General features: G+C 36.4%; 3 protein-coding genes and 1 pseudogene across 4 annotated transcripts in view; all 4 read right to left on the reverse strand.

Annotated features, from left to right (window-relative positions):
• Positions 1 to 1429: 1429 nt before the first annotated feature.
• LOC129276231 (tripartite motif-containing protein 2-like) lies at positions 1430 to 12104 on the reverse strand. Of its 2 annotated transcripts, none has more exons than XM_064109519.1 (2): positions 11937 to 12104; positions 1430 to 4070 (listed from the first exon to the last, which is right to left on the reverse strand). In XM_064109519.1, the coding sequence occupies exon 2, from the start codon at positions 4055 to 4057 to the stop codon at positions 2231 to 2233; it is 1827 nt and encodes a 608-aa protein (XP_063965589.1). In that variant the 5' UTR covers positions 4058 to 4070; positions 11937 to 12104; the 3' UTR covers positions 1430 to 2230. The 2 variants fall into 2 exon arrangements, with proteins under 2 accessions (XP_063965589.1, XP_063965590.1); XM_064109520.1 differs by lacking the exon at positions 11937 to 12104 and adding an exon at positions 5548 to 5674 and having other exon boundaries at positions 1576 to 4067.
• Positions 12105 to 35729: 23625 nt separating this feature from the next.
• Positions 35730 to 37562, reverse strand: LOC135156695 (tripartite motif-containing protein 2-like). The gene has a single exon (XM_064109684.1). The coding sequence runs from the start codon at positions 37560 to 37562 to the stop codon at positions 35730 to 35732; it is 1833 nt and encodes a 610-aa protein (XP_063965754.1).
• Positions 37563 to 52033: 14471 nt separating this feature from the next.
• LOC135156681 (tripartite motif-containing protein 2-like) lies at positions 52034 to 54325 on the reverse strand (annotated as a pseudogene).
• Positions 54326 to 71242: 16917 nt separating this feature from the next.
• Positions 71243 to 72089, reverse strand: part of LOC135156672 (tripartite motif-containing protein 2-like) — a 2014-nt gene continuing 1167 nt past the window's right edge. Inside the window, exon 1 of the mRNA XM_064109613.1 lies at positions 71243 to 72089. This exon is cut by the window's right edge and continues 1167 nt beyond it. Coding sequence (XP_063965683.1) covers positions 71257 to 72089 — 833 coding nt within the window. The 3' untranslated portion in view covers positions 71243 to 71256.

Raw genomic sequence — 72089 nt, forward strand, 5'->3', positions numbered from 1 at the left:
AACGCTGATAAGCAGTCACTGCTGAACAAACGCCCAGAACTCGTTTCGAAATGCCGCCACCAGAACAAGTTCAAGTTATGCAATTTCAAAGACAATCTTCCGTAATCACCATGCACGCACATCGTATAATGCAGTGACATCACCAATACTAGTGATGCAGCCTTTATAGGCATAATTTTCATTTTCACTTTCATTATTATCAATTCTATGGCATCTCATCTAATTATCGATTAATCGCGGAGTATCGATTATTTGAAAAACATTTGAAAAACATTCAAATTATAAAAACCTCAGCGCGCACTGGTTACCTAGTTTCCTGCGGCCAGTATGTGCGTGTTTGGTGTAACGCGCTTCGCGCGATCGCGTCATGCATTGTTCAATGGTATTGAAAAGTGTTATCAGTTGCCTGAAGATCGCACCTCACGTAGGTTGCGTGAAACTCAGAGTTGCAATTAAATTTGATGAACCTCCAGTCAACCTTGTGAACTTGTGTTTATTATTCAAAGCTCTTCCTGTGAAGGACATCGAGCACTCTATACAAGGATAGAATTCCCGAAGTATATATATATATATATATATATATATATATATATATATATTGTAAAGAAATGGATGAAGAGAACAATGGTACAATATTTAGATAAAAAGAGTTGCCAAAGCTGTTGTACAAGTATAACTTTACACACACACACATATATATATATATATATATATAAATGTGTGAAGTTATACATGTACTACAGCTTTGGCAACTCTTTTATATTTAAATATTGTGTATAAAAGAGTTGCCAAAGCTGTAGTACATGTATAACTTCACACATTTGTATACTTTCTCCCATACGTGTACTGTATCAAAGCAATAGCTTTGATCCAGCTGAGGCATGGCGGCTTGTCATTGTTCAAAACCCACCTTCACCCGACAAAGGAAATTATAATTGGTATGGTGTCGAAAATCTGTCTATCTGACGGTCAATTGGATCGGGGTCGCCCTAGCCACTAACCCGTCTCTGTGGTCTAGTGGTTAAGGCACCGGCGTTCAAAGCTGGGGGCCCGGGTTCGATTCCCGGCAGAGACATTTTTTCGGCATCACCAATTTTTCCAAAAAGGGTAGATAGCTCTGGGGAACCTTGATTTAAGCTACGCCTACCATTGTTCTCTTCATCCATTTCTTTCACACAATATATATATATATATATATATATATATATATATATATATATATATATATAGGCTATATATAGACAGACAAAAGAGACATAGTACATCTTTGCAAGATAATGCATTAAGTTCCAACACTGTAAGACGCGAGGTTGCGTCGAAAATTCGGAATATACTGTTCATTGGAAAAGAACTTAGAACTTAATGCATTATCTCACTCGCAAAGATACTTTTAAGTTAAAGAGTGAAGACTTTTATATGTTGACTATTTCAAAGTGTGATTGTTTTTAATTAATCTATTACTTTCAGGGAGGGAATTCGACAATCAAAATATCTAAACATTTATCTTGAGTCAGTAAGTACAACGAAATTAAACTATTTCTGGTGTTATGTCCATGCTATTTTTTTTTTATATACGTTACATGTACAATGACCAACATTTGAATAGAAGATTTTTTTTTCTATGGAGTAGTCCGGGGGTGTAATACAAAATTTTTAAGACCTCACTTCAACGAAGACAATTAAATGTTTCAAGATAAATGCATGTTCTCAACATGATTGTGTCTTTGGTAGTGGTTGATTGTGTCCTTTCAATTACAATATTCTAAACTTTTCTGATCTACCTTGCCTAGACTGTTGTACCACATTGCATTGCATTTTCAAATAATCATTGTAGAAACATGATAAAAGAAAAAAATGTGTTTTGATTTCATGTTCTTACCACATTGGTGATATCTAATCAATTAAATCAAATCTTTCCGAAACACCACCCAGGAATTAAATTTAGACACGTCACTCATCTGCTAGCTAAGCAATACAGAAGCCAATTCAAGCACACTGAATCCAAACCCATCAATTCTAGTTGACTCGTAATGCTGAAATTCGATTAATATGAAATAAATTTATATATAACTGAACAAAACCAAGTTCTTTTTTAGGTATAATTAAATGATCTGTATAAGTCAGTTTCAAGAATAACATTAAAAAGGGGGACAATTCAGTTATTACCCCCCTTCCTCGATATGTAGTGATACCATAACACTGTAAAGTCACCAAAGTTGATCTATTATTATCAGTGGAATATATAGAGTCTATCAGGTGTGCAGAAAGCGATCTCGCCTGATCGGTATTGCTGGAGACAATACCAATCTCTATCATTCTTTTCAATCTTGTAATCATTTACAAGGTTTTGAATGGGTGTAAGCTCATTTGTATACTCGTCAATACTCACTAACCCTTCTTCATGCTTCACCGTGGCTACCAGGATGAGGTTATCTTGAGATACAGCAGCATGAATTGAACTTTCATTTTTGATTAATGTATGTTGTACAGCACCTTCTTTGTCTATCAATCGTAAAGTATTCCCTGTTTTAACGAGAAGAGTGTCATCGTAACTAGTGATTTGGTCAGGCGTATATCCAGTGCATGGTATCTCCCTGACTGCTTGCCCACCTGCTGCTGAAAATACAAGGATCTTTTGGGCTTTTCTGTAGCTTACATAGATAAGTTCATCACCACCAACAGTGAGATTAGGAAACCCGCCTTCATCTTTACCCAAAGACTCGAACATTACATTCAATTTTACGTATTCTGGCGTGTACAGTGTGATATCGTTTGCATAATCGATCACAATACATCGACCGTCAGAGAGGTACCCTACCGCAAGAATATTAACATCCTTGAGAACTGTCTGTTGGAATTCGCCGTCAGATGAGAAGATGTTGATGCCACCATTACGACCCCCTATTGCCATCCTACCGTCTGGAGTACTAATCATGGTATTCATGCTATTCTTAGTCGCCAAAGCGACGTCCTTTGCATCTACGTTAACAATCTTACCGATAATTAGGTCGTCCTTTCGAACGTGTCTCTCAAAACCGACACTTTTCCCTTTCTTGCTTGATTTCCTGGGTTTCTCGTAGTCAGGATCCTCTTGATCAAAGGCATCTTGTATCTCCTCACACAGAGAGTCGTGTGCGGCCAAAGTATCCATATCGAACGGTATCTTTGTTCTGTTGATTACCATGTCAGCAACGGTCGTCAACTGGTTGATGTACTTCTGAGCCGATGTCTTCATCTCTTCCAGTTCTTTCACTACTCCTTCAGTCTTTCCCTTGACTTCTCCAAGCAGGATGTCTCTTCTCTCTGTCAGCTGCCGGACTGCATCATCGTAAGCCTTGTTGATATCATCTATACACCCTTTCTTAGCATTGGCAACAAGTTTCCTCTGTTCATCGATGAAATTTAAGTACTTCTTGAAGCATGTTTCCTTCTCATCCACCTTTGATTTTATGTCTTCGATGCTCTCCCTGTGTCTGTTCTCATAAGCAGCTGCCTCCGTGACCTGGTGCTTAGCTTCGTCTTTATGTTCCATGACAACACACTTGAAGCATGTGAATCTCCTGCAGTTGGAACAGAAGCACTCCTCGTCTTCTTTTGGGTGTTTCCTGCATTTCCGGTATCTACGTATCGTCACCTTCCCTGATGATATCTCACTCATGGCTATGACTTCATGATCGATGAAATCTCCCCATTGAGAGTGGGTGTTAAGGCAAGTGGTGCAGAGATACTTGCCACAGTCTTGGCAGTAGACAGCAGCACTGGGCGTGTCATCGGATTTACAACTCGTGCAAATCTGAGGATGACACTTCATGTCCTCTATTAGATTCCTCAAAGCAAGATTTACCTGTAGTTTGCTGACATCTTGGTTTGGGACCTGGGTTACAGCTCTGCATACAGGGCATCGGATCTGGTAATTACCATGGCACTCCAAGAGGTTGTCCAGACAGGTCTTGCAGAAGGTGTGAGAACAAGACAGGATCTTGGGATCAGTGAAGGTAGAAAGACATACAGGACACTCTGTACTCTGGGAGATGACATTTTTTAATGTGTCAGCCATGATGGAAACTCTACTGCAAAATGAAAGACAATAAAGGAAAATATTTATTTAAAAAAACAATGAGAATGTCTGTACTTTTACTTGCATCGAATATAAAAATAGAAAATTCATCTGGTAAACAAATTCAGATTATGTAATTATATATTCACATTCGCTATAGGTCTTCTGAATGATTACTAGATTATATCATTAATAAGTTATAAATTACTGTGCTTATAAGGAAACTTTCACTTCATTGTATACACTATGTTTATATATATATATATATATACATGTTTATTATATATTTATGTATATATATATATATTCATTATTTCGCGCCAATGATTTGTATTACAATGTTCATATTCCATAACTGTAAATATATTTGTTTGTATAAAACAACAAATCAGATGTTATACATACACGTAATTTCAGGGGGGCATATACACTATTACAAGCTCTGCTTTTCAGTTGGCCCTCCCAGCTTTCAATCTAGTTTTCATTTTGATATTGTAATATGTTATTTTTTGTATTTACTTCAAATGTGATTATATGTTTACTACTCTATAATAATTGTTAATATGAAAAATTGAAAGTGGAAAATAAAAACCATTCAATTGAATTATTTGTAAAGCATGAAGTATGATACTAATTTAATCGCGCGCTCACATGTACGATGATACAGGATGTTTATGAAGCTTATATTGTTTGGGTTTCGGTGGGGGGGGGGGGTGGGTAGGCCCCTATTCAGGAAAAACTGTCTCAGTATCCAAACTTATCTTGTCACCAATCATAAAGAATCATGTTCTCATAATGTTACCCTATGTATGATGTGCATTTTAAAATACTTTTGACGCATATATTTTCTCTACCACTTTCGGGTTCACATCTGATTTCCCTAAACGATGTTGATCTAAGTTCGATCATGTTTCCTCATACAGACTGATATAATAATTTTCCTATCCTTCGTTCTTAGATGTATGGAAGCGCCGTGGTGTAGCGGTTCTGACTCTTGCCTTGTTATCAGAGGGTCGTGTGTTCGAATCCAACCATGGTCTATCATCCTTTGGCAAGGCGTCAATCCACACTTTGCCACTCTCACCCAGGTGCTAATTGGGTAGCGGTAGGAAACAACCGTCATTGTGGTTGGTTTGGCAAGTGTGCGCCTAACAGGCTGCTTGAATTGCTATGAATCCAGTGACCGGGTAATAATAATTGTGAAGCGCTTTGAGCAGTCGTAGATTGATAAAGTGTTATATAAATGCCAATTATTACTATCATTATTATGTATCTTGAACGGAATTTAGCAAAATAAACATGTTAAATCCCTTTAGAATGATATTAAATAATCAAAATCTTCACATTTTTAGTCAAAGAGTGTAACTTTAAAACTGATCTGAAATGTATCCTGAAATAGACATTATGCACACAGGCCTTATGTTATTTTGTGGGAAAAAAGGAAAACAGAGAAAGATAACTTTGAAAAATACATGAATTGTTCTACTTACATACCTCGATCTACGTTATATATCCGTTAATACGATATATAGATATGAAATTCATCGAAGCAATATTGCAATATGGTGTAGTCTCACTGAACAATGCAGCTATTCTTGGTCTATCATTATTCATAATGAATGCACTGAAATCGTGTACAAGTTGTTTACAAATTCGAGTGATCAGACTATTTTTAGTGAGTGGGAATTCCCAACGACATTTCTCTTTGACATTGGACTTCTAATGTTATAAAATGATAGTACGGAGTTTTCGCATTTGCAACGGATTCTGCAACATAGTAAATCTATTGAAAATGCAAGTCAACTCACAGTGGACAGCTAAGAGGTTTTTGTCGAAAATTGGTGGACAGTAGGCCTAGTCTTAAGATTCAGATCGTACGAAAATATACGGGGAGAATGAACAAATCCCCCCCCCAAAAAAAAAAAGGTTGGTAAAATACGACATATCCCCATAACTCCCCACCAACCACCCGAGGTATATTGTATTCCGTGATAATTAAACCTAGGTTTAACCCTAGTCTAAACTAGAATTTTAAACCACACTTCTATGGAATGCTGGACTTTTAATTCCATATTCGTGACAATAAATTGTAATGTATCGTTTAATTAAAGGGCGGAAATCTCTCCCCAAAGGTAGGGGGGACCAGGGGCTGGAAATTTCACAAGAAAAAAAATGTTATCACCCCAAATGTAATGTAGTTTCGACCAAAAATAAATTAGACAAGCAAAAAAAAAAGACATCACCCCAATTGTAAGGTAAAAAAAAATAAAATAAGGGAATCCCCCAAAAAGTAAGGTAATCTCATCGAAAATACATGTATTATTTTGATTTTGAATGATGTATTTCTTTCCATCTTAAAAAAACCCAAAATAGTAGGGGGACATTTGATATTGCGTCCCCTTTACTATTTTGGGTGGTCAAAGTTAACCCAGAATTAACTAAATCATGGCTTATCAGAATACCGCCCATTATAGTTTGTATAACCTCCTGGTTTTAATGCGCAACATTCCTCCTATTAATACTAAATAGGTTCATTATTGCGGACTGAAATAATCGCTAGAGGGTATTCATTTGTCTCGCAATCTACTATGGTCAACAAGGAAATTCGTGATCACTCTCGCAAAAAGTGTTCACTAGCTTTCTAGGAAATTCGTGATCACTCTCGCAAAAAGTGTTCAATAGCTTACAAGTTCACGAGCTTTCGAGTGCCGCTGCAACTCTTTATCAAGTGACCAAAATTACTCTGAGAGATGACATTTTTTAATGTGTCAGCCATGATGGAAACTTTATAAGACCACTGCAAAATAAAAGACAATGACAAAAAATGCAAATCATTGAGTTTATAATGTACTTTGACTCTTATCAAAGTAATATTATAAAAGTAATAAAACAGGGTCATCTCAGAGATAAATTATAGCTTATTATTTACCCACATTATCTATATGTTTGTTAAACATAGAATATGATATTTTATCGCACGTTTATTACTAGAGAATGTACTTTGATACAGGGTATTATAGGAAGCCCATAGCTTAGGTTTCGGGGGGGGGGGGGGGGCAGGGGTATGAAAAAAAATCCAATTCGTCGTGGTCTAGTGGTTATGTCTCTCGTCTCTTAATGGAGGGACGTGGGTTCGATTCTTAGCCATGGCGTATTTCATTCAGCAAGATATTTACCCAAATTATGCTGCACTAGACCCAGGGGAGATGAATGGGCGCATACATTCGTAATTCCGAAGCTCCGTTATTCCGAAGGTTCGTTATTCCGAAGGTTCGTATTTCCGAAGGTTCGTTATTCCAAAGGTTCGTTAATCCGAAAACGAAATGAGGTTCGTAATTCCGAAGGTTCGTTAGTCCGAAAACGAAATGATTAACGAACCTTATTTCGTTTTCGGACTAACGAACCTTTGGAACAACGAACCTTATTTCGTTTTCGGATTAACGAACCTTTGGAACAACGAACCTTATTTCGTTTTCGGATTAACGAACCTTCGGAACATCGAACCTTATTTTGTTTTCGGATTATCGAACCTTCGGAATAACGCCACAAATGCTCGGATTAACGAACCCTCGGAATTACGAAGTGTATCCATGAATGGGTACCCGCCGGTGAAAGAAATTCCTTAAATGCTTCAGTGCCTATTCGACAGCACAGCTTAAGCCAGGGTAATAATAGCAGAAAAAAGTGCTTTATAGATCCAGCTTTTGTTATCATCATCTCATTGGCGGATCCAGGGGGACCGTGCCCCCCCCCCTTGAGAGGCATAATCAAAATTTGTAATGTAATATGCCGTTCTAACAAAATTGTGCACCCTTTTGAAAGCGAGGACGTTTTTTTTTTTTTTACTCGTCAAAATTTCCGTGGACGAAATTACCTTAGGGTGAAAACCTATTTTTCCCCTTGCTTGTCAAATTTTTCTCGGGAAAATGTTCCCCCCCCCCTTTGGAAAATCCACGATCCGCCTCTTGGTCATTTTGTCACGAATCATCAAAATCATGTGCGCTTAAAAGGATGGTACGGGCTGAAAATATTTATATCTAAATAAATAGAGTAAAATTCATAAAGCAAAATGCTGAAAATTTTGTCAAAATCGGATTACAAATTACGAAGTTATTGAATTTTAAAGTTTATCAATATTTGTGAAAACAGTTATATGCACATGGTCATGAATATTCATTAGGTTGGCTGATGATGTCACATCCCCATTTTCCTTTTTCCTATGTTATTACATGAAATCATAGATGTTTCAATTTTTCATACATGTGTTAATGATGTGTCTCTATTATGATAAAATAAGTTGCAGCAATAAATAGCTAATCCACTTAATCAGTTGTCAATCCAATCGTTTTAATTCTTGGTAGAAAAATTTGAATAAACCTAATTTCATATAATAAAATAGAAAAGAACAAGTGGGGATATGACATCATCAGCCCACCTAATGAATATTCATGAAGACTTGCCCGGACCGTATTTCATCGGAATAGTGCAAATCTTTAAAAATCTCGTGATACTCCAAATGAATCTACGGGATTCACCCCATTTGAGCTTGTGTTTGGCCATGAGCCAAGAGGTCCTCTCAAGGTAGTGAAGGAGCATATGTTGTCAGAGTTTGAGGTGGAGAGTGGGAATGTGCTAGATTATGTGTCACAATTTCGTGAACGACTCTTGAGGGCGTGTGAACTCGCGGTGGAACATTCGAGGTTGTCTCAAGGTGCGATGAAGGCCCGGGCAGATAAGAAAGGCAGAACCTCGCTCATTCGAGCCTGGTAGCAAAGTCCTTGTGTTACTGCCCATCCAGGGTGAACCCCTTAGAGCCAAGTTCAGTGGTCCATATGTGGTAGAGAAGAACTTGGGTAAGGAAACCTATCTTGTGAGTACTCCAGACAGGAGAAAAACAAAGAGGGTTTGCCACATTAATATGCTGAAGAAGTATTATGATCGTGACGAGGTGGCGACAGTTGCTGTTGTTTGTGAAAAGGCAGCAGAACATATTCCTGGAGAACTTGAAGTCCCAGTGGAAGCGGAGATTGGTGAAGGGATGTCTGGAAAGGTGAATAACTCACATGTGATGGCTGATCCCTCAAAGATATTGGGTCATCTATCAGATTTTGAACAGCAAGATGTTGTGCAAATACTTCTTGATTACCCTGAAGTATGTGGAGATAAGTTGGGATATACTGGAGAGGCTATTCATGATGTTGATGAAGGCGATCATCTGCCTATTAAACAACATCCCTACTGTTTGCATCCAAGAAAGAAGAGCCAGGTGCGGAAGGAACTTGAGTATATGCTGGCATGCGGTGTCATTGAGCCTAGTCAGAGCTGCTGGAGTTCACCTGTAGTTCTTGTTCCAAAACCAGATGGGAGTCAGCGTTTTTGCAATGACTACAGGAAAGTCAAAGCTGTAACAAAACCTGACTCATTTCCGCTACCTCGTATTGAGGATTGCATTGATCAGATTGGCAATGCAAGGTATATCACAAAGCTGGATCTGATGAAAGGTTATTGGCAGGTGCCATTAACAGAGAGGGCAAAACAAATCTCTGCATTTGTGACCCCACAGGGGTTATTCCAGTGTCGGGTTATGCCATTTGGCATGAGGAATGCTCCAGCGACATTTCAACGGCTCATGAATTGTGTAATTGCCGGACTTGACAATGTTGTAGTATATCTTGATGATATTCTAGTAGTTAGTGATACCTGGTCAGATCATCTAACTTGCTTGAGAGATGTGTTTGTCAGATTGACCAAGGCAGGACTTGTTGTGAATTTGTCAAAGTGTGAGTTTGCGCAGGCGACAGTAACTTACTTGGGTCATGTAGTAGGACATGGACGCGTTGCCCCACGAGAGGCAAAGGTCCAAGCTATTGTGGATTTCCCTGCCCCTTCCACAAAGAGGGAGGTGATGAGGTTTCTGGGCATGTATGGGTTTTACCGCAAGTTTTTTCCGAATTTCAGTGACATTTTTGTTCCTCTTACAGATCTTCTCAAGAAGGGGACCAAGTTTGATTGGACCTAACCATGTGAGATTGCCTTTCAGAAATTGAAAGCTGTTCTGATCTCAAAGCCTGTGTTGCAGGCTCCTAACTTTGAGCATCCGTTCCTACTGGCCACTGGTGCAAGTGAGGTAGGAGTTGGTGCAGTTCTCCTTCAGTTGGATGAAGAGGGTTTCATGAAACCCGTGAGCTACTTTTCGAAGAAGCTTCATGTACACCAGCAAATATACTCTACGGTAGAGAAGGAGTGCCTAGGTCTGGTGCTGGAAGTTCAACACTTTGACGTGTATTTGAGTTACTGTCCTGATGTGACCGTTTTCACGGATCACAATTCACTAACCTTCCTCGAAAGGTTTAGGAACAAGAACCAGAGACTGTTCCGTTGGAGTCTGTTTCTTCAGCCTTATGGGCTGAACGTGACTCATATCAAGGGAAATGACAATGTTATTGCGGATGCACTTTCTAGAGTTTAGGCAAATCTAACAGTCAATTGCCGAATAACCTCATTAGAAACAACAAACAACAACAACAAAACAAACAAAACTGAAAGCTGCAAACCGTTTGTTAACTGGTATTCACATTAAAAAAATAAGTAAATAACAACAATAATAATTTAAAAAGAAAATGTGATTTTCTTTTTACTCAAAAATCCAGGTGGTCAAGCAATGTTTCGAAATGAATGTCAATAACAATTTATTAACAACTATCTTACTTTTAATGACAAAATCGTTTTATCAGTTACATGGAACAATTTATTCTGTTCTAACAAATCTATATATTCTAACTCTTACTCTCTTCATTTATTTTATTTTTTCTCTCTTTTCAGGTTCTGCATTTGTAAACTTGAAGCTGGATCAAAGTTCTTGCATTTAAGGGCTTAATTTCATTTTTTATGATTAAATAGCTCATGTTGCTATGGAAAGGTTTTATATACAGTATATATGTATATAAAAGACAAAAAGTCTTGTTAAGTCACCTTGTTGTATTGGCATATGTTTTTTTTTCATGTGATATTGGAATTCCTAAGGTAAAAAAAAGCTTGTTATTGACTGAAGTTTTCTGCATCTCTTCTTGTAAAGGTTTTATGATGCTACGTCTTGACTATACACTTGAATGATTTTTTTGTTTGTTTTTATATTCCTCGTTCTTCTGAGTGTTATAATGTTATGTTATTTCAACATGCTCCTTTAAATGAAAGAAAGTTAAATTGCTATAACTTTCTTCTTCTAAGGGGGAGGTATGTCATGTACATGTGCGATTCTTGTCAGCGCATGGGGGCGTTTTCGCGTAATAAAAGAAGTGTCAAGGTAATTTTATGAATTATTGCCTCTATTTCCGTTCTTGTCTGTTTTATATTGTTGATGGAGTTGTTGTGATAGTCATACCAGGAAGGGTATTTTCCTAAGATTCCCTCCCTGATATGAAATTATCCAATTTTAATCAAATTTACAGCAATTACTCTGGGAATTTTATTCTATTTATTGAGATATGAATATCTCCAGCCTGGACCATCCCTTTAATGTTTCCCTATGTATGATGTATGTTTTAAAATACTTTTGACAATTTCTCTACTACTTCCGGGTTGACAAACGACGTTGATTTAGTTCAATCATGTTTCCTCATACAATTTACAAACTGATAAGGATTTCCCTTGTTCTTACACGTACCTTCAAAAGAATTTAGCAAAGTAGGCCTGCATCCCCATGCAATAATGTTGTATATAAAATCTCTTAAAATTTAGTCACAGAGTAACTTTAAAACTGACCTGGAATGTATCCTGAAATATACATATTTAACACGGGCTTATATGTTATTTTTGTGGAAATATGTGAAAACGGATAGAGAACTATATCTTTCGAAAATACATGAATGGTTTTACTTACTTTCCTCGAACCACATATATCCGTTCATACGATAAAAATCTCTGTTTGATCAAAATGCTGGAAAACGATGTACTCTCACGATGTAGCTCGTCTTGGCCTAAATAATTCACAATAGGTTTGAATACTAAATCGTGTACTTACAAGTTACATGTATTCACAAATTCGAGTAATCAGGCTGTTTGTCAATAACTGTGAATTTCCAACGACATAACCTTTGGCATTGTGTACATTGTACATTTTTAATGCAAATAAAGGCAATGTATTGTACACATGGGCGTAAATCCAGGCGAGGCGGTGAGAAAGAACAAGCTCCCCCTCCTACCAAAATGGGTTGGGGGAAAATAACATGTCCCCATAACCCCCCCCCTCGGTATTGTATTCAGTGTAATGTTCTCAACTTTGCCCATCCCCCCTACAAAAAAATAACACGATAGATTATTCTTATAGTTTTATTTGTCATTTGATACACTTGCTTCACGAAAATGGCAGAGGTCACAATGAAAAGCTGGATGGGATAAAAAAAATCAATTCAGTTTTCTCATATAGGCTTAAAAGTGAAATATCAGATTCGTATTTATATAAACTATCTACGTATGACGAACATAAACATTGGAAATCATTCTGTATGAACAAAAATTTCGAATTACTTTACATCATTTCTGCATCAAGAAAGCATTTCATGAACTCATTTGTCAATGACTGTTACTGAAAGTTGTTATAAGCTACCAAAATACTTCTATCTAATTGGCTAAGAGTGATTCTGTCAGTGAAATATGGCTGACAAGATATCAAAATGCGATGGCACTATTTTATCAGGCATGCAGTACAAAGGTACTAGATTTGAACCATTAATACCCCATGATAAAACATGTAAAAAGAAAGATTATGCTAGTTTTAAAGAGGGGTTCACGATTGGATTTCGAATTTCTCCGAAATTCTTCATGAGTCTTACCCCCTCTCCCCCCGCCAAAAAAATATATATATATCTATATATATATATATATATATATATATATATATATATATATATACATCTATGTATATACATATATATATATGTATATGATGTATATGCAATGTGTAAACATGCTCAACTTTGCAAGATTTTTGTTTGTTCTAACTGAAGCTAAGGATGACCATACATGTATTTAGCAGCAGATCGTATAGTTTAATAAGTGCAATAATCAATAATAAGTGCAATAATGGCAGAGCTAGCTTCCATGTAAAAAGGAAGGTTTAACAAAAATATTTTTGTGTAAGATTATCATAACATGCATGTGTTGCTCTTGAAAGTTTTATTCTCTAGACGATCCAACTCTAGATTCTCTCTATATCCATTTTAATCAATACATATTTTAACATGAATAATGTTACAGTCACACACGCAAAAACTAACTCTAGAGACCTGTAACACAAAGGTTAACAATTAGTCGTTAATTTCAAAGATTGATTCTGATTGGTTCCCAGTCAGTCTACTGAGCAAAATGCGCATGCAACGATGATCTTGATAGGCCATTTCATTTAACGATAACCTTTGTGTTATGGGCCCTGAGCAACATAAGCGATAATTGGTTATTACCAATGACAGATCATTGGTTGGTTTGTAATGGATTAATTGGTGTGACGTGGATGCTTATATAGTTGATTATGTTTCGAATTGCGTTTAATAGCATATTGGCAGCTTGGCACTATGATAATCGCACTTGTGTTTTTTTCATGGATATACCTTCATTCTGCTTTGATATTGTAAAATAGATGTCACTTCTGAAGAGCGTTTCATCAACATTAATGTTGTCATCTGACAGATTTCCTTGAAATTGATTGGCTTAGAAGTTCATGCGTCTGACTTTTACTTTGGTAACTGTCGGATAACACACAATACTTTGTCGGTTCAAATATCTGACATCATTACAGCTCCCTTTACGGTTAAGCTATCATATGCCGATGTACATAGTGAGTCAGAAGAAATGTTTCATCAGTTTGAAGTTGTCTTGTCTGAACTATGAGCATTTAATCCTTGATTAATTAACATTTTCTAATATAGTTTTTTTCCCACATTATTTTGGTACCATTTCATATGGATCTTTGCATACACTGATAACAAGACGATATCCAGAAGGTCGTACGATCTCAGTTGCGCCAAGTTGCTGGGCGAAGAATGAAGGTGGTGAAAAGGGTAACTTTTGTGCAGGCAAAAAAACACCTATAGGTATATTTACCCAGGGAAGCCACTTCAGTTCTAAAAACTGTTCTCCCAGCGGGCATTGCTATTATTACCCCGGCTTTAGCTAGGGTAATAATAATCATTCCACCCACAACCCCCCCCCCTGCACACATAACTCATCACCTCTCTCACATTCACCCACACGCTGCTTCATGAACACCTCATTAATAAGTGTTTACATTTCCTCATTCCCTTATCTTATTGGTTATTTCTTTCTTTTTTCAACGATGGCCAACTTTTCCATTGTTTAACTTCAAAATGGCTTGCCTGATTTTGAAGCAGACTTATGTTCAGCCCTTCACAAGTGTGTGGATATTGGTATGTGTGTGTGTGTGGGGGTGGTGGTATAGCGGGAGAGGTGATGTGTTGTTTATGTGTGGGTGGGTGTGTAGGGGTAAGTGTGGTGGTATGTGTGCCTGGCCGTCCCCAGGAAGGGGTGGGTGCGGAGAGTGCGAACGCATCCCCCTCTAGACAACTTTTTTTTCCTCCAAATTTCACTTGACCAAACGACCTTCGTTTTAGTAAAGAAAGCTGAAACTGTTTTTTTTTTCCTTGTCAAATTTAAACCAGCACCCCCTGTTGAAAAGATTTGTCCCAGGACCACCGGCTGAATTGCCTGACATTGGAATTGTATTTTTTTTCTCTTCCCACCCCCCCCCCCCCCCCCCCGCGGGAAAAAGCTGGTGACGGCACTGGTGTTGGTGTGTGGAATAAAGATTCGGTGTCTTTCTGCGCACACACACACATTATTTTTTCACACTTTGTTTGATTCTTCACCAATTAAGAGACGTAATTTCGAGCTTATGACCTTCTATAGTAGCCAGGCATGCATGTAAGTATGGTACCAAAATATGCGACAAGATTCACTCTGTCAGAACATATCAATAAATCAATAATTAAATGTTCATACTTCAGACAAGACGACTTCAAACTGGTGGAACATTTTTCTGACTCACTTTGCATATTGCCCGCCATTTGCTCAGTATTTCCGATTAACTGTGACGTGTTATACATGTAGAGGTTTGTATACAAGCCGCTCTACCATTCAGTTCTATTTCTTGGTATCAGTCCATTTCTTGATGTCAAGAAATCATTTATTGTTGACACATAACTTTTTAATACAAAAGTGTGTATCAGAAGAAAAGAACTAATTGGCATATACGAATGTAACAATACGCTGGATAAAATTTAAGTTTTCCCTTGTTTTTATAGTATAATTTTGCATGATTTCTTTATTTCAGTGTTTTCTGTTTTCGCTGTGTACCGTGTGAACAAGATTTGTTCTACGTGAAGCATTTTCAAATCTGTATAGACCTGGTTTATTTAAATTCCTTTATTTTATATACATATATATATATATACATCACGTCATTGATATTTTCTTAATCTATCTCTTATTATGAATGTTTTGTTATGTACGTTTTGAAATAGAAAGGAAATATTAGAATTAACCATAAATTACATAATGCTATACCAGTCACCCAATGTTCCTGATAAATTGAAATTGTATATAAACAATAATATACACTCATTGAAACGGAAGGGTGCACACTTTCATTGCCGCAATCATTTTCCATTCTGATGTCAAAATTAAAACAGTAAAGTAAAATTATTGATAATAATTTTTGCATCATAAAATGTTGCACAGGTAACCAGCATTTTGACGTTTGTATTTTTAATTTTTTTTTTCTTCAAAAACCAGATAACGAGGTGGTGTCTAAATGGGGAATTCTTCCTGTGAAATATGTTAGTATCTTATTTCGATGAAGTATTATGGTCGACACTTCTTTCGAAATCACAACTTCAACAAAAGAAAGAAAAAGAAAGAAAGAATGAAAGACTGTTTCAACGGTAGTTTGTTTATACTCTAGTTTATTTCATCTGATTGATTGATTGATTATATTCACTAGGCATAACACAAGAAATAGAAATATATGTATAAAAATAACTGGACATGATATCAAATGAAAGCCGATATATAGCTTAATTCCATGGGGATCTTACGAATATGTAACTGATGTCACGCATAATATATTTGATAAAACCACATCAGGGTCCGGTTACACAAAGGTAATCGATTGATCGTACGTTTGATTTTTACAATTGATTGTACATTGTAGTCAATGAAATCAATCGCACAAAATTGTTCTATACGATGATTGCTAAGCTTTTTGTTCCGGGCCTCACGACAGCTACAAAATACATCTAACAAATATTGAACACTAAAGGATACAAGACAATCGGAAAAAACTTATGTAACAAAGACGTGTAAAATGTGTGATATCAAACATAATTCAACGGATAATATAATATTAACAGACGATATTCTGAAAATAACAAAAAATGATGAAAATATCAAATTTACGATACACGTTTCTTACATTAATTTTTCATAACTTCATATGATAATCATGTATAAGGATATGAACTAAAACGAAATTACGGTAGTATGTTTGATTACAACAATTGATCTTAATAGATTGATCGACTTATTATATTCGCCAGTCATAACATATCAAATACAATAGAACACAAATACACCTTCAAAGGATAGCCCATGAAATCCGATATGGCTTGATTTTAACGGAGTCTTCCCTAAGTAACTAAAAACAAGCCCAACAAATCTGAATGTAACACAAAAAATACAGCTACTAACTACTCAAACACATATTGAGCACTAAAGCAACAGGAAAATCATAAAACATATCGAAAGGAGACAAAGACGTGTAAAGTGTCTCAAATTATTCACATATATACATGTGCGCAATAGACAATATATTATTAATAGGGCGTTGGTTATATATAGTTCTAGAGCTCGTAGTTTTACATGATATGGTGGTACATTTAATATATATATGTGTTACAATGAAAATAGTGTATTTTATCAGATTGATTGACTGATTTTATTCACAGGAAAAACCAAATATAAGTTTAAGATTTAAAGTGTAACATCACATTGACAGGATAGCCCAAGAAAGTCGATATGGCTTAGTTCTCATGGGGTCCTTACCTAAATAACTGATGACGAGCAAAATTTACTTATAACACTCAGTACAGCTGCACACTTCAGCAAACAAATCTTGATCACTAAACTAACAAGACAATCGTAGAATTTATAGAAAAAGACTTGTAAATATTTTGTGTGAAATCAAGACATAAACACAACGGAGAGAATTTACAGAAAACATAAAAATAACATTCATACTTCGTAACTTCATATGATATATACAGTGATATGGATACATACACCAGTTTATTTTGCATGTATTATTTTGATTGACTTATTTCATTCGTAAGGCATTATTAATACAAATTAGTATAAGATTTAAAGTATGAAATACCTTGAAAGGATAGCTCATGAAAGCCGAGGTGTCTTACTTACATTTTGATCCTTACCTAAGTCCGATGATAAGCTAAAGTTTATTAAAAACACTATACAGGTACAAACTCCGCCAAACAAGTCTTGCGCATTTACGTCACAAGAAAATCATAAAACCTTCACTCTATACATTGCAGGGATTTGAAATAAATCCAGACGAACTGTAGTTAGAGACCAGTCCTATAAATTCATTTTTAAATCACAAAGGATTCAAATTAAAATCTCACTAGATTTAAAACTAAATTAAAAGTATTCATACTAAATCCAGAATTCGATTGATCCCCAGGTATAGTCCATCTGGATTTCTTTTAAAATCCCTGCAATTTAGAATGCATAGAAAACAAGAAGGGTGCATGTGTCAAGTACGAAATCAAGAATTATATACGCATCCGCTTTTTACTATTCACAGGAAAGATTTCAAAAATAACAATCATAATAATACCGGTTGGTTATAGAGTTCATAATTTTTATTGATGTATATAACAAATCCAGTTAATGCTTTTTGCCAACATTTTTTTTAATCTAAAGTCTCAAATTGTCGACGATATATCTTTCGTCTTCTTCAAGAGTAAATGACACTGATAAGATCAATCATAATCAAAATTTGATCATCACAAAACATACGTTACTATGACTACTATTGTTCACGTGAAAGGATCGCATTCTCAGCCAGTTATAGCAACGTTTATACAACACATGGATAGATCCTTGACAGCTGATTGGATGAAAGCGTGTCACATGACATTCAGAGGAATCGGCTATAGCACGCTGAAGCAAATGAGCCAGCACTGCAAGATCCCTGGGCACACTGAACCAAAGACCTTATAATATATTACTAGACCGAAAGCTGCGTGCGCGTTCAGCACAAAACAAATGAGATTAGGCTCCGCCTACCGCGATCATTTGAAGACAAAAATAAGCCCTCATTGACATTCATGAGCATGAAGATATTCATAATCCGGCCTTTTCATTGGCTACATGGGCGGAAATCCCAGGGGGGACAGGGGGGACGTGTCCCCCCTACTCAAAATAGTAGGGGGGACACAATATCAAATGTCCCCCCTACTATTTTTGTCTTTTATGATGGTAAGAAATACATCATTCTAAATCGAAATAAAACATGTATTTTGGGACGAGTTGGGACGAAATGACCGTACTTTTGGGATGATAACCTTTTTTTTTTGCTTGTCAAATTTTCCCGCCCCTTGTCCCCATAGGCGGATCCAGGAGGGCCGACGCCCCCCCCCCCCTATTGGCGGAGCAAAAAAAGAAAAAAAGGAGGGAAAAGAGAGAAGAAAAAGAAGAGAAGGACGACGAGTGCATAAAATAAAATGAGGGGAAGACTTGAAAAATATAAAGAATCTTTCGTGCCACTATATAAAATTTTCGCTCGCGCTTCGCGCTCGCATTGCATGTTAGGTGATTTACATATCTTGTTCAATATGGAGCTCAAATATCAAGTTTGGAAGTCAATATACAAAAACATATTTCCCCTCGGAAATCGAACTTTCATTATCTTGTGTGATTTACAAATTGATTTTCAAAAAGTGCTCTGTAAAAATGTCAGTTTTATGGTCTGATTAATTTTATCAACATTTGCTGCTTGCGCTGCGTGCTCGCAAATTTTGATTTATCAGGTACCTATTATTTTCGTGTATTCCATAAAGTTTTCAAAATATCCCTTTTCAGGTCTGATTGTCAAGACGTATCAGCTAGCGCTGCACGCTGGCATTTTGATTGGCTAGTGATATATGTTTCAATATTGATTATACAACAAACTACTTAAAATCCCCTTTTCATGACAGTTTATCAAAAAAATTTAGCTCGCGATTTGCGCTCGCATTAATGGTTTAAAATATATTAACTGATGCATCCTATTCATAATTACAAAAGTGAAATGTCCAGTTTTTATGCCATAATATTATCAGATTTCGCGCCCTCATTAGGCATTAATAAAAATGATATTAATATCATAATTACATTTTCTCTTTTGTTTCATTTCGCGCTTAGCAAGAGGAATAGGAAGATAGTCATCATTTTCATAACATGTCGTAAGGATGTCCCGGTCCTATGTCAAAACTCAAAGTAATAATAATGAAAATTTTAGCTCTTTTTTTAAAGTGCGATCCATATCCACCTTACAATTTTCCTACAAAGTGCTTGAAATATAAAGCTGTAATTGACTCTTTTTTCAGATCGGAATATCAAAGTTTCATGATTTTCATGATTAAAGATGTATTTAGAATGCCTAGATTCTAGGTCTAAATATGAAACACGCTCGCGCATGTTTATTCAAATACTCAACTTGTTCTCTATTTAAATCATTATCCAGTTTCAGATCACAATATCAAAATTTTTCTGCTCGCGCTTTGTGCTCGCATTAACAATGTAGGAAGACCCCCTATTACTCATCCTTTTTCATGATTTACAAAACATTGATTTTGATTGATTTCTTTTATTTAAACACTGTAAAAAGCCCTCAATCAGCCTATGGCTGTTTACAAAACATGAACAGAGCGGCCCATTTTTAGGCCTAAATCTCGATTTTATTTTCTGCTCGCATCAATTGTTGAATTATATAGCTATCCTGTTCACGATTACAAAAAATGATTAAAATTTTCCATTCTTTCTTTAGAAATTTTCAAAAAAATTTAGCTCGCGCTTCGCGCTCGCATTTTTTGATTGTTGAAATATGTAACGCCTTCATGGCTAAGTGCAAGTAGTCCTTAACAGGTACCAGTTCAAAACGTATATACAAATTGTCTGCTCGCGCTTTGCGCTCGCATTATTAATACTCATCCTTTTCATGATTTACAAAGCATGAATATAGTGTCTCGTTAAAGTTCAGTCAACATTATAGGACTAAATCTCGAAATTTTCCGCTCGCGCTTCGCGCTCGCATCAATTGTCTACTTATATACCTATTCAGCTTGAGTTACAAAAAGTGCTTAAAATTTCCATTCTTTATAGGTGAAAATGTTTTAAAAAAATCAGCTCGCGCTTCGCGCTCGCATTATTTGATTGTTAAATGCTAACTGCACGCAGTCTTTAACAGGTATCTTTTCCATCAGTTCATTTCTGCTCGCGCTTTGCGTTCGTATTAATTATTAAGTTGCATACACATTTGTTTCAGGATAACAAACATTGCCCAGAATAATCAAATTTTAGGAAAAAATACATAAAATTTCCAAAAAATTAGCTCGCGCTTCGCGCTTGCATCATATAAATAAGGATTATGATATTATATATGAATTTATAAGAATAAAGCTAAGAAGTGACTAATGAGGACTACCCCTTCAAAGAAACAAACACAAATCATCTTCGGGGAAAATATGGCTGAAACAAAATTCCGCCCCCCTCCCCTATTGGCGAAGGCTGGATCCGCCCCTGTGTCCCCCCTACCTTTTGGGAGAGATTTCCGCCCATGATTGGCTAAGAGCGTCATTAATACGCGATTTCCCCGATTCTTTGTCATCGATACTAGTGGTATCGTGTTACAGAATTAATTATTCATTTGACCTCATTACGTCATCTAATTTATTCATTCTGAAACTTTTCTTTCCACACACAAAATGGACCTACGAACACTCCGGTGAGTACGTATTAATTGATATAACCACATGAATTCAGTGGACTATTTACACATTTCACACTGTATTTTGTGATCTTAGGCTATTTCTTTAACAAATTAGAGAGTTTGCTATCATTCTTATGTTAAAGGAAAGCGAAAGCGAAGTTGTCTAAAAATAAACTTTTTAAGAATGAATCATATAATACTTCCTATCGTAAAATAACCGATGATAGCATTTCCCATTTAATTAATGATTTAGACAATACAGACTGGTCGACCATTTTTGACTCCACAGACGTTGATATAGCTTACGATTCTTTTATAACCAAATTAACGTCTTCTTTAGATACCCATGTTCCTCTTATTACCAACCGAAAATCAAATTATAAAAAGATCCCAATACATCCCTGGATTATTAAATCTCTCTTACGATCTATTAACCGTAAAAATAACCTTTATTACAAATATATCTCTAAACCAAGCGAAAACTCTCGCTCTAAGTACACTTGTTATAAAAACACCCTTACCACATTATTACGTATTGCCAAAAGGGAATACTACACTTCTAAATTAAACATCTACAAAAATGATATGAAAAATACATGGAAGATTATCAATAATGTACTGAACAAAAAGAAAAAAAGCTCTACAATCACAAAAATAAAATCAAACAATACTATCACAGACGACACTGATATAATCACAAGAGAGTTTAATTCGTATTTTTCAAATGTTGGCAACAACTTGGCTAAAAATATTCCTCGAACTAACAAATCTTTTTCCGATTTCCTCGACGACCCTTACCCCAATTCCATGTTTTTTAATCCTACTAATTCGATGGAAATATTAAATATAGTTAGCAATCTACAGAATAAGAAAAGCCCGGGGTATGATGGTATACCTAACTTTCTACTTAAAAAAATTATTGCAGCCATCGTTGACCCATTAGTACATATCTTTAACACATCTCTTAGCACTGGACGGGTCCCCAATAACATGAAAATCTCCAAAGTCATCCCACTGTTCAAAAAGGGTGATAGCCAACTCGTTTCCAACTATCGTCCGATATCCTTACTAACCTCACTTTCTAAAATTCTAGAAAAACTTGTCCATACCAGAACAAGTGCTTTTTTCAAATTACACAAAATTTTTTCAAACTTCCAATTTGGATTCCGTGAAAACCATAGTACTTCTCATGCAATTTTATCATTTATTAATAAAGTCACCACTTCCATCGATAATAGTTGTCATACTGTCGGTATCTTCCTGGACTTCTCCAAGGCCTTCGACACTATAAACCATGAAATTCTTCTTCATAAACTACGTCATTATGGAGTTAGAGGGAAGGCCTTGGAGTGGTTCAGGAGCTACCTCACTGATAGGACCCAATTTGTATCAGTAAATAATAACATTTCATCTACTCTTCCAATTACTTGCGGTGTCCCCCAGGGTAGCCTACTAGGCCCACTTCTTTTTATTACTTATATCAATGATATAAAAAATACATCAGATTTACTTTCATTTATACTTTTTGCTGACGACTCCAATATTTTCTTTTCCCATGATGATATTAACCAACTCGTTAGAATCATAAATTCTGAACTAACAAATGTTACAGATTGGATCAAAGCCAACAAACTTTCGCTTAATCACCAGAAAACAAACTACATGCTTTTTAGTAATAAAATCAATACTCTACCAGACAGTATTTTCTTTGATAATTTCGTTCTTAATAATGTTTCCACTACCAGATTCTTGGGTGTCCTTATCGACAACAAATTATCCTGGAAGCCTCATATCGATAGTACATGTAAAACAATTTCTAGAAATATTGGAATTATTAATAAACTCAAACATTTTCTCCCTTCTCGAACTTTGTTAACACTATACTACACACTTATTCTACCATATATTAATTACGGAATAATTGCCTGGGGATGTGCAATACAAACACAACTAAATAGAATATTACTTCTCCAGAAAAAAGCTCTAAGAATAATTTTTCAAACACACTTTAGATCACATACTGATATCTTATTTTTTGAAAATAACATCCTCAAAGTAAGTGACATATATCTCTTCGAACTAAGTCAATTTATGTTCAAATTAAGCAAGGACGATCTCCCCACTATTTTCTCAAATATGTTCCATAAAAATGCATCCGTACACTGATTACCCAACAAGGCAACGACAATATTATCATCTCCCATTAACAAGAACTCTATTTGCAAAGAATTCATTTGTCTTTTCCGGGCCTGCCTACTGGAACTCTCTGCCTCAAGACTTTAAAGAATCCCCTAATATAAATATTTTTAAACGCAAACTGAAAAAAATGTTAATATTGCAATACTCGTTGCAAGCAGATCATGCTGAATAACTGAATATTATTTGTTATTACTGTTTTCTTCTTAAAATTGCAACTAGCCAAAGTACCTGCTCCTGCTGCCCGCTTTCTTTCTATGTTATGTACCCTGCACTTCTCTGTCCCTCCCCTCTTCTCCCCCTCACATTCCCCCTCTCTCCCTAATGCTATTTTTTTGTAATGTAACTAAGTTTATTTAGGGGCTTGCCTTTTGTACAAGCTTTGCTTTTTTCGGCAAGACCCTCCGTTTTACTTTAAAATACAATTGTCATACAAGGTAATTTTATTTATTGAATTGTGTTCCTTAAATCTAAGATTATGTGTTCATGTATATTTTATTACGTCTTGCATTATTTTCGACCTTGTTTTGTTATACTTATCATGCTTATGTTGTGAAACGGAAATCAATAAATCAAATCAAATCAAATCAAAGCAGAATTTGGTCTTTGAAATTGAAGTTAGATTGTCATCGTCGCGCGCCCAGTGCAGCCTGTATCATGTATGTTGGTTGCAGTGTTGTGGTTATGCCGTTATCCCGCTGTGTTAACCACATGTATTTTGTACGGGCTCCTAGCCGGCTGGGAATCGAGAGATAATCGGGCTGGTTTGGTTCACCTCCGACAAGGACCAACCCACGATTGATTAAAACAAGAAGAATGAGGCTTCTTTTTGTACACTGTAACGTTAGATCTAGAGGGAGATCTGCATCTATCTTCAGTAGATCGAGACTCAGTCAGGAATGAACTACGGAGTGTGGATGAAGATACGCCTGTCATTGTGTCAATCCTCAGACTCAGACTCTCAGTCCTCACTTTGTTTCAGATATCAAATTTATTTTGCATAACTTCAAGTTCAGGCTTCTGCATTTAGCCCCCACCCATTTTAACTCTTATTGTTATTTATAAATATAGTACGTTAGACTCGGTCTTAGAAATAACATGCTGCTCTGCATGTTTGTCTTATTATCAATAGATCTAGGACCTAGATCTTCTTAATCCTAGGCCCTACTTACTTTATACTTAGAATTAGATCTAGGCTACTTTAGTTTTTTACTTTAAGTTTTATTTATTCATCGATGCTATCAAGAGCTAGGCCTACCTAATTCAAATCTAGTCTAACTTATAGTTATACTTTCCAAACCTCGACACTTACCCCCAGGGCTTATGATCTAAGTCTGGGCCGAAACGACTCCATTTACATGTACGACTACGAGTATGACTGTCAGTGGACCAAGGACTAGATCTAGATCTACTCTCGGTCAATAATGGCAATGAAGTCTTAGCCAGGAATAAAAAATTTCTAAACCGATATAGGGTCTAGATCTCGATTTAGAACCGAAGCTTTACTTTCTAGGTCTAGATAGATCGAGAGTCCATCGTTAGTCTAGATCTAGACCTAATTTTGAATGCTGTCGCACAGCACTGAGTCTCGTTGGACTAGATCTAGGCCTATACTTTCTTACAAATAGATCTAGACCTAGTGCATGAGATTGTGGAATTATGTTAAAATCAAATGAAATAAGATTCGGAAATAAAAAGATCCAGATTTTTTTTTTTTTTTGGGGGGGGGGGGGGCAGACATGTGAAAAAATTTAGAGAAACCTGAAATTCAGAAAGCGAGGGACAGATGCGACCAATATTACCTAGGGCCGTTTTGTGCATTTTCTAAAGTAAAATTGAAGGATGTCATGCAATTCTCTTTTTGATGAAGGTTTCACATTTCAGCTCTTACCCAAACCCCTCCCCCTATACATACGGCCATGAAAAATATCACTTCTTATTATTGTTCTCTCTTTTCTTTCAAAAACAGGTTGAGTTTGAATAACAAGAAAAACAGTAGAGGTCTACCTATAATGGTTCAAGATGATGATCATAAGTGCATGCATCATTTTGCAGATTCTCATCCAGGTATAAAACTTAAACTAACCCATACAAAATTACAGATACATTACATGCATTGAATGTTAACCCTGTTTACATTAAATAAAAATAATCCGAGCCACAAAGAGGTAGGATCTGTAATGAATATACACTTCTTAAATATACAGGCTCTCGAGTCTAAAATAGAACCAATGTCAAAAGTTATGTACCTTGGGCATATTTATAAAATACCGGTAAGGTCATGTCCTTGATCTACTAGTAATTAAATGGCCTTTTTATTTCCTATTTGTTTATAAACAAAGCAATATTTATTTTTCCTATTTTACAAAATTCATTCAATTCATTCTTTAGTGTGATATTCATATTTCATATTTGTAGATTTACGATTTTTTTAAAAATCTTGTTATTTTACATTTTGTCCAATAGGATGATGCAGTTTTACAATTTCCATGGAGGTGATTGATGATGATAAATAATTGGTGAAGTAGGCCTAATAGAACAGCGACTAGACCACAAAGAGAAATACAACCTACATCAGTTATATGAGTGAGTTAATTAGTGAATATTTTTAATAATGGAGGTTGTTCACATTTTTTTGGGCAACAAATAAACCTGCCTTTGAAAAACCCATTTCAATTTTGTTTTTAGATTATAGTTAGTGTCGTTTTTAATCACAGATCAAAATATTCTGTGCAACAAAACATATCAACTTTAATTCTGACTATTTATATAATTTACATATGTTGATTCATATATTCATATTTATGAGAAATCTCTGACATTTTTTCATAGAGTACATGTAGTTATAATGGAGAGTGGTATGTAAACTGCATAGAACAGGTTTACCGGTAAGTGATATGCTTTATAGAAGTACAAGTTTATAATTAGTAGAAGTAAGATTACCTGTTATGTGTTGAAGAAACATATATATGTATAGTCTCACTTTTCTTAAAACATTTATGTTTTGTAAATCATGACAATTTTAATTTAAATTCATTGATTTTCTTTCTCTATTTTTTCAATCTGCAGGACTGGTGTAACAGATGTTTTCATTCAAGGAATCCAACAAATCAAGAGTCTGACTTAGGAACCACTTGATGAAGATGGAAAAGGTTTTTTTTTTCCAAGTCCAATTTAAAAAAAAAAAAACATTTTCTTGTTGATTTTCATTAAAACTGGTTGCAAAAGGAGAAGCTATAAACATACAAATAGGAGCGGCGGAGTAAAGTTGAAAGTGGGGGGGGGGGGGCAGTGGCGTACCTAGGATTTTCCAGGATTTTCGTCAGGGGGGGCAAAAAGGTCTTTCAAGCTCGTCAGGGGGCAGACTGCCCCTCTCCCCCCCCCGTAGGTACGCTAGTTGGCGGGGGGGGGGGCATAGGGAAAATGCTGTATTACGTGACATTTTTAAGAAGTTGCAACATTTTGACATTTTTAAAAAGAAAATCTAAAATGTTCAGAATGATATATTTCACATTTTTCTTTCCTTTTCTTTTTTTTTCTTGGTCGTGATTTTTTTTTTTTTGTTTTTTTTTTTGGGGGGGGGGGGCAAGAGTCCTTCAAGCTCCCCCCCCTCCATCTGTACGAAACTGCTTATATACCCCACTCATGAATTATTAAACTTAATGCACAAAGGATTTCCTTCATAAGTATATTATCGAAATGAGAATATTGTTTTCTTGTTTCAAAGGGCAATCGTCATGGTGACCATAAAACGGGTCCTTCTCAGGTGAAAGGGGCACAGAACAAGTTCTTTAGGAGCACTTTTCTTGGGTAAAAGGGGGCAGTGATTCGAGAAAGGGCACTTACAAGAAGGCGAGGGGGCACTCTTTAACATATGAAACGGGCCCTCAGATGAAAGGGCACAGAACACGTTCCGGGGGAGGGGGGGGGGGGCATTTTTGGGTTAAAAAATTGCATACAAGGAAGAGCACTTGGTAACACCTAAACAGGTTCTCGTCAGGTGAAAGGGACACAGTACACGTTCGTGAGGGGGCATTTTTCTTGCATAAAAAGGCACTTTTCAGTGCTTCAAGAAGTAGGGGGAACTGTGCCCCCCCCCTCCCCAGGATCGCTGCCCCAGCATACAAAAAAAAAATTATTTTGGTTCAAAGTATTAACATATATGCTTAAGAAAAAGGTAAAGCTTAATCCTCTGATAATGTGATATTTTTTATGGCTAATTAATAAAATTCATCCCTAACCAGAGAATTCCTTTATGTCTTTCATTTGTGTTCATATAGTATTTGTACAGAGCTAAAATGAAAGGGATTTGGAATTGGCAAAAATCAAAATGAGATGAAGATCGAGAGAGGGAAAGAGTGATTAGAAGTGGGTTGAAAAGAGATGAGAAAGAAATGGAGGGGCACATATGAAGAGATAATTTAGAGGGGGTGGTAAGAGAGCTAGAATATGGGAAGTAGGAACAAACTGGGTGGAAGAGAAATAAGACGAGATTTATGGAAACCAGGAGACAGATAACAAGTGGGAAAAGAAGAAGGAAATATATGAAGAATTTATTTGCAAAAGGGTTAGGGCCACTTTGGACCATTCCGAGAAAAACCATGTTTTTATTCTCACTTATTGCAATATTCTTATGAGAAACTAAATTGTCATGATGTACTACTCTATCATGTGAACATAAAATCGGGTATAAAAGAAATCTACCTGTCTTCAAATTTTTTCTACATACTTAAAAAAATATCAATGTGTACCTAACCCCTTTTGCAAGTAAATTGAAGTGAATCCAATCTCTTTTGATTAAAAAAGTGATTTTTTTTTTTGCCACTTCCATTCACGTTTTCATTTGAATTTCAAATTTTCTTTGGTATCACCAGAGTGACTGAAAATTAAGAGGTTTAGAGACAGAAGCAGCATAGACTATACCCTACTGAAGGTGTTAATTACTTCTTCCGGTAAACAATAGGGAAACGGAAATTGGTTAATTAGTGTGACTTCCGGTGACAATAAGGAAGCGGAAATTGGTTAATTAGTAATCCTTCCGGTCACTTCCAGTGACAATAAGGAAGCGGATCTTCGTTAATAAGACATCATTCCGATGACATCCTGTAAACAATAGGAATGTGGATATTCGTTAATGAGGCATCCTCCCAGTGTCTTCCTTTATCCGGAAGCACATTCTTTTGTTCTAAAATCATTCATGGAGCAAGGGGGGGGGGGGGGGTCACTGAGCCATATACCTGGGGATCTGGGGATTAGCCACTTGGTTTCCTTGAGCAGGATAATCAGACATGTATTTGTCTGTGAAGGTCTGAGTATATACAATATGATCAATGAATTACATTCTGATATTTCTTTGGACACACCCACCTTATTAGATATAACCTGATTGGTCATTCGGTTTGACGATTTTAGAGTGGAATATATGTCAGTGATAAATGGCATGATGCGCATGCATTCCTCTTCACTTTTTCATTTTTTATTCTTGTTCTATATTAGTGATTCAATTCAATTGCTGGTATATTATTCTTGATTTTATTCGATAAAATAATCTACATGTTGCTTCATACTTCAGATTTGAATTTAGTTTGTTTGGTTCATTATTATAAAGTAGACGCCCTCCCCCCCCCCCCCGCTGTTTTGTCATTACCACTTGGTTGTTGCGTTATGTGTTATCTACAAACCATTCCTATTTATTGGGGAGGGTGTGGTAGATGGGGTAGGGTGGAACTGGTGGGTCTATTTAAAGATTGGTAGCTGAGATGTTGATGTATTTCAGATTTTGTATAATAACATAACAATAATGATAACAATAATAGTTACATTTATGTAGCGCTTCATACGTTGGTTTCTAAGCATTTTACACATGTCATTATTATCACCCTGGTCATAGGATCCACCACTGTTCCACACATAAAGTGCACCATCTCCACTATCTGTGAGCATCCTGGCCAGGCAACCATTTATCGGTGCACACATGCCAAGCTAATCGCATTGACGTTCACATCCTATCGCGTACCCATTTAACACCTGGGTCGAGAATGGCAAAGTGTGGATTGTATGTAGCTAGATAGTTCTACTTGTGAAAATTTGAAGTTTCCACCCTTGGTAGACGTAGGTACTGCAATATCAAACAAATGTACAACATAATTAAAGTGAACAGTAGTTTATTTTTTTCAATGCGCATAAACATACAGAAATTACAATCATCATTACTGTCAGTATTTTCTTTCACAGAGTTCGTTTATGGTCAATCTGAATCTTATGCATCGTTGCCTCACTTGCCACCATCTTCGGTCTCATCTGTTTCTTCTTCACTGCTGTCTTCATCTTCATCCTGGTATTGGAATAATCCCTCAAATTTTGTCTTATGTCTGGCTAATACACGGCGAATGGCTTTCGACTTCTTCATGCCATTTTCTACTTTCTTCATGATGTCAGAAAGGATTTCGTAATTGGTGTCATCATCTTCAAGGTACAAGCTCTGTCGCAAGAAGTTAGAGTAGTGGTCAAAGAAGATTCGTTTAACAGCCCATAGAACTTTCACATGGGCTTTTTCTTTAGCATCATCATCACTCATACCATTGGAGATATACTTTTTGTATTTTTCATTCCTCGACTCCTCAGTTGCTATCATGGCCATTTCTAACCATTCATTGTAAGCCTGGTTATCTTCAAGTTCTCCTGTCTCGTCCATCTCTGAATTCATTGATTCTTCCTCTCCTCCACTTTCCGAGTCCTCGGATGGTGCATTGCCGTCATGGATAGCCTCCGCAACTCGGTGCTTTTTAGATGGAGGTTCATACTGAGAATCATCTTCGCTATCCTCTTTTTCGTATTCAGTGTCTTCGTGGTCTTCCATTTTGGGGTGTACAATCTGTTCGTGCCTCTTGAGATCAAATTTTCGACCATATGATTTATTACACAGTGAACAACTGTAGCGCTTGGACATGAAACTATTCATGTTCATTCGTTGAAGTTCCGTTTGCAAAATGACACAGAGCAACTGAATCTTCATACTTGTACAGATCGCATTGCCGCAAATAAAAGCGGCGTTTACGCCGTAACGCCGTTGACGGCGCTCGAGATGCATTGCTACGGCGTCAAAGAGCAACTGAATCTTCAGACTCGTACAGATCGCATTGCCGCAAATAAACATGGCGTTTACGCCGTAACGCCGTTGACGGCACTCGGGATGCATTGCTACGGTGTGAAAGAGCAACTGAAGCTTCATAATGGAACAGATCGCATTGCCGCAAATAAAAGCGGCGTTTACGCCGTATCAATGCATCCCGAGCGCCGTCAACGGCGTTACGGCGTAAACGCCATGTTTATTTGCGGCAATGCGATCTGTACGAGTCTGAAGATTCAGTTGCTCTTTGACGCCGTAGCAATGCATCTCGAGCGCCGTCAACGGCGTTACGGCGTAAACGCCGCTTTTATTTGCGGCAATGCGATCTGTACAAGTATGAAGATTCAGTTGCTCTGTGTCATTTTGCAAACGGAACTTCAACGAATGAACATGAATAGTTTCATGTCCAAGCGCTACAGTTGTTCACTGTGTAATAAATCATATGGTCGAAAATTTGATCTCAAGAGGCACGAACAGATTGTACACCCCAAAATGGAAGACCACGAAGACACTGAATACGAAAAAGAGGATAGCGAAGATGATTCTCAGTATGAACCTCCATCTAAAAAGCACCGAGTTGCGGAGGCTATCCATGACGGCAATGCACCATCCGAGGACTCGGAAAGTGGAGGAGAGGAAGAATCAATGAATTCAGAGATGGACGAGACAGGAGAACTTGAAGATAACCAGGCTTACAATGAATGGTTAGAAATGGCCATGATAGCAACTGAGGAGTCGAGGAATGAAAAATACAAAAAGTATATCTCCAATGGTATGAGTGATGATGATGCTAAAGAAAAAGCCCATGTGAAAGTTCTATGGGCTGTTAAACGAATCTTCTTTGACCACTACTCTAACTTCTTGCGACAGAGCTTGTACCTTGAAGATGATGACACCAATTACGAAATCCTTTCTGACATCATGAAGAAAGTAGAAAATGGCATGAAGAAGTCGAAAGCCATTCGCCGTGTATTAGCCAGACATAAGACAAAATTTGAGGGATTATTCCAATACCAGGATGAAGATGAAGACAGCAGTGAAGAAGAAACAGATGAGACCGAAGATGGTGGCAAGTGAGGCAACGATGCATAAGATTCAGATTGACCATAAACGAACTCTGTGAAAGAAAATACTGACAGTAATGATGATTGTAATTTCTGTATGTTTATGCGCATTGAAAAAAATAAACTACTGTTCACTTTAATTATGTTGTACATTTGTTTGATATTGCAGTACCTACGTCTACCAAGGGTGGAAACTTCAAATTTTCACAAGTAGAACTATCTAGCTACATACAATCCACACTTTGCCATTCTCGACCCAGGTGTTAAATGGGTACGCGATAGGATGTGAACGTCAATGCGATTAGCTTGGCATGTGTGCACCGATAAATGGTTGCCTGGCCAGGATGCTCACAGATAGTGGAGATGGTGCACTTTATGTGTGGAACAGTGGTGGATCCTATGACCAGGGTGATAATAATGACATGTGTAAAATGCTTAGAAACCAACGTATGAAGCGCTACATAAATGTAACTATTATTGTTATCATTATTGTTATGTTATTATACAAAATCTGAAATACATCAACATCTCAGCTACCAATCTTTAAATAGACCCACCAGTTCCACCCTACCCCATCTACCACACCCTCCCCAATAAATAGGAATGGTTTGTAGATAACACATAACGCAACAACCAAGTGGTAATGACAAAACAGCGGGGGGGGGGGGGGGAGGGCGTCTACTTTATAATAATGAACCAAACAAACTAAATTCAAATCTGAAGTATGAAGCAACATGTAGATTATTTTATCGAATAAAATCAAGAATAATATACCAGCAATTGAATTGAATCACTAATATAGAACAAGAATAAAAAATGAAAAAGTGAAGAGGAATGCATGCGCATCATGCCATTTATCACTGACATATATTCCACTCTAAAATCGTCAAACCGAATGACCAATCAGGTTATATCTAATAAGGTGGGTGTGTCCAAAGAAATATCAGAATGTAATTCATTGATCATATTGTATATACTCAGACCTTCACAGACAAATACATGTCTGATTATCCTGCTCAAGGAAACCAAGTGGCTAATCCCCAGATCCCCAGGTATATGGCTCAGTGACCCCCCCCCCCTTGCTCCATGAATGATTTTAGAACAAAAGAATGTGCTTCCGGATAAAGGAAGACACTGGGAGGATGCCTCATTAACGAATATCCACATTCCTATTGTTTACAGGATGTCATCGGAATGATGTCTTATTAACGAAGATCCGCTTCCTTATTGTCACTGGAAGTGACCGGAAGGATTACTAATTAACCAATTTCCGCTTCCTTATTGTCACCGGAAGTCACACTAATTAACCAATTTCCGTTTCCCTATTGTTTACCGGAAGAAGTAATTAACACCTTCAGTAGGGTATAGTCTATGCTGCTGACAGAAAACAATAAAATATATGAAAAATTGACCTAACCCCTTTTGACAAATGAGTTCTTCAGAAAAGTTTAGTTGCAAAAGGGGTTAGGTCCACTCCAAGAAAATAATTCTTTTTTAATTCTCCCATATTGCAATATTCTTATATGCGAAACTGAATTTTCATGGTACCCTACCATGAGAACATAAAATTGGGTATAAAAGATATTTACTTGTCTTCATATTTTTTAAGATATTATTTTCCAAAAAAAAACCTTTTGCAACTAAACTGAAATGGACCTAACCCCTTTTGAAAAAAAGGTGATTTTTCTCTGCCATATTAGTTCACTTTTTAATACGAATTTCAACTTTTCTATGGTATCATCTTATATAGCTACTAAAAATCTATACATTAATTAAGACATAAAAATCAAGTTTGATGAAAAATGGACCTAACCCCTTTTGAGAATGAGCTCTACATATGTAGGAGAAAGGCGGCACAAAAGAATTTTGAGTGGGAAAATGATTAAATGGAAAAAAAAAACAGAGTAAGAAATGCTGGAGAATAAAGGGGACAGGAAACGTATTAAACATGATAAATTGGGGCCCGTTTCATCATGAGTTACAAGTATGGTAACTACGATTTAGGGATGGCAAAAGCTGTAGAGACCTCTTTACCTAATCACGACTTGATCTACTCTTTTCATCTTCCCTTTTGGAATTAGCAAAGGCCTATAAGACGCAATACAAACAATGCTTTGTTTTTAAGTGATATCGCTTGTGATATCGATACTTTATAGAGCGCAACGTATCGTCTCAGATTTGCGCTTGCTTGATTCGCTGAATCCTTCGCGTCACGAGCGCGTAACAAAATGAATACATTAATGAATTTGCCAAGTTGACCTTTGTCATTGCGCTGATGTGCGTATTGTCTAATACACGTACAAAACCACAGTTGACGAGGGAGCATCGTACGAAATTAATATTAATGAGGGCTTATTTTAGCTTCTAATGGATTAAACAAAATGGCGGTAGCTTCGGGGGCTTGCACTGAACCCATGGACATGCCCCGTACACGTTAAGTGAATTAGCGGTATACGCGCATAATCATGTTTTCGTATCTCTGACCGATGTACGTAGCACTGCGCATACATGTTGCTAGGCTGAACACAATGCGCGTACGTACGTTGCTAAGCTAACTATTCCTAGGGTACGCTGCTTACCTCTTGGATTTCCTTCTGGATTTTATGGAATTCGTTCACTAATTGGACTTCATGGATCTATGACTGTATGGATCTATGTTCAAAGTACTTATTCTCCTGGGATTAAATCTACTCAACGATCAAAAGACAATATTGTAAGCAAAATAAGACCTAACGCGCGTTAGTCATAGACTAGACCTGTAGATCTAGTCTAAACTGTAAGCTATCGGTGTTGTATAAAAAAAAAAAAATCAATGTTTTATTCGTGCGACGTTCCGAATATTACATTCGTTGCAAGTTGAAACAGTCTATTCAACTCCGCTTCGCGTCGTTGAATAGAATGTTTCAACTTGCACACTCATGCAATATTCGGAACGATCGCACTCATCAACATTGAATATTTGTATACTATCTGAGGATGCTTCCTCTGATTATGACTGATCTGATCATTGTTGAAGAAGGCGAAGGATCGTCGAAAATTTGAGGCTTTCAAAAATTATTCGCGAAGAAGCATTGACTGGATTTGTGTTGTTAAAACTTAAACCATTATGTGAAGCTATAAGATGTATATAAATATATATATGTAATTACTATAATATTAAATTCGCGTGTTGGATAAAGATGAATAGACAAAAGAGACATAGTATATCTTTGCAAGATAATGCATTAGGTTCCAACACTGTAAGTTTCGTATCCGCGAAGAAGATGCGAGGTTGCGTCGAAAATTCGGAATATACTGTTCATTGGAAAAAACTTCTTGCTAGAACTTAATGCATTATCTCACTCGCAAAGATACTTTTAAGTTAAAGAGTGAAGACATTAATATGTTGACGTTTTGAAAGTGTGATTGTTTTTAATTAATTTATCAAATTTAGTTAGGTAATTCGACAAAATTTTAGACAATCAAAATAAACAAGAAGTTCTAAACATTTATCTTGAGTCAGTAAGTACAACGAAATTAAACTATTTCTGGTGTCATGTCCATGGTATTTTTTTAAATATACGCTACATGTACAATGACCTACATTTGAATAGAAGAGTTTATTCTATGGAGTAGTCCAGGGGGTGTAATACAAAATTGTTACGACCTCAGGTCGACGAAGACAAACTGTTTCAAGTTAAATGCATGTTCTTTACATGATTGTGCCTTTGGTTGTCGTTGATTGTGTCCTTTCAATTACAATATTCTAATTTTTTATGATCTACATTGCCTAAACTGTTGTACCACGTTGCCTTTGCATTTTCACATAAACATTGCAGAAATATAAAAAGAAAAAATGTGTCTTGATTTCATGTTCTTGTGATATCTAATCAATTAAATCAAATCTTTGTGAAACACCCCCTGGAATTAAATTTAGACACGTCACTCATCTGCTAGCTAAGCAATACCGAAGCAAATTCAAGCACGCTGAATTCAAACCCATCAATTCTAGTTGACTCGTAATGCGGAAATTCGATTAATATAAAATAAATTTATATTTAACTGAACAAAACGTAGTTCGTGACTTCAAAGATATCATTAAAATAATTTTTATAAATCAGTTTTAAGAAAAAACATTTTGAAAAGGGACAATTTAGTGGATATGACCCCACCCCTTCCTCAAGATATAGGCCTAGTGATACCGTAACACTGTAAAGTACATCAGAGTTTTTCCATTGTTATCGATCAGTAGAATATATAGAGTCTATCCGAGGTGCAGAAAGCGATCTCGCCTGATCGGTACTGCTGGAGATAATACCATTCTCTACCAGGCTTTTCAATCTTGTAATCATTAACAAGTTTTTGTATGGGTGTAAGCTCATTTGTATACTCGTCAATACTCACCAACCCTTCTTCAAGCTTCACCGTGGCTACCAGGATGAGATTACCTTGATATACAGCAGCATGAATGGAATTACCAGGTTTGGTTAATGTATGTTGTACAACACCTTCTTTGTCTATCAATCGTAAAGTATCCATTGTGTTGGTGTTAACGAGAAGAGAGTCATCGTAACTAGTGATTTGCGCCGGCGTATATCCACTGCATGGTATCTCCCTGACTGCTTGCCCACCTGCTGCTGAAAATACAAGGATCTTTTGGGCTTTTCCGTAGCCCACATAGATCAGATCATCACCACCAACAGTGAGATTAGGAAGCCCGCCTTCATCTTTACCCAAAGACTCGAACATTACATTCAATTTTACGTATTCTGGCGTGTAGAATGTGATATCGTTTGCATTATCGATCACAATGCATCGACCATCAGAGAGGAACCCTACCACACGAATAACAACATCCTTGAGAACTGTCTGTTGGAATTCACCGTCAGAAGAGAAAATGTTGATGCCACCTGTCCCACATCCTACTGCCATCCTACCATCTGGAGTACTAACCATGGCATTCATGCTATTCGCAGTAGGCAATGCGACGTACTTTGCAACTACGTCAACAACCTTACCGAGATCTAACTCGTCCTTTCGAACGTTTCTCTCAAAACCGACACTTTTCCCTTTCTTGCTTGATTTCCTGGGCTTCTCGTAGTCAGGATCCTCTTGATCAAAGGCCTCTCTAATCTCCTCACACAGAGTGTTGTGTGCAGCCAAAGTTTCCATATCGAACGGTATCTTTGTTCTGTTGGTTACCATGTCAGCAATGGTCGTCAACTGATTGATGTACTTCTGAGCCGATGTCTTCATCTTTTCCAGTTCGTTTTTGACTCCTTCAGTCTTTTCCTTGACTTCTCCAAGCAGGATGTCTCTTTTCTCTGTCAGTTGCAGGACTATGTCATTGTATGCCTTGTTGATATCACCTATACACTCTTTCTTAGTACTGCCAACAAGCTTCATCTGTTCATCGATGAAATCTATGTATTTCCGAAAGCATGCTTGCTTCTCATCCACTTTTGATTTTATGTCTTCGATGCTCTCTCTGTGTCTGCTCTCATAGGCAGCTACCTCCATGACCTGGTGCTTAGTTTCGTTTTTATGTTCCATGACAACACACTTGAAGCATGTGAATCTCCTGCAGTTGGAGCAGTAGCACTCCTCGTCTTCTTTCGGGTGTTTCCTGCATTTCCGGTATCTACGCACTGACACCTTTCCTGATGAGATCTCACTCATGTCTATGACTTCATGATCGATGAAGTCACCCCATTGAGAGTGGGCGTTGAGGCAAGTGGTGCAGAGATACTTGCCACAGTCTTGGCAGTAGACAGCAGCACTGGACTTGTCATCGGATTTACAACTCATGCAAATCTGAGGATGACACTTCATGTCCTCTATTAGATTCTTCAAAGCAAGATTTACCTGTAGTTTGCTGACATCTTGGTTTGGGACCTGGGTTACAGCTCTGCAGACAGGGCATCGGATCTGGTGATTACCATGGCACTCCAAGAGGTTGTCCAGGCAAGGTTTGCAGAAGGTATGAGAACAAGACAGGATCTTGGGATCAGTGAAGGTAGAAAGACATACAGGACACTCCGTACTTTGGGAGATTACATTTTTTAATGTGTCAGCCATGATCTATAAGACTGCAAAATAAAAGACATTGAAAAAAATGCAAATCTTTGAGTATATATGTACTTTGACTCTCATAAAAATGATAAAACATGATCATCTCAGAGATAAATGAAAACTAATTATTTACCCACATTATCATTGTTAAACATAAAATATGATATTTGATCGCACGTTTGTTACTAGAGAATGTACTTTGATACAGGGTGTTATAAGAATCTCATAGCTCAGATTTCGGGGGGGGGGGGGGAGCGGCGGCGGGTGAATTTTTTCAATGTGTCAGCCATGACGGAAACTCTATAATACTGCAAAATAAAAGACAATGAAGCAAAAATATAAACAAGAAGAACGCCTCTTGCAGTCTCGCTTGCATTACGCGATTCGATATAGCAGCAGTGCTGACTTTGAAAACAGCTATTGCATAATTATTCACAAAAGAAAACATTCATATGATAATAATATACTATGTCCATTGACCCATAATAAAAATGGCATTTGACCATGATGTGTGACCTAAGATGTGTGCAAAACAATCATTTATACTTGATTGCCCTTGTGTCTTTGTGTCATGAACTAGACCCATATTTTTTTAAGTTATGATGCCAATTCAAGAAATAATTTCAATATGACCAAAGTTCATTGACCCTAAATGACTTTTGACCTTGGTCATGTGACCTGCAACTCGCATATAGGATGTTTAGTGATACTTGATTAGGGCATACTGTTATGTCCAAGTTTATTGAACTATATAGATCCATACACTTCCAGAGTTATTCAACGAATACCCCCAACATGGTCAAAGTTCATTTACCTTAAATGACATTTGACTTTGGTCAATCAGTGATACTTGATTATTCCTGTATGTCTAAGTTTTACGAACTAGGTCCATATACTTTCTAAGTTATGATGTTATTTCAAAAACTTAACCACATGTTAAGATTTGATGTTATAAAGCGGTGCCTATAGTCTCGCTCTGTAAGCTCATTGGATAAACCCACTGATTATGTCTGTACTTTAACTTGCATCATAAAAGGCCTATTTAAAAAATAAAAATCATTTGGTAAACAAATTCAAATTATATGATTATATACCCACATTCGATAAAGGCCTACAGCCTGCTATTATTCAATACAAATTTAAAAACAGAGACCTAAATCGCTTCTTCTGAATGATTACTAGATCATTCTATTATAGATTACTGTGCTAATAAGGAAACTTTTACTTAATTGTATACACTATGATTTATATATATATATATTTACTATTATTTGTATTACAATGTACATGTTCCATAACTGCAAATATTGTTTTGTTTGTTTGCTTTTTTTATAAAACAATTCAGATGCTATACATAGACGTAATTCCATTTTTTTGGGGGGGCCTACACTATAAGCTCTGATTTTAGTTGGCCCTCTCTCCCTTTCAATTTATATTTCATTTTGATAATTGTCTATTTTAATATCATGTTAATTTTTTTATTTACTTCAAATGCGATTATATGTTACTATGTCAACTGTATAATAATTGTGAATATGAAAAATTGAAAGTGGAAAATAAAAACAACTGAATCGAGTTGGATTGAATTGAATTATTTGTTGAGCATGAAGTATGGTATTAATTTGATCGCGCGCTCATTAGTATGTACTTTGATACAGGATGTTTATGGAGCTTATATTGCTTGGGTTCGGTGGGGATGGGTTTTTAGGGAAAAAAATGTCTCAGTATCCAAACTTATCTTGTCACCAATCATTATGTTCATATAATGTTGCTCTATGTATGATTTATATTTTAAAATATTTTCGACGCATGTATTTTCTCTACCACTTCCGGGTTTACATCTAATTACCCAAAACGATGTTGATCTAAGTTCGATCATATTTCCTCATACAGACTGATATCATGATTTTCCTATCCTTAGTTCTTGGATGTATCTTAAACAGAATGTAGCAAAGTAAACATGGTAAATCCCCATATAGTAATATTGAATACACAAAATCTCCACATTTCAATCAGAGTATAATTTTAAAACTGATATGAAAGGTATCCTGAAATAGACATCATGAACACAGACCTTATGTTATTTTGTAAAAAAAGGGAAACAGATAGAGAAATAAAGCTCTGAAAAACGCAATGAATGGTTCTACTTACAAACCTCGATCTACGTTATATATCCTTTAATACGATATATAGATATGAAATTCATCGAAGCAATATTGCAATATGGTGTAGTCTCACTGAACATTGCAGCTATTCTTGGTCTATTATTATTCACAATGTGATGTGATGCACTGAATCGTGTACATGTTGTTTACAAATTCGAGTGATCAGACTATTTTTAGTGAGTGGGAATTCCCAACGACATTTCTCTTTGACATTGGACTTCTAATGTTATAAAATGATAGTACGGAGTTTTCGCATTTGCAACGGATTCTGCAACATAGTAAATCTATTGAAAATGCAAGTCAACTCACAGTGGACAGCTAAGAGGTTTTTGTCGAAAATTGGTGGACAGTAGGCCTAGTCTTAAGATTCAGATCGTACGAAAATATACGGGGAGAATGAACAAATCCCCCCCCCCCAAAAAAAAAGGTTGGTAAAATACGACATATCCCCATAACTCCCCACCAACCACCCGAGGTATATTGTATTCCGTGATAATTAAACCTAGGTTTAACCCTAGTCTAAACTAGAATTTTAAACCACACTTCTATGGAATGCTGGACTTTTAATTCCATATTCGTGACAATAAATTGTAATGTATCGTTTAATTAAAGGGCGGAAATCTCTCCCCAAAGGTAGGGGGGACCAGGGGCTGGAAATTTCACAAGAAAAAAAATGTTAGCACCCCAAATGTAATGTAGTTTCGACCAAAAATAAATTAGACAACCAAAAAAAAAGACATCACCCCAAATGTAAGGTAAAAAAAATTAAAATAAGGGAATCACCCCAAAAGTAAGGTAATCTCATCGAAAATACATGTATTATTTTGATTTTGAATGATGTATTTCTTTCCATCTTAAAAAAACCCAAAATAGTAGGGGGACATTTGATATTGCGTCCCCTTTACTATTTTGGGTGGTCAAAGTTAACCCAGAATTAACTAAATCATGGCTTATCAGAATACCGCCCATTATAGTTTGTATAACCTCCTGGTTTTAATGCGCAACATTCCTCCTATTAATACTAAATAGGTTCATTATTGCGGACTGAAATAATCGCTAGAGGGTATTCATTTGTCTCGCAATCTACTATGGTCAACAAGGAAATTCGTGATGACTCTCGCAAAAAGTGTTCACTAGCTTTCTAGGAAATTCGTGATCACTCTCGCAAAAAGTGTTCAATAGCTTACAAGTTCACGAGCTTTCGAGTGCCGCTGCAACTCTTTATCAAGTGACCAAAATTACTCTGAGAGATGACATTTTTTAATGTGTCAGCCATGATGGAAACTTTATAAGACCACTGCAAAATAAAAGACAATGACAAAAAATGCAAATCATTGAGTTTATAATGTACTTTGACTCTTATCAAAGTAATATTATAAAAGTAATGAAACAGGGTCATCTCAGAGATAAATTATAGCTTATTATTTACCCACATTATCTATATGTTTGTTAAACATAGAATATGATATTTTATCGCACGTTTATTACTAGAGAATGTACTTTGATACAGGGTATTATAGGAAGCCCATAGCTTAGGTTTCGGGGGGGGGGGCAGGGGTATGAAAAAAAATCCAATTCGTCGTGGTCTAGTGGTTATGTCTCTCGTCTCTTAATGGAGGGACGTGGGTTCGATTCTTAGCCATGGCGTATTTCATTCAGCAAGATATTTACCCAAATTATGCTGCACTAGACCCAGGGGAGATGAATGGGCGCATACATTCGTAATTCCGAAGCTCCGTTATTCCGAAGGTTCGTTATTCCGAAGGTTCGTATTTCCGAAGGTTCGTAATTCCGAAGGTTCGTTAATCCGAGAACGAAATGAGGTTCGTAATTCCGAAGGTTCGTTAGTCCGAAAACGAAATGATTAACGAACCTTATTTCGTTTTCGGACTAACGAACCTTTGGAACAACGAACCTTATTTCGTTTTCGGATTAACGAACCTTCAGAACAACGAACCTTATTTCGTTTTCGGATTAACGAACCTTCGGAACATCGAACCTTATTTTGTTTTCGGATTATCGAACCTTCGGAATAACGCCACAAATGCTCGGATTAACGAACCCTCGGAATTACGAAGTGTATCCATGAATGGGTACCCGCCGGTGAAAGAAATTCCGTAAATGCTTCAGTGCCTATTTGACAGCACAGCTTAAGCCAGGGTAATAATAGCAGAAAAAAGTGCTTTATAGATCCAGCTTTTGTTATCATCATCTCATTGGCGGATCCAGGGGGACCGTGCCCCCCCCCCCCCTTGAGAGGCATAATCAAAATTTGTAATGTAATATGCCGTTCTAACACAATTGTGCACCCTTTTGAAAGCGAGGACGTTTTTTTTTTTTTTTACTCGTCAAAATTTCCGTGGACGAAATTACCTTAGGGTGAAAACCTATTTTTCCCCTTGCTTGTCAAATTTTTCTCGGGAAAATGTTCCCCCCCCCCTTTGGAAAATCCACGATCCGCCTCTTGGTCATTTTGTCACGAATCATCAAAATCATGTGCGCTTAAAAGGATGGTACGGGCTGAAAATATTTATATCTAAATAAATAGAGTAAAATTCATAAAGCAAAATGCTGAAAATTTCGTCAAAATCGGATTACAAATTACGAAGTTATTGAATTTTAAAGTTTATCAATATTTGTGAAAACAGTTATATGCACATGGTCATGAATATTCATTAGGTTGGCTGATGATGTCACATCCCCATTTTCCTTTTTCCTATGTTATTACATGAAATCATAGATGTTTCAATTTTTCATACATGTGTTAATGATGTGTCTCTATTATGATAAAATAAGTTGCAGCAATAAATAGCTAATCCACTTAATCAGTTGTCAATCCAATCGTTTTAATTCTTGGTAGAAAAATTTGAATAAACCTAATTTCATATAATAAAATAGAAAAGAACAAGTGGGGATATGACATCATCAGCCCACCTAATGAATATTCATGAAGACTTGCCCGGACCGTATTTCATCGGAATAGTGCAAATCTTTAAAAATCTCGTGATACTCCAAATGAATCTACGGGATTCACCCCATTTGAGCTTGTGTTTGGCCATGAGCCAAGAGGTCCTCTCAAGGTAGTGAAGGAGCATATGTTGTCAGAGTTTGAGGTGGAGAGTGGGAATGTGCTAGATTATGTGTCACAATTTCGTGAACGACTCTTGAGGGCGTGTGAACTCGCGGTGGAACATTCGAGGTTGTCTCAAGGTGCGATGAAGGCCCGGGCAGATAAGAAAGGCAGAACCTCGCTCATTCGAGCCTGGTAGCAAAGTCCTTGTGTTACTGCCCATCCAGGGTGAACCCCTTAGAGCCAAGTTCAGTGGTCCATATGTGGTAGAGAAGAACTTGGGTAAGGAAACCTATCTTGTGAGTACTCCAGACAGGAGAAAAACAAAGAGGGTTTGCCACATTAATATGCTGAAGAAGTATTATGATCGTGACGAGGTGGCGACAGTTGCTGTTGTTTGTGAAAAGGCAGCAGAACATATTCCTGGAGAACTTGAAATCCCAGTGGAAGCGGAGATTGGTGAAGGGATGTCTGGAAAGGTGAATAACTCACATGTGATGGCTGATCCCTCAAAGATATTGGGTCATCTATCAGATTTTGAACAGCAAGATGTAGTGCAAATACTTCTTGATTACCCTGAAGTATGTGGAGATAAGTTGGGATATACTGGAGAGGCTATTCATGATGTTGATGAAGGCGATCATCTGCCTATTAAACAACATCCCTACCGTTTGCATCCAAGAAAGAAGAGCCAGGTGCGGAAGGAACTTGAGTATATGCTGGCATGCGGTGTCATTGAGCCTAGTCAGAGCTGCTGGAGTTCACCTGTAGTTCTTGTTCCAAAACCAGATGGGAGTCAGCGTTTTTGCAATGACTACAGGAAAGTCAAAGCTGTAACAAAACCTGACTCATTTCCGCTACCTCGTATTGAGGATTGCATTGATCAGATTGGCAATGCAAGGTATATCACAAAGCTGGATCTGATGAAAGGTTATTGGCAGGTGCCATTAACAGAGAGGGCAAAAAAAATCTCTGCATTTGTGACCCCACAGGGGTTATTCCAGTGTCGGGTTATGCCATTTGGCATGAGGAATGCTCCAGCGACATTTCAACGGCTCATGAATGGTGTAATTGCCGGACTTGACAATGTTGTAGTATATCTTGATGATATTCTAGTAGTTAGTGATACCTGGTCAGATCATCTAACTTGCTTGAGAGATGTGTTTGTCAGATTGACCAAGGCAGGACTTGTTGTGAATTTGTCAAAGTGTGAGTTTGCGCAGGCGACAGTAACTTACTTGGGTCATGTAGTAGGACATGGACGCGTTGCCCCCACGAGAGGCAAAGGTCCAAGCTATTGTGGATTTCCCTGCCCCTTCCACAAAGAGGGAGGTGATGAGGTTTCTGGGCATGTATGGGTTTTACCGCAAGTTTTTTCCGAATTTCAGTGACATTTTTGTTCCTCTTACAGATCTTCTCAAGAAGGGGACCAAGTTTGATTGGACCTAACCATGTGAGATTGCCTTTCAGAAATTGAAAGCTGTTCTGATCTCAAAGCCTGTGTTGCAGGCTCCTAACTTTGAGCATCCGTTCCTACTGGCCACTGGTGCAAGTGAGGTAGGAGTTGGTGCAGTTCTCCTTCAGTTGGATGAAGAGGGTTTCATGAAACCCGTGAGCTACTTTTCGAAGAAGCTTCATGTACACCAGCAAATATACTCTACGGTAGAGAAGGAGTGCCTAGGTCTGGTGCTGGAAGTTCAACAATTTGACGTGTATTTGAGTAGCTGCCCTGATGTGACCGTTTTCACGGATCACAATTCACTAACCTTCCTCGAAAGGTTTAGGAACAAGAACCAGAGACTGTTCCGTTGGAGTCTGTTTCTTCAGCCTTATGGGCTGAACGTGACTCGTATCAAGGGAAATGACAATGTTATTGCGGATGCACTTTCTAGAGTTTAGGCAAATCTAACAGTCAATTGCCGAATAACCTCATTAGAAACAACAAACAACAACAACAAAACAAAAAAAAACTGAAAGCTGCAAACCGTTTGTTAACTGGTATTCACATTAAAAAAAATAAGTAAATAACAACAATAATAATTTAAAAAGAAAATGTGATTTTCTTTTTACTCAAAAATCCAGGTGGTCAAGCAATGTTTCGAAATAAATGTCTATAACAATTTATTAACAACTATCTTACTTTTAATGACAAAATCGTTTTATCAGTTACATGGAACAATTTATTCTGTTCTAACAAATCTATATATTCTAACTCTTACTCTCTTCATTTATTTTATTTTTTCTCTCTTTTCAGGTTCTGCATTTGTAAACTTGAAGCTGGATCAAAGTTCTTGCATTTAAGGGCTTAATTTCATTTTTTATGATTAAATAGCTCATGTTGCTATGGAAAGGTTTTATATACAGTATATATGTATATAAAAGACAAAAAGTCTTGTTAAGTCACCTTGTTGTATTGGCATATGTTTTTTTTTCATGTGATATTGGAATTCCTAAGGTAAAAAAAAGCTTGTTATTGACTGAAGTTTTCTGCATCTCTTCTTGTAAAGGTTTTATGATGCTACGTCTTGACTATACACTTGAATGATTTTTTTGTTTGTTTTCATATTCCTCGTTCTTCTGAGTGTTATAATGTTATGTTATTTCAACATGCTCCTTTAAATGAAAGAAAGTTAAATTGCTATAACTTTCTTCTTCTAAGGGGGAGGTATGTCATGTACATGTGCGATTCTTGTCAGCGCATGGGGGCGCCTTCGCGTAATAAAAGAAGTGTCAAGGTAATTTTATGAATTATTGCCTCTATTTCCGTTCTTGTCTGTTTTATATTGTTGATGGAGTTGTTGTGATAGTCATACCAGGAAGGGTATTTTCCTAAGATTCCCTCCCTGATATGAAATTATCAAATTTTAATCAAATTTACAGCAATTACTCTGGGAATTTTATTCTATTTATTGATATATGAATATCTCCAGCCTGGACCATCCCTTTAATGTTTCCCTATGTATGATGTATGTTTTAAAATACTTTTGACAATTTCTCTACTACTTCCGGGTTGACAAACGACGTTGATTTAGTTCAATCATGTTTCCTCATACAATTTACAAACTGATAAGGATTTCCCTTGTTCTTACACGTACCTTCAAAAGAATTTAGCAAAGTAGGCCTGCATCCCCATGCAATAATGTTGTATATAAAATATCTTAAAATTTAGTCACAGAGTAACTTTAAAACTGACCTGGAATGTATCCTGAAATATACATATTTAACACGGGCTTATATGTTATTTTTGTGGAAATATGTGAAAACGGATAGAGAACTATATCTTTCGAAAATACATGAATGGTTTTACTTACTTTCCTCGAACCACATATATCCGTTCATACAATAAAAATCTCTGTTTGATCAAAATGCTGGAAAACGATGTACTCTCACGATGTAGCTCGTCTTGGCCGAAATAATTCACAATAGGTTTGAATACTAAATCGTGTACTTACAAGTTACATGTATTCACAAATTCGAGTAATCAGGCTGTTTGTCAATAACTGTAAATTTCCAACGACATAACCTTTGGCATTGTGTACATTGTACATTTTTAATGCAAATAAAGGCAATGTATTGTACACATGGGCGTAAATCCAGGCGAGGCGGTGAGAAAGAACAAGCTCCCCCTCCTACCAAAATGGGTTGGGGGGAAATAACATGTCCCCATAACCCCCCCCCCCCCCCTCGGTATTGTATTCAGTGTAATGTTCTCAACTTTGCCCATCCCCCCTACAAAAAAATAACACGATATATTATTCTTATAGTTTTATTTGTCATTTGATACACTTGCTTCACGAAAATGGCAGAGGTCACAATGAAAAGCTGGATGGGATAAAAAAAATCAATTCAGTTTTCTCATATAGGCTTAAAAGTGAAATATCAGATTCGTATTTATATAAACTATCTACGTATGACGAACATAAACATTGGAAATCATTCTGTATGAACAAAAATTTCGAATTACTTTACATCATTTCTGCATCAAGAAAGCATTTCATGAACTCATTTGTCAATGACTGTTACTGAAAGTTGTTATAAGCTACCAAAATACTTCTATCTAATTGGCTAAGAGTGATTCTGTCAGTGAAATATGGCTGACAAGATATCAAAATGCGATGGCACTATTTTATCAGGCATGCAGTACAAAGGTACTAGATTTGAACCATTAATACCCCATGATAAAACATGTAAAAAGAAAGATTATGCTAGTTTTAAAGAGGGGTTCACGATTGGATTTCGAATTTCTCCGAAATTCTTCATGAGTCTTACCCCCTCTCCCCCCGCCAAAAAAAATATATATATATCTATATATATATCTATCTATATATATATATATATATATATATATACATCTATGTATATACATATATATATATGTATATGATGTATATGCAATGTGTAAACATGCTCAACTTTGCAAGATTTTTGTTTGTTCTAACTGAAGCTAAGGATGACCATACATGTATTTAGCAGCAGATCGTATAGTTTAATAAGTGCAATAATCAATAATAAGTGCAATAATGGCAGAGCTAGCTTCCATGTAAAAAGGAAGGTTTAACAAAAATATTTTTGTGTAAGATTATCATAACATGCATGTGTTGCTCTTGAAAGTTTTATTCTCTAGACGATCCAACTCTAGATTCTCTCTATATCCATTTTAATCAATACATATTTTAACATGAATAATGTTACAGTCACACACGCAAAAACTAACTCTAGAGACCTGTAACACAAAGGTTAACAATTAGTCATTAATTTCAAAGATTGATTCTGATTGGTTCCCAGTCAGTCTACTGAGCAAAATGCGCATGCAACGATGATCTTGATAGGCCATTTCATTTAACGATAACCTTTGTGTTATGGGCCCTGAGCAACATAAGCGATAATTGGTTATTACCAATGACAGATCATTGGTTGGTTTGAAATGGATTAATTGGTGTGACGTGGATGCTTATATAGTTGATTATGTTTCGAATTGCGTTTGATAGCATATTGGCAGCTTGGCATTATGATAATCGCACTTGTGCTTTTTCATGGATATACCTTCATTCTGCTTTGATATTGTAAAATAGATGTCACATCTGAAGAGCGTTTCATCAACATTAATGTTGTCATCTGACAGATTTCCTTGAAATTGATTGGCTTAGAAGTTCATGCGTCTGACTTTTACTTTGGTAACTGTCGGATAACACACAATACTTTGTCGGTTCAAATATCCGACATCATTACAGCTCCCTATACGGTTAAGCTATCATATGCCGATGTACATAGTGAGTCAGAAGAAATGTTCCATCAGTTTGAAGTTGTCTTGTCTGAACTATGAGCTTTTAATCCTTGATTAATTAACATTTCCTAATAAAGTTATTTCCCCACATTATTTTGGTACCATTTCATATGGATCTTTGCATGCACGACTGATAACGTGACGATCTCCAGAAGGTCGTACGATCTCAGTTGCGCCAAAATGCTGGGCTAAGAATGAAGGTGGTGAAAAGGGTAACTTTTGTGCAGGCAAGAAAACACCTACCCATCATGATAATAATAATAATAATAATAGAGGTATATTTACCCGGGGAAGCCACTTCAGTTCTAAAAACTGTTCTCCCAGCGGGCATTGCTATTATTACCCCGGCTTTAGCTAGGGTGATAATAATCATTCCACCCACAACCCCCCCCCCCCTGCACACATAACTCATCACCTCTCACATTCACCCACACCCTCACCTCTTCCCACAAACACGCTTCATTAAAGCTTCATAAACACCTCATTAATCAGTTTACATTTTCCCATTCCCTTATCTCATTGGTCATGTCTTTCTTTTTCAACGATGGCCAAATTTTCCATTGTTTAATTAACTTCAAAATGGCTTGACTGATTTTGAAACAGAGTTATGTTCAGTCCTTCACAAGTGTGTGGATATTGGTGTGTGTGTGGGGGGAGGGAGGGGGCGGTTGGTATAGCGGGAGAGGTGATGTGATGTTTATGTGTGGGTGGGTGTGTAGGGGTGAGTGTGATGGTATGTGTGCCTGGCCGTCCGTAGGAAGAGGTTGGTGCGGAGAGTGCAAAAGCATCCCCCTCTAGACAATTTTTTTTTTTCAAATTTCACTTGACCATTTACTTTTGTTTTAGTAAAGAAAGCTGAAACTGTTTTTTTTTTCTTGTCAAATTTAAACCAGCACCCCCTGCTGAAAAGATTTGTCCCAGGACCACCGGCTTCATTGCCTGACATTAGAATTGTAATTTTTGTCTCTTCCCACCCCCCCCCCCCACCTCTCCCCCCCCCCCCGCACCCCTTGGGGAAAAGCTGGTGACGGCACTGGTGTTGGTGTATGAGATAAAGATTCGGTGTCTTTCTGCACACACACACAAGTTACTTTTTAACACTTTGTTTGATTCTTCACCAATTAAGGGACGCAATTTCGAGCTTATGACCTTCTAGTAGCCAAGCATGCATGCAAGTATGGTACCAAAATATGCAAAAAGATTCACTCTGTCAGAACATATCAATAAATCAATAATTAAATGTTCATACTTCAGACAAGACGACTTCAAGCTGGTGGAACATTTTTCTGACTCACTCTGTATATTGCCCGCCATTTGCTCAGTATTTCCGATTAACAGTGACGTGCTATACATGTAGAGGTTTGTATACAAGCCGCTCTGCCATTCGCTTCTATTTCTTGGTATCAGTCAAGAAATCATTTATTGTTGACAAATGACTTTTTTAATACAAAAGTGTGTATCAAAATAATAGAACTAATTGGCATATACGAACGTCACAATACGCTGGATAAAATTTAAGTTTTCCCTTGTTTTTATAGTGTAATTTTGCATGATTACTTTATTTCAGTGTTTTCTGTTTTCGCTGTGTACCGTGTGAACAAAATCTGTTCCTCGTGAAGCATTTTCAAATCTGTATAGACCTGGTTTATTTAAATTCCTTTATTATATATATATATTATATACATATACACCCAATGTTCCTGATAAATTGAAATTGTATATAAACAATAATATACACTCATTGAAACGGAAGGGTGCGCACGTCGCAATCATTCCCCATTGTGATGACAAAATTAAAAGAGTAAAGTAATTATTAGTAAAGTAATAATTATTGATAATAATTTTGCATTATAAAGATGTTGTACAGGTAACCAGCATCATGACGATTATTTTTTCTTTTTTAAAAACCAAATAACGAGGTGGTGTCTCAATTGGGAATTCTTCATGTGAAATATGTATAATATCTCATTTTGATAAAGTATTATGGTCGACACTTCTTTTGTTATCACAACTTCAACAAAAAAAGGAAAGACTGTTTCAACGGTAGTTTGTTTATACACTAGTTTATTTCATCTGATTGATTGGTTGATTATATTCGCTAGGCATAACATAACAAATAGAAGTATAAAATTTAGAGTTTAAAAATAACTGGACATGATATCACATGAAAGCCGATATATAGCTTAAATTCCAATGGGATGTAACTTATGTAACTGATGGTACGCAAAATATGTTGATAAAAACACACCGGCATCTCGTAACACAAAGGTTAGCGATTAATCGTAAGCTTGATTTTCAAGATCAATTGTACATTGTAGTCCATGCAATAAATCGTAAAAAAACTTGTATGATAATTGCTTAGCTTTGTGTTACGGGCCCCAAGACAGCTAAAAAATACATCTTACAAATCTTGAGCACTAAAGTAATAAGATAATGGTATAACTTATAGAAAAAAAGACGTGTAAAATGCGTGGAATCAAAACATAATTCAATGGATAATACACTATTTACAGAAAATATTATGAAAATTATAATCTAAATTACAATACACGTTTCTTATATAACTATAACTTCATATGATATATACATATGTAAAAGGATATAAGCTAAAAGAAAATTATGGTAGTATATATATGTTAATTGTTTGTACAAATTTATCTTTAGTTTGTATATTCATTGACTATTATTCGCTAAGCATGACATAAAAATACAAATATGATTTAAAGTATAAAAATACCTTGAGAGAATATCCCACAAAAGTCCATATGGATTAATTCTAATGGAGTCCTTACCAAAGTAACGGATGACAAGCGAAATATACTAAATAAAGCACACATGTACAACTAGAAACAACGTCACACAAATCTTGAGCACTGAAGTAACAAGACAATCGTAAAACTTAGAGGAAAAATCATAAACGTGACAAAAGGGAATATGAAAATAACGATCATGATATTTGACGTTGATTATATATAGTTCATTGATTTCATACAATATGTATATTATAATGATAAGTGCTTCAACGAAATTAAAAAGACATAACATACATTTACTTTAAAGTGGGGAATAAATTTCACTGTTGCTTCAGTAGGCCTACTTTTTTTTATTTACCTATTTATCATTTTGGAAATTCACGATTGCAGGCCATGAAAAGAAATAGTTTTCAAACCTTTTCTCCCACATTTAACGAAATAAACTGACTTTTTATCGTATGCCCATGGACAAAACTTAATATTCATAAATATATATATATTAGTAGAAGATTATACCAAATATTGATTGGATGAAATGATGACTAGACCAACTGGCAATTAGACTAAATGATCTTAGACCAAATGACTATATCGACAAATTGGTAGTAAACCGATCCGGAAGATAGCCTCTTTGAAATGGCTGTTAAAAGATTAAATATAAATAAAAAAACTCGACGGAAACTAATCAGAATGGCGTATTCCAAAACATATATATATAATATTTCGTGAAAAAAGTCCCAACGCACTCTTTCGGCAAAATCAGGGGGGGGGGGGACTTTGGACGAAGGGTTTAAATTTCTTTTCGAGTACCAAATTATCAATATTATCTTTTCATACTTTATTTATACCTACATTCTCTTATTAAGATAATAATTTCGTCATTCATCCAAGTCTTGGTACATTGTTTAATTTGTTTTAAAGTTGAACAATAACGACGACTGTTAGGAAAATGTGTCTTTTAAGTTTGACACCGCAGTATCCATGTATATATTTATTTACATTATAACGGCCCAACCCTAACTGATACAGATCTCTTTCTTGAACAAAAGGTTAAAGAACTGACAACTAAGGCCAATTAAAAAAAATTACTTTGACAAATACGATCTTTATTAATATTTATGACACAGTCTATTAATGAAGAAGAGGCTTGTGTCGCTCCATCAGTAATACCAGGGATAGAATCAACAGAATAATTGGCTCTGGCCTGTAGACGTCACTTTACGTAATAGACTCTACATTGCTCTATGGTGTGATGAAATAAATGTCAATCCATAACGATTCGATACCATTCAATCTAGTGCAAGATCTTCTCTGAGGTTTATGCAGTATGTCATTTCTAATGTAAAGGAAGGCTCCACCACTAGGTTTATCTACACTACCTCAGATCAAAACAAAATATCCATCGATAAAACTTCTCCCTCATTTATTGACGAGCTTAACCATATTTCAGTAATTGCCATTACACAAATTCCATTTTACATGTTTTCAAAGACTGAAATGACTCGTAATGCGCGACTTTGTTAAATAGAAAATAAATATAGTATTTAAATGAACAAAACGTAACCCATGACAGAAAAGAAGCAGTTCAGTAAACATCATCTCCCCCACCCTTCCTCGAGATATTTAGATACCGTAACACTGTAAAGTGTATCAGAGTTGATCCATTATTATCAGTGGAATATATAGAGTATGTCCGGGGTGCAGAAAGCGATCTCGCCTGATCGGTATTGCTGGAGATAATACCAATCTCTACCAGGCTTTTCAATCTTGTAATCATTTACAATGTTTCGTGTGGGTTTAAGCTCATTTGTATACTCGTCAATACTCACCAACGCTTCATCATGCTTCAACGTGGCTACCAGGATGAGATTACCTTGAGATACAGTTGCAGAAATGAAACTATCAGGTTTGGTTAATGTATGTTGTACAACACCTTCTTTGTCTATCAATCGTAAAGTATCCACTGATTTAACGAGAAGAGAGCAATCGTAACTATTGATTTGCTTAGGCGTATATCCATTGCATGGTATCTCCCTGACTGCTTGCCCACCTTCTGCTGAAAATACAAGGATCTTATGGGCTTTTCTGTAGCTCACATAGATCAGATCATCAGCACCAACAGTGAGATTAGGAATCCCGCCTTCATCTTCACCTAAAGACTCAAACATTACATTCAATTTTATGTATTCTGGTGTGTAGAGTGTGATATTGTTTGCATTATTGATCACAATACATCGACCGTCAGAGAGGTACCCTACCGCAAGAATCACAACATTCTTGAGAACTGTCTGTTGGAATTCGCCGTCAGAAGAGAAGATGTTGATGCCACTTGCCTCACATCCTACTACCATCCTACCATCTGGAGTACTAACCATGGCATTCATGCTATCCTTAGTAGGCAGTTCGACGTTCTTTGCAGCTACGTTAACAATCTTACCGAGGTCTAGCTCGTCCTTTCGAACGTGTCTCTCAAAACCGACACGTTTTCCTTTCTTGCTTGATTTCCTGGGCTTCTCGTAGTCAGGATCCTCTTGATTAAAGGCCTCTCGTATCTCCTCACAGAGAGTGTCGTGTGCAGCCAAAGTATCCATATCAAACGGTATCTTTGTTCTGTTGGTCACCATGTCAGCAATGGTCGTCAGCTGATTGATGTACTTCTGAGCCGATGTCTTCATCTCTTTCAGTTCTTTCTCTACTCATTCAGTCTTTTCCGTAACTTCTCCAATCAGGATGTCTCTTCTCTCTATCATCTGCCGGACTGCATCATCATACGCCTTGTTGATATCAGCTATACACCCTTTCTTAGCATTGCCAACAAGTTTCCTCTGTTCATCGATGAAATCTAAGTACTTCTGGAAGCATGCTTGCTTCTCATCCACCTTTGATTTTATGTCTTCGATGCTCTCCCGGTGTATGTTCTCATAAGCAGCTGCCTCCATGACGTGGTGTCCTTCCCCCGTATGTGCCATGACAACACATCTAAAGCATGTGAATCTCCTGCAGTTGGAACAGAAGCACTCTTCGTCTTCTCTCTGGTGTTTCCTGCATTTCCGGTATCTACGCACTGACACCTTTCCCGATGAGATCTCACTCATGGCTATGACTTCATGATCGATGAAGTCAGCCCATTGAGAGTGGGTGTTAAGGCAAGTGGTGCAGAGATACTTGCCACAGTCTTGGCAATAGACAGCAGCACAGGGCTTGTCATCGGATTTACAACTCGTGCAAATCTGAGGATGACACTTCATGTCCTCTATTATATTCTTCAAAGCAAGATTTACCTGTAGATTACTGACATCTTGGTTTGGGATCTGGGTTAAAGCTCTACAGACAGGGCATCGGATCTGGTAATTGCCATGGCACTCCAAGAGGTTGTCCAGGCAAGGTTTGCAGAATGTGTGAGAACAAGACAGGATCTTGGGATCAGTGAAGGTAGAAAGACATACAGGACATTCCGTACTCTGGGAGATGACATTTTTTAATGTGTCAGCCATGATGGAAACTCTATAAGAATGCAAAATAAATGACAATAAAGGGAAATATACAATTATTGGGTATGTCTGTACTTTGACTCATCAAAAATAATAAAAGGGTCATGTCTGGGACAAATGAAAACTATATGATTATTTACCCAAATTATCTATATAATTGCTAAACGTGAAAAATGATATTTCATCGCGCGCTCAGGCTTGTTAGTAGGCCTATATGTACTCTGACATACAGGATGTTTAGGAAGCTGATATACTCGGGGAGGGGGGGGGGGACATTTATCAAATTTATCTTGACACGAATCATCGAAAATCATGTGCTCTTGATATTTTGCGTTGTACTATGCTTATACAAAATACTTTTGACGCGTATATTATTCTCTATTACTTCTGGGTTGTCAAACAAGTATCTCACTCACCCAACAAACCTCATGTACCCGATCAGCTGAATAAACTCTCCCAGCCCCCGGTCTATAAGTTCTATCATGTTTCCTCATACAGGCTGATATAATGATTTCCCCTTCCTTTGTTCTTACATGTATATAATTATCCCTGTACAAAAATTATATTCCTATACAAAAATTCTATTCAAGATTATTACATTCAGATTATAACATATCAGGCTCGAAAAGCGGAGCTTGTAGAGTGCAGCCTCCTAATCCCCTTTTAACATGTTTACTAATGTTGAATACATTATCTCTTAACAGTTTAGTCAAAGTGAAACTTTAAAACTGATCTAGAAGGTATCCTGAAATAGACATATTTAACACTGGTTTTATTTTATTTTTGTGGAAAATGTGAAAAACGAACATAAAATGGTTCTACTTACCTACTTCGATCTACCTATATTCGTAAATACAAGATATAGATATAAAGTTGAAATCAAAACAATATTGTAATATGGTATAGTCTCACTGTCGATATTCTTGGTCTACATAATTCACAATGACGATGCACTGAATAGTGTGAAAGTTATTTACAAATTCGAGTGATCAGACTGTTTTAATAGTGAGTGGGAATTCCCAACCAGATATCCCTTTGACTTTGGACTTTTAAAGTTTTAATGACAATGATAAGTGTGACCTTGTAGAGGTTGGATTGAATCCAGGCGGGTTGGGGAAAAAGAAGAAGCTCCCCCTACCCTCCCCCCCTCAAAAGGGGGGGGGGTGGTACAACACATGTCCTAATAACTTCCTCCCCCGGAAGTATTGTATTCCGTGGAATGAACTCGACTTTACCCACTCCCCCCGCCAAAAAAAAAAAAAAAAAAAAATGATAATGAATAAACTAAGTCAATAAATATATACAAGAAATGTATAAATAATCATGATGATTAATTGTTGTTGGAGTTTCTATTTGTCTTCATTTGATGCACTTTCTTCACAAAAAAGCAGAGATCACAATGACAAACTGGAATGAAGGGGAATTTCATAGTCCTTAATAGAATGAAAAAGCACATCAATTTTTGTTCTCATAGAGACTTAAAGTGAAATGATCTGCGTATGACGAAGTTTACTATGAATAATGAGAATAATAATAATAATTAGATTTATATATCGCTTTTTCCAGAGAATACTTTTATAAGTTTTTTCTCTGATATTTGTTTGTTAAACTCATCTGGTAGTGGTACGATGCAGTCTTAGAATATTATTTCATGATGTGCATAATGTATACTAGTTTAAGAAATTTATTTGAATTATTATTTACAATTGTTACTTTGTAAACAGCATTGTATGAAATTTGATTTGAGAGAAAAAACAATAAAACATCTTTAAAAAAAAAAATACGAAGCGCTATTAAAGAGTTTAGTCCACCATAGGAAAATGTTGATTTGAATAAACAGAGAAAAATAAAACTAGCATAACCCTGAAAATTTCATCAAAATCGAATGTAAAATAAGAAAGGTATATGAAATTTTAAAGTTTCGCTTATTTTTCACAAAACAGTGATATGCACAACTCATTGACATGCAAATGAGACAGTCGATGATGTCCCTCACTCACTATTTTTTTTTTTTTATTGTTTGACTTACACAATATTTCATTTATTTTTATAAATTTGACAATAGGAACCAACTTGACTGAACTATTTAGTATTAAACAATGCTAATTCCACATGTTCAGGGAGGAATTAATCGTTGTTTCACTTGACAATGAAGAGAAAATTATATTATTTCATATTCCATATAATAAAATATAAAAGAAATAGGGAGTGGATGGCGTCATCAGTTTCCTCATTTTCATAATGACCAGGATGTGCACATAACTTTGTTGTGAAATTAAGCGAAACTTTAAAATGTCATAACTTTCTTTTTTATATCCGATTTTGATTAAATTTTCAATGTTATGCTTATTGGATTTTCTCTCTTTATTCACATTAATTTTATGTTGGGGTGGACTTGTCCTTTAATGGCATAAGACAGGTTAAGGTTTATAGTTATACAGGTGTGTTTTAAGATTTTTTTAAGAGGTCGAGAGAAGAGATGTTTCGGAGAGATGGTGGGAGTTTGTTCCATAGACGGGGGGGGGGGAGGGGGGGGGGGGACAAGAGATTGGGCATAAATATGGGATATTGCACTGTATGAATAACATTTTTGTTTCACTCTATATCACTTCCGCTTCAAGAAAGTATTTCATGAACTCATTTATCAATAATTGTTACTGAAGGTTGTTATAAGCTACTGAAATACTTCTATCTGATTGGCTGAGAGTAATTCTGTTTAGTGAAATATGGCTGACAAGATATCAAATGCAATGACACTAGATTTTATATTTGATCAGGGATGCAGTACAAATTTCCAAATTTCTTTTGCTTCTATCTGAAATTAAGGATGACCTTGTTGTGCAATAATGACATAGCATCCACGTATAAGTATGTTAATCAAATTATTATCGTGTGAAATGGCCATAACATGGATGTGTTGCTCTTGAAAGTTTTATTCTCTAGACGATCCAACTCTAGATTCTCTCTATCCATTTTAATCAATACATATCTTATCATGAATAATGTTACAGTCACACTGGCCAAAACTAATTCCAGGGCCCCGTAACACAAAGATTGATTCTGAATTATTCCCTAATTCGACTCTCAATCGTGAATAAATCATTTTCAGTCACGCCTCACTTTCCTTTACCATAACCAGTGTAACAACATCAACACCTGAAATAGAAAACATTTATATACTTTTATATATTTATAAACATTTATATACAACTGGGCGTTGTGGCGTGCGCCTGTAATCCAAGCTATGTGGGGAAGTTACACATTGATGCAGAGGTTCGAGGTTCGAGCCCCGGTCACGTCTTTCGGATGGTGACGTTAAAGGTCGGTCCCAGACGTAAATAATCACATCTGATTGATACACGTCTGAAAACTCAAATACACACTTTACAAAAAACATACCTGTTTCGAGGGGAGCACCAATCTTCGACGGCAAGACAAGCTAAACATATAGCTCCCCCTCTCAATCAAAGAACGGGTAAACAAGAAAATGAGTTACACAACGCAATCATTTCAATTTAACCAACAATCTCATCGAACACCTACAATCAATCTTTAACAAAGTTATACGTATAATCATACTGAGGCTAATTTACCCGGTGTATAAATGATTCTAAAGCCCCAAATTCATAGAAACTGAAAGACGATCCTTCATATTGTCTTTAATATATCCATCCTTAGCAGTCTCCGACCTCCACCTACCATGTTTCTTAAACAACCTGTCTGGAACACCAAAGTTCGCTGCTGCAGTGGCTCCGCCACTTTGGAGGCTATGCATGCCAAAACTATTTGGATTCAACCCTTTTCGCCAACGCCTCTCTCAATAATTCTAAACATCTAGTATAAGACAACTTTCCATGTCTTAACTTGTAACTATTACTGGATTTACAGTAATTTAGAGGCCTAAAAAAAAATTCTTCATCAGAGGCATCGTTAAGCCCCGCTGCAATCAAATATTTTCTCAAAGCTAATACTGGGCATGTGGGAGAATTTGTAGCACCTATAAGAACCCATGCTCACTGCCTGTAAATGTCGGTTTTACTTTTCATGATGAAAATATTCACGAGACAAATACAAGTCTAAATCACATCTACGAATATGTATCATTTCATCAAATCGTAGAATGCCTGCGTAGGAAATCAAAATCATAGCACATAATCGAATATCTAATAGACTAGTTGAAGACCCATACTTCTCAACAACTGCTTTCAAAATGTATGGAGTCATAACTTCTTTCTTAACGATCGGTTTGTTTAGTAATTTCTTTAAACCTTGTAAAACAATATGTATGAACTTGCGATAACAGGGATTAACATTTATCCTTGGCTTGCAGTCAAAATGCCACTTAAAGTTGAATTAAGAAGGGGGTGAGTTTCCATAAATATAGGTTCTACATACAATATATAGTATATATAAGTTGTTCAAACACATAGCATGTCACAATAATCCTCTGCCTTCTCGATATTTTGCTTTGAAAGTCTATGAAATTAGCCACCTGTCAGAGCCCGAGAGACGAGTGTACAGAAAAGTCACTCGGAGTGTGACGTCACCGGGGGGAATTTAGTATAGGAGGTGCCTGAATGTCATACAGAAATGCTATGCAGAGAGAGAAAGATATTTTACAATTTTTTTTCAAAGCAACTCAAATCAAACAAATAGGACTGATATGTACAAATCTTTACTTTCCCTGTATAAAAAACAGTATGAATAACCACCATGAACTCTTCAATCATGATGTAAGATAGCAAACAGTGAGTTATTGAATGATATTTTCACTATTTCTCATTTATTTTATCACGATGTTCAATCAAGTGAGTAGCTGGAAAGTAATTCCGGCGGCTAGCTCAGCGCGCGCTGAACGCATAATACTAGTACACACGACACCCAGGCATTGAGTGTACTGTTATGGTCTGGTATGTCGACTTAGTTCATAATGGCCGTGCAGCGATCCCCTGGCGTTTTTTCTTCTTTTCTTTTGTCTTTGACTCCACTTTTATATCCTCTGGATCATTTGCACTCATAGCTCATTCCACAGAACAATCTTGAACCAAACGTATAGTATTTTTTCTCGGCCTTCTGGGTTGTTTTCTATATTTAATTACGCTAGGGGTCACCGTCACACATACAAACGCAAGTGAGTTGAAGACAGAAAGATATATAGTAATTAGTATACATCTCTATGGTTGAAGACAACAAGAACGGTACGGTAGCTCGACAGCTAGCTGCGCCGGAGCGGGCGGCCGGTCGGCACAAAGCAATTCCGCAACCAACTGTGTTTTTTTGCAAGAGCCGCGTCACACGCGGATAAATATGTCATAATAACACGTCTGCTACGTTATCGACTGGTGAGAAGATCTCGATCAAATTTCATATTATTCACCTTGAAAGTATTCCTTTAGGGTCTATGGTATCATTCTGAGGGAATTCACATATTTGGAATAATAGTACGGCCACAAATATTTTAATCATTTCCTCTTTGCAAGTTCTATGGCTCGCAGATACAACTTCAACTGCAGTTATTCCATATGAAGGAGTACGTGCATAGTACACAAAACGGCACTGCCTTGTTTACAACACCGGGACCGAATACCCCCCGGTGACGTCACACTCAAAGAACACCCGTCTCGGTAGGCATTGCAGGAGCGAACTCAGGGAAAATGGGTAGGGATAAATCGTTCAAATTCACTATTTTGAAAAAAGAAAATGGGGGGTCGAATCACCTATTAGTGTTTGGGGGGTTGTAAGGTTGCTATTAATGTAAATATCTCAATATTTGGAATCGTCTTCTTTAATAATTCAACTTTAATGGCGTAAAAAGCCGACTCTATCCTAGAATAAGGAGCTTCTCTTTGATACAAATGAATAAGATAGCGACTAATATCTTCTGGTTCTGCTGTGTCAGAATTTACCTTATTTTGCTTACACCAATCTCTCCAGGTAATCAACGCTCTGTTGTATTTACTCATAGTGTTATCAGCTCTCGAAGCTGTCAAGAACTTTGTCAAAGTTACATTATATCATATCCTTCATGTAGAGAATTTCTGGATTTAAGAAAAATTAAACAAAAATTAAGCTTGTACATATTTATCTCAATACAATATATTCAATTTGTGATAAATTCTCATGTTCAGTCATTCTTATCACTAATACGTTTTACAGCCATGACAGCAAAATTTAATAATAGCTATGTAGCTATCCTCAAACCAGGTGGTTTTATATTTTCACTAAAATTTCAGTATGAAATTCATTAGATCACAATTCCATATCAGAATTCGTTCCAATCGTCTTGAAGGCTTAGCAAAACAATAGCTTTGGAATTCATTTCCTTTGCGAAAATATTTTTATTTTTGCTTTAGAAACAGTCACAAAAACTTTCTGAAACACTTTATTCTCAAGAATTCTGTAATTTTGAGACTTTGAATATTTACAATCATCACCAATTTCTTCATTCTGAGCTCTGCCGCCAGTAAATTATAACTAATTTGAGAATGAAATCTCATATCAATACCTTATCAACCTTTACTATGATTATCCTTTTACATAATCACAGCGTTCTCCAATTTCCATCATCACTTCTTTGCTCTGCAGCATAAGTGGATCCTAGCTATGCAGCTATCTGTCATGCGGCCGTGTAAAAATTACATATTGCATTCAAACAGTATGATTTTGAATTAACCTCCATCAAATGGATTTATTACATACCAACATTCATGCCAACCATCTCTCACAAACCGTTAAGGCGTAGACATAAGACTGGGCTTTGGAATTTCTTTGTCCCAAAATGATATTTTTTTTCTGCCTTGAACGAAAATTCCTTGAGGATTATCAATTTTGAAGTATTCAGAGATTAAGGAACGAAAATCACTTTGTTCAGAGAAAAGAATCGGCCAGAAGGGTGCTGACGGTCAATATGGAACAACCAAAGTCCCCCTAGCAGAACAAACCTTCAGATGCTTAAGTACTTGTCCTATACATTCGATAGGTGGAACCAACCAATTATTCTCGCCCGACCAATCACATGAGAAGGAATCAACATGATCTGTTAGGGGGCACCAATATTTAGAATTGAACTTCTTAATTTTGAAATTAAAATCGTCCGCAAATCTGTCTACAGTGTGAGGGCCCCAGAATTTCTCCAAAAATCCGAAAAATTCATCTGACACACCCCAATCATCAAAATCTATGATGCGACTTAGTGCATCTGCAAAACGGTTCTCCTCTCTGGGAACCCAATGAACGTGAAGACTAATGTGGTTTCTTTTACACAACTCAAAGATGTGTAAACTCATCTCATGCAATTCTGCAATCATACTTCCTTTATTTACAATCGATTCTACTCCTTGATTACCACAGAGGATCTTAACAGTTTTATGTCTCAAGTGAGATGCAAATGTTTGAAATGCCATACTTACTGACTTGAGTTCTCTCCAAGTGGAGCTTTTAACCATTTCAAACTCAGTCCAATTTCTTACCATTTTCATGCCTGCGCATTCAGAAACGCAGGCCCCGCAACCTGATTGACTCGCTTCAGAATAGATGATTGTCTGTGGAACAGTGATCTTAATGTTAAGAATATCTAAATTCTTCTTCCGTGATGCATAAATCTGGTTTTCAACTGAGTAACTGTGCCAAACACTGGATATAGTGAATTGATCTTTCCAGCTATAACTGCGATCTTTCGCGCTGAAACCTCAGGCAATTCTGCTTGAAATGAATTTAAACATAACTCAATATCCTTTATCCTTTTTTCAGTAATCTTTATACAAGATACTCTACTGTCCCATGTTAATCCTAACCAATCCAAAGACTGGACAGGAGTCCATTGAGATTTCTCAACACTTGGTACCAAACCTGCTTCAAGTAAGTCCCTTTTCACTGTCTTGGCCATAGTATCACATGAATCAAATGAAGGTGCACGACCCCATTCATCATCTAAATACAAAACAATAAAAATCCCATTTCTACGCCAGTAATTAACAATAGGCTTGAGGCATTTAGTGAAAACATAAGGAGCAGTTGCCAACCCAAATGGCAAAACCTGAAAAGAGAAAACCCTAGTGCCACTTCCAAAATCCCAACTAAAGCCTAAGAATATTTCATGTTCTTGAAAGATCTCATAGTGATGATAACCTGATTTCAGGTCAAAGGAAATCATAAAATCTCCCTTTTTGAAATAAGACATTGCTACATTCCAATCTTTAAACTTAATTTTGTTCTTCCACAAGTGTTCGTTGACATAACGTAAATCAAGAATAAGCCTCTCTTTACCTGAGCTCTGAACTGATAGGGGGTTTACAACAAAAGGTGCATTAGTGGATTTAACAATCAAACCCTTTTTAAGTAAATCGTTAATGGCTTCAGGAACGAATTCTGGATATGTCAATGCGGACTTTGTTGGATATGTCAATGCGGATTATTTTTCATTTTTGTTTGAGGGGGTGTATGTAAAAACGGTTACTTGTAACCGTGCTCAATGACATCTATAACAAATTGAGGTGCATCAACTGATTTCCAAAATTGTAAGGATGCCTTCAATCTACCTTTCACAAAAGGTTCTGAATTTCCTTGTTCATACTCATAATAACTTCTCAAATAAAATTCTTCCTCATACCCTGCATATCCTGTCGAAGCAACACTGACGTTACTCGATGTTTCGCCGCAACCGCGACAAGACGCTGTTTCTGCGTGTATTACGTTAGAAGGACCCGCAGACGGACCATGAGTATTCAATATATTCCAGTTTGATTCATTAATTCATTAATTCATTCATTAATTCATTCATTCATTCATTCATTCATTCATTCATTCATTCATTCATTTATTCATTTTTCCAACAAATTTTACAATGCAATAATTACAATATATCAAACATAACATCAGACAATATAAATGACATAAATATTCAAATAAACCAAACATAAAAAATATACACATGATACAGAAGATATTTTCAATTTAATAATAATATGCAGGTTATGTTGGAAAAATGGAGTGGCCCACTAAAAGCAAAGCTTGTAAAGGGTGGACCACTCAAAAAGAAAAAAAGAAGTATAACGTATAACACTTAAATCTACATGGGCCAAAAAAGCAGCAATACAAAAAAGATAATTAAATAAAGATATTTAAAAAAATAATTATAAAGATATGAAAAAATAATTATAATAAATGAAATTAATATTTAAGGTGAGCAGAGACAAAAAAAAAGACATGAAGACACAACAAAGCAAAACAACAACAACAAAAGATAAGACACACAAAACAACAGCGTAAAAATAAACAAACGTTGCTGCACAAACTGCGAAAATCCGAAGAAGGGAGAAATGGAGAAAGAGAAAGGCAAAGAGAGAGGGAGAGAGAAAGAGAATGAGAGAAGTGTAGTCAATCCAACACAATCACCGAGGGTAACCTGTAAACAGGTAAACAATAAATAAATAAATAAATAAATTATAGAGCTACAGGAATCAATGTGAGGTTGTTACATCTCCCTGTTGAGGTTCTTTCTTTATTAAAGCTGGAATTAACCAAAAGAACATATATTTCGTAGCATATATATAGACTTCTTCATCAAGATAGAATTTTACTTAAATTATAAATTCCTTGATACACTTTTTGATCGTTTTCGTGTACCACACTTCATCGAGTATATAACAAAACTGACATTTACCTTGTTCAATTTGACTATGATAAAGGGATCCCTTAACTCTGTTGGCCATCTCTTAAGGATGAACCTTGGTTCCTGCCACCTGGGCAACCTATCCTCCAATGCCCTTGTTTACCACGGGCAAAACAGTAGTCGGTGGGTCTGGGGCCAATTGCATACCCACGCCACCTGCTTGTAGATGGGTTGGTGCCACTCCCAAGCGAAAATCTATTTCTTAAACCAAAGCCACGAAAAAAATTGTCAGAAGAAGTAGATGTAGAAGGACATTGAGAACTTCCAACATTCTTGGCCGATTTACCCTGAGCTTGCCTAATTCTCTTCATCTTCTGAGTCACTTGCTAGTTCGTCACTCAAGTATTCATCTACTGCGGTCCAACCTAAAAGATGAATACGATTACTATATCTTTATTATTTACTTAATTAATGTCCTATAATTAGGTAATAAAGTAATTCCGCCAAAAAACGAATAGCTTCAATTAAAAACATTATACCTACAGCCGATGATACAATTCACACGGATAATTCAGCAATAGGCCTAGCTCAGAAGACTGGCGTCGTTTGTTTGTTTGTTTGATTTTGTTTTAATATTCAGTCATCTTTATTACACTAACCTGCTTCAGATTTATCTGCTATTCTGATATGCTTCTTCCTTTTTGTAATATCTGCGATACCTTCTTTCAGCAAAGCAAGGGCTGTAACCTGCTTGCCTTCCTTTAGTAAGGCAACTCCCTTCTCCAACTTCTCCTGAAGATTCGAATTGAATTCGTATTGAACTTTATTACCTCTAAATCTGAAAGACAACTCAGACGCCCTTTTTAGTTGTTGAAGCTCCGTAGAAGCAGCTGAAAGCTTTTTCTCTTCCTCTTCCTTGACCTGGGCAATGGAAGAGTCAAAATATTCTTTAAACGAGCCAAATGCCTCCTTTATTGCATTGCTTACTAAGGATGGCGAAAGAACTCCAGATTGTTGAGTAGAATTTTCTGAACCTGCCTCTTGATTCGACATTATTTTATCAAATTTAACATCGAATCCATACGTAGAGTTATAACGACAAGGCCTATATACTTTAACACGTAGATAATAAGACATCCGTACTGTGCTGTGTCGAACTCGGTCAATGAATTCCGAATCGTTTAGGAATTCAGACACTCCTCACGCAAGCATTGTTATGCTAATCGGATACTTCTGCTAAGAAAAGAAAATGTATGATAGGCCACTTCATTTAACGATAACCTTTGTGTTATGGGCCCTGATCGACATAAGCGATAATGACAGATCATTGGTCGGTTTGTAATGGTTTAATTGGTGTGACGTGGATGCTTATATAGTTGATTATGTTTCGAATTGCGTTTCATAGCATATTGGCAGCTTGGCATTATGATAATCGCACTTTTGTTTTTTCATGGATATACCTTCATTCTGCTTTAATAATGTAAAATAGATGTCACTTCTGAAGAGCGTTTCATCAACATTAATGTTGTCATCTGACAGATTTCCTTGAAATTGATTGGCTTAGAAGTTCATGCGTCTGACTTTTACTTTGGTAACTGTCGGAAAACACACAATACTTTGTCGGTTCAAATATCCGACATCATTACAGCTCCCTATACGGTTTAGCTATCATATGCCGATGTACATAGTGAGTCAGAAAAAATGTTCCATCAGTTTGAAGTTGTCTTGTCTGAACTATGAGCATTTAATCCTTGATTAATTAACCCTTCCTAATATAGTTATTTCCCTACATTTATTTTGGTACCATTTCATATGGATCTTTGCATACACGGATAACGAGACGATCTCCAGAAGGTCGTACGATCTCAGTTGCGCCAAGTTGCTGGGCGAAGAATGAAGGTGGTGAAAAGGGTAACTTTTGTGCAGGCAAAAAACCACCTACCCATCTTTATAATAATAACATAGGTATATTTACACCGGGAAGCCACTTCTGTTCTAAAAACTGCGGGCATTGCTATTATTATTACCCCGGCTTTAGCTAGGGTAATAATAATCATTCCACCCACAACCCCCCCCCCCCGCCTTGCACACATAACTCATCACCTCTCTCACATTCACCCCCACCCTCACCTCCTCCCACAAACACGCTTCATTAAAGCTTCATAAACACCTTATAAATCAGTGTTTACATTTCCCTATTCCCTTATCTCTTTGGTTATGTCTTTCTTTTTTCAACGATGGCCAATTTTCTTATTGGTTAACTTCAAAATGCCTTGCCTGATTTTGAAGCAGACTTATGTTTAGCCCTTCACAAGTGTGTATGTGGGTGGTGGTATGTGTGGGAGAGGGGTTGTGTTGTTCTGTGTGTGTGGGGCTGGGTGTGTAGGGGTGAGTGTGGTGGTACATGTGCATGGCCGTCCATTTGACCAAATGATCTTCGTTTTGGTAGTGGAAGCTGAAACCTTTTTTTTTCCTTGTCAAATTTAAACCAGCACCCTTGTATAAAAAAAAACTAGGTCCAAGAGACATCGGCAGCACTGCCTGACATCGTACACCCCCCCCCCCCCCAGCACCTCCCAGTGGAAAAAGCTGGAGACGATAATGCATGGGACCCGTCTGACAAAGGGACGGCCAGCAACGTGAACATCTAAAATGCAAATTTGTTCAGAAAATTTTATAGATAATTATAATGTATATACATGTATATTCAAACATTCATTGTTCTCTTGCAGATTCAATGTGATTCTCTTTCTTCACGGACATGACGGAGATTATGCAAATTTCCTGTAGATAAAATGGTATTGATGGATTTCCACACAGTAGAGATTAATTGGATCAATCGTAACTCTTTGTAAGACGGGACCCAGATGTGGGTGTGTGTGGAATGAAGGTTATGTGTCTTTCTGCATACACATATGTTACTTTTTCACTCTTTGTTTGATTCTAAGACCTTCTGCATGGAGATTGTCTCGGAGCCAGTCATGCATGCAAATATGGTACCAAAATATGCGATGAGAATAGCTCTGTCAGATCATATCAATAAATAAATGATCAAATCTTCATTCTTTAGACAAGACGACTTCAAAATGGTGAAACATTTTTTTCTGACTCACTCTGTATAATGCCCGCCATTTGCTCAGTATTTCCGCAAAAGTGACGTGCCATAGAGGTTTGTATACATGCTGCTATACCATTCAGTTTTATTTCTTGGTATCAGTCTATTTCTTGATGTCAAGAAATCATTTATTGTAGATTAATTACATTTATTTAATATCAAGAGTGTGTATCAACAGAAAAATATTAATTGTCATATACGAACGTCACAATACGCTGGATACAATTTAAGTTTTCCCTTTGTTTTTATAGTGTAATTTTGCATGATTTTTTTATTTCATTGTTTTCTGGTTTCGCTATGTACCGTGTGAACAAGATCTGTTCCACGTGAAGCATTTTTAAATCTGTAAATATAGACCTGGTTTATTCAATTTACTTTGTTTTATATATCATATACATATATATAAATGGACGTCATCGATATTTTCATAATGATCTACGTCTTATTGTGAATGTGTTGTTATGTACGTTTTCAGCTTGAAAGGATCAATACAGCATGAATTACATAATGCTATACCAATCATCCGATGTTCCTGATAAAATTGAAACTGTATTACAGATTATTAATTAACAGGAATATGAACAATAATACACATTCATTAAAACGGAAGTGTGCACATTTTCATTGTCGCGATCTTTCCCCAATCTGAATTCGAAATTAAAACAGTAAAGTAAAATAATTTTGCACCATAATGATGATGTACAGGGAACTAGCATTATGATGTTTAATTTTTTTTTACGTTTTTATCTTTATAAAAACCAAATAACGAGGTGGTGTCTAAATGGAAAATTATTCATGTGAAATATTTTAGTATCCCATTTCGATAAAGTATTATGGTCGACACTTCTTTCGTAATCACAACTTCATCAAAAAACGAAAGAAAGAAAGACTGTTTCAACGGTAGTTTGTTTATAACTAGTTTATTTCATCTGATTGATTAGTTGATCATATTCGCTAGGCATAACATAGGAAATAGAAGTATAAAATTTAAAATGTAAAAATAACTAGACATGATATGACATGAAAGCCGATATATAGCTTAATGCCATGGGGATCTTACGTATATGTCACGCAAAATATATTTGAAAAAAACAACACCAGGGTCCGGTAACACAAAGGTTAGCGATTGATCGTACGCTTGATTTTCACGATTGATTGTACATTGAATTCAATGTAATCAATCGTAGAAAAATGTACTACGATGATTGCTAAGCTTTTTTGTTCCGGGCCTCAGGACAGCTACAAAATACGTCTAACAAATATTGAACACTAAAGGATACAAGACAATCGGAGAAACTTATAAAAAACAAAAAGACGTGTAAAATGTGTGAAATCAAAGCATAATTCAACATATAACATAATATTTACAGACGATATTCTAAAAATAACAAAAAATGATAAAAATTTCAAATTTACGATACACGTTTCTTACATTTATTTTTCATAACTTCATATGATATACAAGTATAAGGATATGAACTAAAACGAAATTACGGTAGTATGTTTGATGACGACATTTAATCGACTTATTATATTCGCCAGTCATAACATATCAAATACAAAAGAGTATAAATACACCTTGAAAGGATAGCCCATGAAATCCGATATGGCTTGATTTTAACGGAGTCTTCCCTAAGTAACTGAAAACAAGCCCAACAAATCTGAATGTAACACAAAAATACAGCTACTAACTACATCAAACACATATTGAGCACTAAAGTAACAGGAAAATCATAAAACATATCGAAAGGAGACAAAGACGTGTAAAGTGTTTGAAATTAACTCATATATACATGTACGCAATGGACAATATAATATTTACATGGCGTTGGTTATATATAGTTCTATAGCTCATAACTTCATATGATATGGTGGCACATTTATGATATCTGCGTTAAACTGAAATTAGTGTTGTACGTTTTTATGTACCAGTATATTTGATCAGATTGATTGACTGATTTTATTCACAGGAAAAACACAACAAATATAAGTTTAATATTTAAAGTGTAACATCACATTAACAGGAAAGCCCAAGAAAGTCGAACTGATGACGAGCAAAATTTACTTAAAAACACACAATAACAGCTACTATTCACTTCATCAATTAAATCTTGATCACTAAACTAATAAGACAATGGAAAAATTTATAGAAAAAGACAAAGACGCGTAAATGTGTAAAATCAAGACTTTACAAAAAAAAAAAAATAACATTTATAATTATAATGTGCGATGGTTACATACTTCGTAACTTTATATGATATATTCAATGATATATACACCAGTTTATTTTACATGTATCATATCGATTAATATATACAAATATAAGATCTAAAGTATAAAATACCTTGAAAGGATAGCTCATGAAAGCCGAGGTGTCATATTTCCATTTTGATCCTTACCTAAGTATGATGATAAGCTAAATATACTTAATAAAAACACTATATACAGCTACAAACTCCGCCAAGCAAGTCTTGCGCACTTACGTAACAAGAAAATCATGAAACCTTCACTCTTCATTGCAGGGATTTGAAATAAATCCAGACAGACTGTAGTTAAAGAGACCAGTCCTACAATTTCATTTTTTAACCACAAAGGATTCAAATTAAATCCTAGTAGATCTAAAACTAAATTAAATGTATAAATACTTAATCCAGAATTCGATCGGTCCCCAACTAAAGTCCATCTGGATTTCTTTAAAATCCCTGCAATTTAGAACGCATAGAAAAAAGAGAACGGTGCTTGTGTCACGTGTATAATCAAGAATTATATACATAGGCGGCGGAAGCGGGGGGACAGGTCTCCCCCCCCCCCCCTAAATTTGAGGTGGGGCCTATGATTATATACGCATCCGTCATTACTATTCACAGGGAAGATTACAAAAATAACAATCATAATAATACATGTTGGTTATCGAGTTTATAATTTTATATGATATATGTAACAAATCCAATTAATGCCTTTTTGCCAATAATTTCAAAAAAGAGCCTCAAATTTTCGACGACCCTTCGCCTTCTTCAGGAGTAAAAGGCAATGATCACATCAATCATAATCAAAATTTGATCATCACAAAACATACATTACTATGATTAATGTTATTTACGTGAAAGGATCACATTCTCAGCCAGTTATAACAACGTCTTTCTGAGGATGCTCCCTCTGATTTACTCATGAAGAAGGCGAAGGATCATCGAAAATTTTAGGCTTAAAAAACTATTTGCGAAGAAGCGTTGGCCGGATTTCTGTTGTTAAAACTTAAACCAATATGTGAAACAATACGATATATGTAAATATTATTATATTAAATTCCGCGTGTAGGATAAAGATGAAGAGACAAAAGAGACAGAGTACATCTTTGTAAGATAATGCATTAAGTTCCAACACTGTAAGTTTCGTATCCCCGAAGAAGACGCGAGGTTACGTCGAAAATTCGGAATATACATTGGAATAAATGTTCGTAAGAGCTTATAATGCATTGTCTCACTCGCCAAGATATTTTTAAAGTTAACTAGTGAAGTCTTTAATATGTTGAATAATTCAAAGTGTGATCGTTTTTAACCGATTTATCAATTTTAGTGAGGGAATTCGACAAAAGTGTAGACAATCAAAATACACAAGAAGTTTTTCTGAACATTTATCTTAAGTAAGGAAGTTCAACGAAATCAAACTACTTCTCGTGTCATGTCCATGGTAATTTTTGTATATACTTTGCATGTACAATGACCTACATTTGAATAGAAAAGTTTATTCTATGAAGTAGTCCAGGGGGGTGTAATACAAAATTGTTACGACCTCAGGTCGACGAAGACAAACTGTTTCAAGATAATTGCATGTTCTCAACATGGTTGTGCTCTTGGTTATGGTTGTGTCCTGTCCATTACAATATTCTAAACTTTTATGATCTACCTTACCTAGACTGTTTTCCCACGTCACTATTAGCTAAGCAATACCGAAGCCAATTCAAGTATACTAAATTCAAACCCATTAATTCTAGTTGATTCGTAATGCGGAAATTCGTTTAATATAAAATAAATTTGTATTTAACTGACCAAAACGAACTTCTTGACTTCAAAGATATAATCAAATAATTTGTATAAATCAGTTTTAGTATAACATTAAAAAGGGGAAAAGTCAGTGGAAATGACCCACCCACCCCTTCCTCAAGATATAGTGATACCGTAAAACTGAAAAGTGCATCAAGTTGATCCACTATTATCAGTGGAATATATAGAGTCTGTCCGGGGTGCAGAAAGCGATCTCGCCTGATCGGTATTGCTGGAGATAATACCAATTTCTTTTATGAGGCTTTGCAATCTTGTAATCATTAACAAGGTTTCGAATGGGTGTAAGCTCATTTGTATACTCGTCAATACTCACCAGTCCTTCATCATGCTTCACCTTGGCTACCAGAATGAGATTACCTTGAGATACAGAAGCACGAATGTAACTACCAGGTTTGGTCAATGTATGTTGTACAACACCTTCTTTGTCTATCAATCGTAAAGTATCCACTGTGTTAACGAGCAGAGAGTCATCGTAACTAGTGATTTGGCCAGGCGTATATCCTCTGCATGGTATCTCCCTGACTGCTTCCCCACCTTCTGCTGAAAATACAAGGATCTTATGGGCTTTCCTGTAGCTCACATAGATCAGATCATCACAACCAACAATGAGATTAGGAAACCCGCCTTCATCTATACCCATAGACTCAAACATTTCATTCAATTTTATGTATTCTGGTGTGTAGAGTGTGATATTGTTCGCATAATCGATCACAATACATCGACCGTCAGAGAGGAACCCTACTGCACGAATCACAACATCCTTGAGAACTGTCTGTTGGAATTCGCCGTCAGAAGAGAAGATGTTGATGCCACCTGTGCAGCACCCTACTGCCATCCTATCATCTGGAGTACTGATCATGGTATTCATGCTGTTCTTAGTAGGCAGTTCGACGTCCTTCGCAACTACGTTAACAATCTTACCGAGGTCTAGCTCGTCCTTTCGAACGTGCCTCTCAAAACCGACATTTTTCCCTTTCTTGCTTG

This window comes from Lytechinus pictus, chromosome 14 (genome assembly GCF_037042905.1).
Source record: "Lytechinus pictus isolate F3 Inbred chromosome 14, Lp3.0, whole genome shotgun sequence".
Classification (NCBI taxonomy): domain Eukaryota; kingdom Metazoa; phylum Echinodermata; class Echinoidea; order Temnopleuroida; family Toxopneustidae; genus Lytechinus; species Lytechinus pictus.

Excerpts from the sequence above, each read along its gene's own strand:
- LOC129276231 (XM_064109519.1), bottom strand. The coding sequence starts at position 4,057 with ATGGCTGACACATTAAAAAATGTCATCTCCCAGAGTACAGAGTGTCCT.
- LOC135156695 (XM_064109684.1), bottom strand. The coding sequence starts at position 37,562 with ATGGCTGACACATTAAAAAATGTAATCTCCCAAAGTACGGAGTGTCCT.